The sequence below is a fragment of the Boleophthalmus pectinirostris genome, unplaced genomic scaffold (genome assembly GCF_026225935.1).
Source record: "Boleophthalmus pectinirostris isolate CB_2022bp ecotype Guang Dong unplaced genomic scaffold, ASM2622593v1 HiC_scaffold_21, whole genome shotgun sequence".
In the NCBI taxonomy this organism is placed as follows: Eukaryota; Metazoa; Chordata; class Actinopteri; order Gobiiformes; family Gobiidae; genus Boleophthalmus; species Boleophthalmus pectinirostris.
The window spans coordinates 35,661,502-35,733,590 of NW_026571175.1; the positions used below are offsets into that span (position 1 = coordinate 35,661,502).

The following is a 72,089-nucleotide window of genomic DNA, read 5'->3' on the forward strand; positions in this document are numbered from 1 at the left end:
TAGTGCCCAATATAATAAACTTTCTACTCGGATATACGTGTGTGTGTGTGTGTAGCGTGCGCTTTGTCAGACTGGATATTGACTCCGTGACGCTTCCTGACGCTTTCCTGACGCGCCCTGACCTCTGCGTAACCCCGACGTGACTGCGGCTTCACCTGAATAAATTAGCTCCGTGTTCCCCGCGCGTTTGTTCGATATCAACAGGTTCTTGTTTAATGAAATGATCGACGTGGACTCACCTTTTCTCCCGTCTAGTGGGCGCGTGGGTGCGTGGGTGTCCCTTTTCCCCACCGCGGTTACCTAAACTTTATTGGAACCCACAACGCCGGAGCTCGTGTCTGTGCGCGCGTGTGACATTTGGCTCGGCTTAAATGAATGGCACTCTTTTTTGTGTCTATGAATTAGATCGTAAAAATCCTCCAGAGCGCGGCCAGATAGGCTGCACTGGCCATAAAGCGGTCACGTGGTGGCCATTAAAGTAAGTTTTATGGTTTTGGGGAGTTGACAGTATATTGCACATAACATATAATCTCAGTGACGGCCGAGGCTGGCTCTGATTCTCGGCTCGGGACTCGGCGGGGCTCTGGTCGGAGAGGAGGGGAGCGCCGCGGACGTGGAGTCGTGCGTGCGCCGCGTGTCCTGGTAAGTTTTTTGGGCGACTCCAGAAGCAGAGGAGAGCGGGCAGAGACAGCGCGTTATTGTGTTCGCTGCCTGTATCCGTCCCCTATTAGTGCATTAGCGTCATTTGTCTGGAGCGCAGCGCTGATTTGGAGCTGGTCTGGGCAGATGTTGCGCGGGGTTGGGTCCAGCAGCTCATGGCTATTTAATTGCTTCCTTCCCTCGTTGTTCGCGTCCATCTGCGGTGTAAGTCATAATCCGTTTTTACATGTTGGATAATTAGCTCTTGGTCCACTTCCACCCCCTTAAAAGCTCGTTGTCGTTTGGAGCTTTCCCAGACCACGATCCACAAGTTTCCTCTTGATAGTCACCTGATAATCCCGTTCTAACTTTGAGCCCATTGTGGAGGAGATGTTCTAAGTTGGTTGTAAAAGTGTGTCGAGTAAACACAAGCTAAAGTGAGCAAACAGCAGCAGCAGGACACTGGAACAGGAATTCCGTTTTGTGTCCGCCACGTCATTTTGGTGGTGGAAGGGTTGAAAAGTTCAAACCAGTGGTCACTCTCGCTTTGTGCTGACCTCTGTCCAGACCCGGTGAGGACGGGGTCAGGCGCACTCGAGAAAACACTGACCCACACAAGCGCTCTGGGGATTATTAATATTGTTATGAAAGATCTTTGAGTCGTGTGAATAATTTGGTTTTGTCCTGGCAAACTTTGGGGATTGCTTGTTGACCTTGTGGAAATTGAAACGGTACGTACTCCCATTTTGGAGCTTGGAAACATGAGGAAACCAGTTATTTCGATGTGTTTGTGTTGTGGCTGCACTTAATTAGTAGATTTCTATCTTGATGTGTGTATTTTTATACCTAAAACGTGATATCAGCTGCTTTTATCTGCATAACTCCATTTCACCCGTGTGTGCGTAATTGTGGAAGCTAACAAAAACCTGTGCAGTCTCTTGTGTGTCTTGGCTGAGAAGAAACAGAAATCTAGAAAATGGGCTTTAGAATAATAATCAGGCATATTTCATAAGAGGTTTCGTCTTCATTTGCTAAGGACGTCACAAACTTTACTTTTAATATATTGGAGTCATTTGGAACATGCCTCACGTGGAACCTTTGTTAAAAGTCACCTTTAAGAAAAATCATTCTCTCTCCTCTTCCCTGTCTGGCTTCATACACTCTGGAAACACAAAAAGCCTCATTGCGAGCGCCACTATTTGTAAATGAAACGTGGTGCCAATAATTCAAGGCGGAGAGACGTTTGCGCGCAGAGTGTTGGCGCAGAGACGCGGGGAGAGAGGGGAGAGAGGCAGAGCAGCAGCGGCGGGTTCATCTGGAGGTCATCCCCGGCACAAGATAAATCTGCACCCTCCCGAGCCACCAGCAGAGCCCGCTTTAGGCCAAGTTCACTGTCATACCGCGAGAGAGCTGTGCGCACGAGAGGAGAACGGAGGCGCGCACTCGAACGCGCGATGTACGCTCCTTTAATGACACGTTTCTATGCGCTTCTTTAATGAACGTGTCCAAAGACAGAAAGCCTCGTGGTCGGAAATGGCGTGCGCGTGCGTAAACCTGCGTAAAAAGGGGGATAGCCTCTAACAAAGTCTTTTGGCTGTTTTGCTTGATCTAACTCTAATGAAGGATTTGCATAAGGCTTGGCGCCGCGCACTCGCAGCGAGTTGGAAACGTCACAAAGCAGCTCACGGCTCCAATTATGATTTGGTGCAGAAATGATCGCCCCGATGGCAGCAGATACGCGGAGTCAGAATCATTTTTTATCTTTGGAGAGGTCGGCTCTGCTGATGAGGGGAAGATAGAAGGAAAAATTGGGGTCAAAAGTTTAGGCAGTGAACAGTCTCCGTCATCTGTTCTCTCGGAGCGCGATGCCAGCCTTATAATAGCGATCTAGACTGCCCACACAAAAGACAGAATAGCTTTGTATTACATATGTTGCACTGTGCACTCCAGGTGAACCCTGGAAGCCGAGTGACCTCGCGTTAGGCAGCGACCCCCCGTCCGGCCCCCAGCAACAAGATGGAGTGGCTGGCGTTTTATTAGCGGAGCTTGATTGGTGAATTCCTTTTGAATAAATCGCATTTGATATGTTTAGGGACGAGGGGCGCGCATTTGCATTCCGAGGATTGATACTCTCGACCCGGTCACAGGGTAAAGGCAAAGCCCGCAGCCCCCAGAGCGAGCCCCCGGAGCCCTTAAAAAACATTTAGCCCCGCTCGTCCTTACCGCCTCAATGGACGCCTTTATCAGGGCACAAATGGCACAGATGTTTGCGCACAGCTCGGATCAATTTTGGACCAAAATCTGATTTGAGAATGGTTCACTTTTTGCGCGTGGTAAAATATAGCACAAAATTGTCCACGTCGTTTATTATTACAAAAGAGCACTTTAAGCGCACGAGGCCTTGTCAGTAAATTCTGATAATGACTATAATTAATCAGATGACATTTAAAAAGAGCTGTTTGATTGTTTATTTTTCTATAGATGCAGAGAAGAGCCGAGGTTAGGCTTTAGAGAAAAAAAAAACCCTTTGTTCCCTAAACAAAAATACGAACTTGGAATTTTGGGAAAAGTGCAGCGTGACTACGGCCTGCTCGTAACGGCGCCTACTTTAACATTTTCTCCAAATTTAACTAAAAATATTTCTATTATTTGTATGAATTGTAAATATAAAACTGAACAATTTTTGACATTAATGTTGACGTATTTGAGCAGGTGTTTTTCACTTCACATGTTTCGTGTTCATTAAACAGTTTGAAGCAGTTTTTTGTCATTTATGAAGCTGCAATTAACCAAAGAAAAAATAAAAACAAAACATGAATATAATAATTATTTGCAACAACTACATGCTTTAAAAGAATAATTTAAGGTATTGGAATATTAGTAATATTTTAAACTCAATACACGCTTAAAACACGCACAAGTATGAAATAATTTGTATAATTTATCTGCAAATTTAAATGTTTCTGTGTGTTTATATCATGTTGGAGATCTCATTTGATTAAACCCTGTTGGTATAAAATAGTTAAAGCCCAGACTAGTTTGTAAATCAGAGCTTTGTGTGTTGGTCAGAATGTAGGTCACCTTGTCCATTGTCTAATAAAGATGCACAGCTCACGTTTTCTAATAGACTTTTGATTTGCTTTTATCGATTTGACTTTTAACCACTTACTGTCGTGCGTAAAACCACCGCCACTTATGTAAATATGAATATCTTTACTGGACAACACACTGGTCATTAAATGTACCCAATCCATAGAAATAGCACCGAACATGGCTCCGTGTTGCTCAGCTGTAACAGAGAAAATCAGAATAATAAACATATTTGTAGTTTGTCACGATGCGTGGGCGGAACAGAGGTGCGCCGTGGCCCGAAACCTTGGCACGGCTCAGGACGCACAGGACCATTTTTCGCCCCGTCGTGAGTGGAGCCGCTGCAGACAGACAGGGACCTTGTGCGCGCCGTGTGCCATCAGTCACCATCGGCACAGCACTTCTCTGATAATCTCAATTTACAGTAACGTGTCACCGTGATGAATCTGTGCTTAAACAGAGCTTTACTTCACACTGTACGCTCCGCTGGCACCACGCTCCATTATAACGGGCAAAAAGGAAAACTGAATATAAAGTTGGGAACGGTTTTTACGCACGACGCCGGCGGAGTTTATAGGCTCGTATTCAGCCTGGACTCGACCACTTCCCACAAAATACGCGTTATCAAAGCAGCCAAAAGCGTAGATCCTCTGAAGAGTCAACATTTGATTTGTGATAGTAACCTACTTTCAATTGTTTTGCAGTAAAATAAACATACATTCATAGTGTTTATGCTATACCAATATAATATTTGTAATACTGCTGATTTATTGTTACCACGGATGCGTCATGGCTCGCTGCACGGGTTGCACATAGGGGCGGTTTTGTTGTGCGTAAAACCGAACCGTATCTTAGTTTTTTTGAAATTTAAGCTCAAAATATGCTGTGATGTTGAAGTGTTTCCTTTCCGTAGCCCGGGCCTGTATCTATCTGGGTATCTGTGTCAGTTTTTTGCATCTCGCCTACTCAACCCTTACGCGAGGCCTGCGCGTATCTTGCCCGTAAGTGCATCTCTCCAAACGTTCCAAGAGACGCAGATTCATCAGCATATTCCAGAATGTGCTCAACAAGTCGAGTGACCCGTGCAAACAAGACTGAGACCGAGTAAGTGCTTAATAGCGCCATATTTAAACATGGCTTCACCCCCCCTCCTCCTCCTCCAGCTCCAGCTCCAGCTCAAGCTCCAGCGCGCGTTTGGAGGAGTGCGCGGACGCCGTGGCTGTAAATTTAGATATCATGTATAGTCTTCTTACCGCTGACAGTATAGTGACATATAGCCCCTCTCCGGTGGTCTCTCAGGCGCACGGACACGCTGGTTAGACCCGGCTACTGTTGCTGTGTGTGTGTAAGCTACACCCGAGCCAAAAGGAGCTATAGTGCAGTGACCAAACCATTATGAGCAGCTTGAATTAAGAGCATGTTGCATCTTGTTACAACAACTATTTGCGCTTAAAACAACAAACAAAATCTCATGTTGGTTCAACTAAGAAAACAGCGTGTTCCATTGGTGGATATTTTAGAGTAAAATCTGGTGAAAATGCGTAAAATATTTGTAATTTGAGGCATTTAAACTGGTTTTTAGAGTGTGGTGATGAAATTCCCCAGCGTAATTATGTTTTTTGTGCGTCTATTTTCCACTTTCTGTGCGTGTGTGTGTTTGGAATTCCAGTTTGCAGTGTTGTTGTTGAGGGAAAACTATAGAAGCACCATTTTGTGTAGCTGGCTTTTGGGGACCATGCACGCTCCTGCTGCTGCTGCTTCTTCTTGTTCTGCTGCTGCTGCCCCCACGCTCTTAAACTGAAGTCCAAGTCCGGGGTGAGGCCCAGGTCAGCGCGTCTAACAGATATGAAAATGTCGCCTCTTTGGAAAAAAAAAAAAAAAAAAGGGCACGCCTCGTTGTTTAACAAAGACTGTCAATGGGCAAGATTAATCAGAAACAAAATGCACGCGGTGTCACTCGGGGGTCAAGCAGGAGTTATCGGTGTGAGGGAGAGAATGGGATCGTGGGGAGCAGAAGGGGGCCAAAAGAGAGAAAAGAAAAGCATTCGATATTTCCAAACTTTGCTCTACTATTTGTGCGCGCAGGGCCCTGGTTACGTGGACAGTGAGGATCACGCTCCGGACTGGACTTTCAGGGACAAGACGCAGAGTGGACGTGGAGTGGACACAGGGGACTGACGTGATGGACCCTGACACAAATCACGGTAAGATTATTTTAAATATTTACAAAAAAATGTGCCTGAGATCTTTAAAAACTAAGAAAAATCTGCTACAAGTTATAATTTATTACAACTTAGCTCAAATTTGGTCCAAAAATGTCACTTTTTGGAGAACATGTCTGTGCTTTGGACTTTTAGAACCACTGGAAAACAACTGCAAAAAAACCATAACTCCAAATAATGACATAATTCACATTCCAGATCATCAAAAGTTAACTCAAGTTCAAAAACATATTCCAGACTTTGCTCATTAGAAGTTCGAGGCCACAAACTTCTCCACATTTTATGTATTTATGAATTAATTCAATCTACAGCCTCATGAATGACACAAATGGGAGAAGATTTAATTGAAAATAAAATAAATAGTTTTGAATTTGTACTGAGTAAAACAATTCTTGTAATTTTTAACCTCAAAGCAAATATTTAAAGAAATTATTATTATTATTATTATTATTATTATTATTATTATTATTATTATTATTATTATTATTATTATTATTATTATTATTATTATTATGCTATATATTTTTTATAATATTTTTTGTGTGTAGAGAGATTGTCGTAGAGTGTTTCATATTCTCCAAAGATGTGCAAAAATAATAATATTACAAACGTTTAGAAGCGTAAAGATGCTTTGAGGATCAATAATTGTTGGTAGAAATAACTCTGAGCTGCGTAAAACCAAAATGTAGAAAATCTAGTATTGTATTTGTAACTAAACTAGAAGTAAGTCACGTTGTATGAAAATGGTGCTCAGATGAAGAAGGCGCGTAAACATGAGCACGTACGCGCCCCTGAACCAAACTGGAAACCAGAATATTCTTCCAAATCCACCAAAAAAGGCGTCGTTACGCATGGAGATAGCTGCACGTTTGTCCAGATTGCACAGAAACAGCCTGATGGATTGGCAGATACAAGACGTACCCACTCCTAACCCACCCTGGAAAACAAAATATAAATAAATATAAATTCGAATCCAACAAAACAGAGTGGTTACGCATGGAGGCAGCTTGTACATTTGTTCAGACTGGTACATTCTGAAGCGTTTCACTGCTCGGAGTTAGGTCCAGGATTGGAGCTGACATCTGCTCGGCTCCTCTTGTGGGATGCGGTGCGTCAGTGCGCCTCGCCTCCACATGTGTCTCCAAAAGCGGGTCCAGTTTGGCGATACGCGTTTAAAAGCTTCTAATGGCGCACGGGGAGCAGAGCATGAGCAGAGCAGCCGCCCGTGATGCCCGCCATGTGCACACACTGGACAAGCGGAGGCCACGGCTGGATTCAGTGTGTTTTTTTTAGTAAACTAGAGGCACAAAAATATTTACAAAAGTGAATTAGAACAAAATAGGAGCTGGTCGTGTGTGTGTTACCAGCATACATCTGTTTTTGCGTTATTTTTTGACGTGGTTGGTGCACATCTCCAGTCCTATTACGCACGCAACACGAGTGCAAGTGCATGGAGGGGAAGTTCTATCATCTTATTTTACATGGCGAGGGGAAAGTGGAGTTTGAACGGATGAAATGGCTTGTTCGGGAGCTCGCTGGTTCATAATTCATATTTGACGCAACACATGACCTAACGTATTTGTCAACATCCACCAGGAGCGCCCTTTTGTCTGTTGTCCGCGCGCATTTTCGGCTGTGTTCTCCCATGAGCGGGGATGTTTTTCACACGGAAAGCCTCACCCACCGAAGTTTGGCGGTAAACAAGTTGGGCTGATTGCTTTTGCTTTATATACCGTGATTTAATAAGCAAAACACAACGTAAGCGCGAGAGAGGAGCGTCGGTGCTGCCAGTGCCATGCTCGCTATTGGTTCCTGTTTACATGATGCCCACAGGACACGACGTGATTGGTGGCGCCTCGCACGTGACCAGGCAACTTTGTACATTTGACAGGGGGAGTAGGAGGGTTTTGTGGAGATCAGTAAAAACGACAGCGCGATAAAAATTAGTATTGTTGCACTTCACAAATTAATGACCATGAGTTCCTACTTGATAAACTCCAACTATATCGAGCCTTCGTTTCCGCCATGCGACGAGTATCAGCAGAGCGGCTACATCCCCAATCCTGGCGACTACTACGAGCGACCGAAGGAGACGGGCTTCCCCCATCACGACGAGACATCCTATCCGAGGTCAAACTACAGCGAACCGGGATACGACTACGGCACCGTCCCCGCGCCTGGACCTCCGGGACTGGACGATTTCAGCGAGCACCACCACCACCAGCCCCAGCCGCAGGTTCCACAGAGCCAGCACGCACCTCCGCGGCTCTCGGCGGGCCCGGACGTCTCTGGCACGGGGGCAAACGCCTCTAAAGACTGCAGCCTCGCCGGGGAGGTGTACCCTGGCGTGGCGAACAAGGGCAAGGAGCCGGTGGTTTACCCCTGGATGAAGAAGGTGCACGTTAGCACCGGTGAGTGTTATGTCTTTCTGTTTGTACAAGCCATTGAGCTGCCCCTTTACAGCTGCAATTTACGACTATCGAGCAGCGGGGTCGGTAATTAAGGACCCTCGTAAATTTTATCGCCCGTGTGCGTCTGGAGGGGCCGTGCGCGATGCTTTCGTTGCTTTTTAGAATCTGCTGTAATGCAACTGGATCGGAGCCAAAGCTTAATCTGCGTAATATCCAACCCTGCTGTTTTTGTTAATCATCTCTGCAGTTATGGCGTAATAAAGCTTTGGTTGCAGCCCATTGTACGGCAAAAGGGGCAAATAAGCAGCAAATCGAGATAGCAATAGAATGGGATTCCACAAGTACACGCGGATAAGGTGTAAAACTTGTACTTGTACGCATTTAGACGCGTTTCGTGGGTACGGGCTGATTAGTGGCTGACATCTGTTAAGCTCCTCTCACCGTAGTCTGCGCACGGGGCTTCAGAGCGGCTCGCCTCCACATGTGCCCCCCGAGTTTGACCACTTGTGATAAGGGTTGGTTTGGCGCTACGGCAGAGATACGGGAGAACAAACAACGTGTCGTGTCCCTTATGTACACACACTCGACACTCTGACACGAACAGCCCTGTCCAGTTGTAACACGAGACCTTTCATGGCATTTATGGCGCGTATAGACATCACAGCAAAAGCCCATCCATAGAACCACCCCATAACACCTGCTTCCGTTCCTTGTAGTCAACGCCAGTTACAACGGAGGAGTGCCCAAGCGGTCCCGCACTGCCTACACCCGTCAGCAGGCTCTGGAGCTGGAGAAGGAGTTCCACTTCAACCGCTACCTGACCCGGCGCAGACGCGTGGAGATTGCGCACACCATGTGTCTGTCCGAGCGCCAGGTCAAGATCTGGTTCCAGAACCGGAGGATGAAGTGGAAGAAGGAACACAAGCTGCCCAACACCAAGATCCGCAGCAGCTCCTCGTCCTCCTCCGCCGTCTCCTCCGCCGCGGGGCCCCAGCCACAGCAGCAGATGAAGACAGGCCCCCAGCCGCAGCTCGTGCCAACGCCTGGGCTATAGTGCACGAGCCGCGCCCCGGAACACAGACTGACATGTGGATCTGATGGACCAGTATTTTACACGGTGTTCAAACCCATGTCCCCTCTCCCTCTGCGCTCTCCATAAAAGCTTGAATATGACCTTTAACTGCCCCACAGGCAAGTGAAGCGTTTCTATATTGTCGAATGTTATGACAGAAGGACAATTACGCACATTACATGAAAGTTGTATCATTAAATGGAGTCAGGTGAAGTACGTTCATTTTTGATTTTGTATTTTGTTTTCTCTATCTCTCATGGAAAGTTCTAATAAAATACTTGAAAGATATTTAGCGAGACTCGATGCCTGTAGGAACCACACATTTTTGTAGAGGCGTCGCTCGAGAGTAACAGTGTAGTTCGTTTGAATGTAGTCCAGGTGACTTTGACATTTGACTGTAAATAGACAAATCCTAATGAAGGCACAATAAGAACAAGCATTCTGTTTAGTCGCTGTTCGTTGTCCGTTGTTTGTGTAGATTTGCTTTAGTGCTGCTTAGTGCGTCCCATGTCGTGCTGTATTCTCAACTGTGAATATCTGTCCGTATATTGTCAGTAGCGGTGTTGTGAGCTCTATAGTTTGATCTGTCTTTGTGAAATAAATTTGTGCTTCACTTCTAAGAATGACGTGGCTACGCTTGTGTTTTTTCCCCCGGTCTTGAGAGCCGTGCGTAAATCAAACCTGACCATGTCACTTAGACGTCTCGTTCTTATGATTCAAAAAAACTGCAATGTTGCATTTCTGGCTACTTCATTTGATTTCATTTATGCTGACAAACATTTTCTTATTGCAACCTTTTCAGAATCTTAAACACTTTGGTTTGGAGAGTCGTGCGTAAAATGGAAATATATCGCTCCTTTGTGCTATCAAACGCATCAACCATATCGCTATTTTACTTTTAATTTAAACTATTGGTTGCTATAGGGACTAAATGAATAATATCTGGATTGATGAGGGAAGTTGGGTCACTTTTATAACAAAAAAGATGCACATTTATTTAAGTTATGCCTAATGGATGTACAAAATGAATGCGTAAACATGCTTTATTGTCATGCGTAATTCTGTGGATAAAGACAGAAGGCGTCTGCGTAAAAGACGGGCATCAGCTGTCCCTTCTTAAGCGTTTTTTGGACTCTTTGCAAATCAAACCGAGCACAGATTGCGGGTTTGTGGCCAATGTATCCGGCCACACACGCATTGTTCCCATGCGCTTGGCCACTGGAACATCCCCGTGCACCCGAGTGTGAGCGTTGGTCAGTACCTGCTACATCCAAACAATAGAGTTCACCCAGAGGACACGCACGGAGCTGGCCAATCACCGCCTCCCAGCACTGCAGCCGACCCCTGACCTTTCGACACACACTATGTTAAGGCCATATATCAGCGCGGGGACGTAGGCAAACTTTTCTCTTCTCTCCTGGGTTAAGATGTAGAGACAGAGCAGAAACAAAAAGTGTGTTTTCGGTGTGAATTTGATAGATTCGCCCGAAATGATTCTCAGAGAAGGCCCCTCCGCGATCCATCATTGCGGCAGATGTGTCAGGGGTGAGACAGAGGCGAGATATGAGCTGCAACATGCGTCGCTCCGGCGTCTCAATGAAAGCTTCTAATCGTCTGTATGACAATGAATTAATAAAGAAAAGGCTTTCCCGGGCGCGCCGAGCTTTGGTCATTAGAGGAGCGGTTCCCAGCGGTTTATGCCGAGCTTGTTTTTGGAAATAGCAAAGGGATTCTAATGTCAAATGACTCACCAGTGTTATGGTTGTCTTTGGGTATATTTACATACCAAACTACACAACTTGTGAGGACCTATTTTTAGATTTACTTTAACTTATCAATGAAACTACACCTAATTTTTAAATGTAAGTTTGATTTTTTTTAATCAACTCAAATACTACGATACTAGATGATGACTATATAGTGTTTATATATAGTGTATTTTCCGGAATAGTCTTTATTTATTTATTTATTTTTTTGAAAAGGTTAGGCCTATTTGTTTGTGCTGTGTAATGACTGCTCGTAACGTAAAATAATAAAATAAAATAAATAAAAAAATTGAAATATTTTATAAATACGTAGGCTAATATTTAAGAAAAATATTTAAAAGTAAATTGTTTTTATTGCATCAAACTGTCATAATTTGTTAAACTGTATTTTTAAGTTTTAATTTATTTTAATAGCAGCTTTCATCAGTAAGGCGATTTTTTTTTTTTCTAATTTACGCATTTTCATTTCAAACTCACAAGTGAGAGTTCGGGGAAAAAAAGAATAAAATACAGCAATAACTATCTTAAATGATTATTATTATAAAATAGTGCTTCAAATGAAGTGTAATTTCTTTCTCATGCGGGTCTCAGGGTGTGGAGTGTAGGCACGAGGCTGAGCAGAAGATGGCGTCCCTCCATTGACTCCGCGCGCTCCCAACTTCACCCTCGCTCAAAGTGACACTTGCTCATGTCATTCCGCTCAAATAGAGGTCACTTCCAAAGTATGAATTTTTAATCCACCTTTCACACGTGACTTGGTGAATTATGGATTAGCGTTGGGATCAGAAATAGACGCGAAATTGCGCCTATATTTTCACTTCAGCTTCTCCTTCAGCTTCAGCTTCTGCTTCTTCTTCTTCTTCTGCGCACTGTCCGCTCCGGAACCGCGTGAGTACAGCCAGAACTTGCTCAGATAAGGAGTGTTTTTTCATCTCGTGGAGCGTGGGTGCATATGGTTACGTATTTCTTTGCATCGCGTTAGATAAATTACGTCGGGGAGAAACTCTATGCAAATTTACTGTTAACACCCAACCTGCTATTTATCTATATTACACTTCTGCCTATATTAGCCTTCCATTAGTGTTCTACAGTAATTACATGTCGTGATTGATGTGTATTGTGTGCGTCAACGTGATACCAGGAGCCTCTATTTCCACAGATTGACACGCTGTTAAATTGGCACAGTTGGCACCAAAGCGCAAGACGCGTAGTGGAAGCCTATTACAGTTTTTCTTGGTGCAAGGTCTTTAAGGGACGACACTGCTCCTCTGATGGATTAAAATTAGAAGTGGTTGGCGGAGGGGATTGTACCTGAATTACAAAATGTATTTCAATTATAGAGAAAAGTGGTCAAATGTTCATTACTTCTCCGTTTTGCGATCCGAGACAAAGCGCGAACGTGGAATGTGGCCTTAAAAGGAATCATTTTAAACATTATTCAAAAAGAAACTATTGTATATTTAATTTAGCATATTTTAATCACATTCCTGTCAAATAAAACGCTCTGGGAAATGACCCTATGCGTATTTTGGACTTTCAGCAAGTTTATCTGTTCTGTATGGAGCGAAAGAGACAACCCCCTGCTGGTTGTGTAATCAAACTGGATCTGATTTCAAAAACATGTGTTAAAGTTCAAGAATAGTTTGAGAATTCATGTGGCAAGAAGGGAAGCTCTAGTGGAGCATGGATTCGGGGGTTAAAAACGCGTTCACAGGGTCTTACAAATGACAAAAAAAGACTCAAAATCAACGCGTGACCATCGTTCAAATCCGTGAGTTTATTTATTACGTAACAAAACAGTTTTACGCACCGTGCCAGAGATTTAAGAATCAATTTGTGTTTCATATACTTGTCATAAATCATACTTCTTATCACACCAGATCATGTAAAACCTTTCAAATCTTAATTTTTGTCTATTTTTCGTTTTGAAATGTTGGTTTTAAATAATAATAATGATCATTTTTGAGCTGCTGCAGGCGTAAAATGGGCCTAAAAATAAACGTAAATTCAATCAAGGACGTTTCAAATGCACTTGGATAAGAAATCAAAAATGGACAATCGTAGTTCCAAAAGAGGACAAAACGTCTTTATTCACTCTCATAGATTTTTAATAAACGCAAACACTTTGGAGACATTGGACTCCAGCCTCTACAGCCCCTAATGTTCATGACGGGCTGCTTAGTGGAGGAGTAGACGCGTTGAATTTCGCCTTGATGTTGGCCTCTCTCTGTAAAGACACCGAGGCAGGCTCCAGCGCTAACCAGAGGCAGACTGTTGAGAGCTGCCCCGGAGCAGTGTCGACAGCAGCGCGGGGCCGGGCTGGGAGATACGGCCGCTGTCTGGCCCTCGTCCAGGGAGCTGCGTCTGGCTCCGGGGCGTTGACAGCGAGAAGGAGCAGGCACTAGATCTTATTAAAACACAAGTGGATCCTGGTGTAGTGAAGATTTCTATTGTTTTTTTTTTTCTTTTTTCTGTGCAGTGCAGTTTTCATAAAGTTGTATGAGCTGTTATGAGATTGTGAGAAAACAGCCAGAAACAAAATTGCCTGGATTAAGGAGTGAACGAGTTAAATTAAAACTACGAGGCGTGATGGCATTTCAGCAAAAAGATTCACACGTTCAGTTGTTTCTATCCACTTAAAATAGCTGCAAATCATTTTCTGCACACGCACAACGAAAGAAAGAGTTTATCGATTAATAAAAATGCTTAAATCGTATTTTTAAAAAGTCACTTATGTCTTAAACTATTCCAAAAAACATCTACAGAATTCCATTTACACCCTTTAGGCAAACAAGGAAACAAAATATCAGATGTTTTTGTGTCAGCAATTCTAATTTGTGTTTGTATTTGTGAATTAAAGCTTAAAATAAACTTCCTTTGACGCATAAAAGTCACAACAGAATGAAATATAACCTATAGTTGAGTTCAGAATGATTTTAATTATGTACGTTTTTCGTTTAGATTAAAAAATCAATCAACAAGTTTATAAAAGGGAATTAAACAAAACTTTAAATGAGCACAAACAAAGCTTTTTTTTTAAATCATGGCAAACACAGTTTTGGAAAAGAGGATCTGGAGAATCTAACTTCCGTGTGTCGACTTCCAAAACTTAAAAACTGTCCAAGAATATTCCAGGTTTTCCAAGTGAGGCCTGCGGTTTGATAACAGAGAAAAGAGCCATTTCTACCGTCCATCACTCGCCGCTCACCGGGTCAAGGAAAAGTTCACGTGCGACGTGGAGAGGCACCGCGAGGTTATCCAGCAGGGCGCGCGCACTCGGTCAAACAGCGCCCCTCTGGACAATCTGGGGACACAAAGAAAACGTGGAAAAAAAACACATCAAACCTCGCCAAGTCCATCTACAAACCCGCAAACCGCGTCGTAAATTCAAAATTAATCCGTGCGTAAAAGTGGCGCTCGGCTCGCTCCAAACGCGCCCCAGTTCACCGTGCGTAAAACCAAAAGTTCAGCGCGCTCAAGTTGTAGTTTGAGCAGACAAAGGCATGGCGCGGCGGAGGGATGCAGCTCTGTCCGCCTCACATGATTAATAGTCGGGTAGGATTTTTCCACGCCCGCTGTGGAGCTGGGGGCTCGCGGAAAAGCGCCAAACGGAGGAGCCATGACGCACAGTTTAGTGGTGTCATATTCTAACGTAGGATGTCACTAAGGCGCATTAACAAGTATAAATCATATCTTTGACAAATATTGATTTCTGGGGAGATCTTATAACAGGTTGTGTCAAGTTTAAATGCGGCTTTAACGATCTATTAGCAGTAAAGAAGGCAATTACTGTCTTGTTCGCTACGTGTAACTTTCTCATGTCACATCACTCAAAACGTCTGTTGTTTTAACCTGGATTAGAACGGGACTAAGAGGGTTAAGTCTCAAATGCAATTGTATAAACTAGCACAGACACAGAGCTAAAACAGAAACCAGGTTATGATCCTAAACCAGGTCTAAACTAAACCAGGTCTAAGACTAAACGGATTAAACCTTTTGGACTCCAAAGACTCAAAGTGCACGGAATGTTTTTGTGATTATGATTTAGTTTCGGTGGAATAAAACCTGAGCTGAATATTGATGATACTTTTTACATTAGTTAAGAAGCAGAAAGAACAAAAAAATAGAACAAAAAGTATACAAGAAGTGGTGATAAGTTCTAAAAAGGAATTCATCTATTTATGTGATCAGACAATTTACGCGCAACCAGCAAAGTTTAGACATTAAGTTGATCAAATAAAGTTGATTAAAACAATAAAACTGTAACTTCACCACAAAAAATATTGGGAAAACTAGGTACACAAGATCTTAAATATAATAGTTTTAACTACAAAACTGTCCGACGTGCTAAATGGACTACAAAGCTGCATCCTGTAACTTTTCTGGTGGAGGATACGCCCTCTGCTTTAAACAAACACCACCAGGACAAGTGACTAATCAGGTCTGTGGAGAAGTGACGCTCACAGGATAAACACCTGTTTGTTTTTGAGGTGTTTTAGAGCAATAAAAACACTATCTAGGTAAGTTAAAATGACTGGAATTAAGAATATTTTACTTTATTTGAGTCGATTCAACTTGATAAGTCACATTGTTGATGGAATAAGCGTGTTTTTCTTAATTTAGTTTGATTTTGTTTGTTATTTTCAGTGCAAAAAGTTGTCGTTTTTCTTATTTTAAGTGTAACAACATGTATTTTCATATTTTAAATACAAAAAGCCTTAAATATTTTTACTTGCCAAGTGAAATTTACTCAAATCATGATCAAACTGTCTTAATTCAAGTCATCTTAACTTGACTAGATTTAGTTTTTTGCAGTGTATAACTTATTTTGATATATTGCCAGAGTTAAAGGTGCACTGTGTAACTTTTCTGGTGCAGCGTCTGCTTTCATTTTCACTTTGGAGATGTCATTTTTTGTCATTGTTTTGACTAGAATGTTCCATAGTACGGCATTAAACATGTTTTTCTCCATGGAGATAAGCAGGTGATGAAAAAGTACGCACTGCACACTGGAAAAAACAATATCTATGTACATTAAAATGACTTAAATTAAGGATATTTGACTTTATTTGCATCGATTCAACTTGACAAGTCAAATTATCTAAGTGTGTTTTTCTTAATTCAAGCAACAATTCAATTTTGTTTTGTATTTTAAGCGCAAAAAATGTTTGTTTTTCTTATTTCAGGTGCAAAAAGTTGTTGTTTTTCTTATTTTCAGTGCAGCAAGATGTATTTTCATATTTTAAATACAAAAAGTCTTGTTCCACTTGCAGATCATTTTACTTGTCAAGTGAAATTTACCCAAATCGTGATAAAATTTTCTTAATTCAAGTCATCTTAACATGACTAGATTGTGTTTTTTTTTGCAGTGTACGTGGTGAGTCCTTTAGTTAGTCCTGGTCCAGATCTGGTTTAGGCCCGGAATAGTCCCTGCTAGATCTGTTTAAGTTCTTATTTAGTCCTGGTTTTAACACGTGACCCAATTTAGTTCGGTTATTTTATGATCGTCTTAACTTGGACTAGATGTTTGTTTTTTTTTTTTTTTTTAACAGTGTAGCTACAGTTAATGCCCTACAGTGGAACATTACAGGTAAAGAATTGACGTCTCACCTCGTGTCCGACCTCCCACTCCCCCAAAAGTGCCAGTATTAGGTTACATAGTGAGACTTTAAGGAGTGTCAGCCCACCTCTATCGTTCACACTCGACTAAAAACATGACCATAATATCCTCCCTCCTCTGCGGCTGTTCCCCCGGTGCGTCTTCACCCCTCCTGTAACCCCATCCGCGCGAGGGGCCGGGGCCTGGGGAGGGGGGGGACCGTGTTCTCATAAGTGGAGTCTTTGGTTCGGATCAGCTCCACTTTCCTGTCGCGGACACGTTGAGGCGCATAGAGGGAGGACCACCTGCCTGTAGGTGACGAGCGGGGAAGGCGGACGCATGCGCAGTGCGGACTCGAGGCTACAGCGCCCGAGGTGAGGAAAAGGGGGCGACATTGAGCAAGTTTTTACAGCTTTGGTTGGGGATTCACGTGGAGGTTGAGGCTTAAGACTTGGAAAAAAACAAAAACAAAAAACCAATATCTAGGTGAGTTAAAATGACTTCAGTTAAGAATATTTAACTTTATTTGAGTCGAATCAACTTGACAAGAAACATGATCAGTGTTGGGAGGGTCACTTTTAAAATGTAATCCCCTACAGATTACAGATTACAGACCCCAAAATGTAGTTTGTAACGTAATCCATTAAATTACTTAAAGTGAGTAATGTAATCTGAATACTTTGGATTACTTGATTTGCTGTAGAGAAGCAAAGACGAGGAAATCATAACATAAGATGTTTTGTCTGATAAAAGAAAATAAAAAGCCCAGACTTTACTTAAACATATAAAAAATATTATTGATAGAAGAAGAAGAGACACGGTCTGCGCAGCACAGTTTAGTCCTTTTAAATCCTGTTTTAGACCTGGTTTAGTCCTGGTTAAGTCCTGGTTTAGTCCTGGTTTAGACCTGGTTTGGCCCTAGTTTAGACCTGGTTATAGACCTGGTTTTAGTCCTGGTTTAGACCTGGTTTAGACCTGGTTTGGCCCTAGTTTAGACCTGGTTATAGACCTGGTTTTAGTTCTGGTTTAGACCTGGTTTAGACCTGGTTTGGCCTAGTTTAGACCTGGTTAGACCTGGTTTTAGTCCTGGTTTAGACCTGGTTTAGACCTGGTTTAGTCCTGGTTTAGACCTGGTTTAGACCTCTTTTAATATCCAGCAATGAGTGGAATTACTGAGAAAAAAAAACAATCCAATTACCACTCACTGAAACAGTAACTGTAACTGAATACAGTTACTCATAATTTGTACTCTGATTACATCTCCGGTACATGTAATCTATTACTCCCCAACACTGAACATGATATATTCATTTTTTTCAACATTTGATTTAGTTTAGTGCAAAAAGTTGTTGTTTTTCTTATTTTGTATGTAGGAAGATGTATTTTTCATATTTTAAATACAAAAAGTCAAAAATTTACTCAAATCATGATCAAACTTTCGTAATTCAAGTCATCTTAACTTGACTAGATTGTGTTTTTTGCAGTGTACAACTTAATTTGAGTTAAAGGTGCACTATGTAACTTTTCTGTTGGATCGTGTGCCTTAATTTTTACCTTGGAGATGTTAGAGCAATTGACTTTTTAAAGCTGATTCAACTTGAAAAGTAAAATTATCGACCAATGGAGTAAGTGTGTTTTTCTTAATTCAAGCAACGTTCGATTTTGTTTCTTATTTTAAGTGCAAAAAGTTATTGTTTTTCTTATTTTAAAAGTACCAGGATGTATGTTCATATTTTAAATACAAAAAGTCTTGTTCCACTGACAGATCATTTGACTCGTCAAGTGAAATTTACTCAAATCATGATAAAATTTCCTTAATTCAAGTCATTTTAACTTGACTAGATTGTGTTTTTTGCAGTGTATAACTTATTTTGATATATTGCCAAAGTTAAAGGTGCACTGTGTAACTTTTCTGGTGCATCGTCTGCCTTGATTTTCACTTTGGAGATGATGGAACAATTGATTTTATTTAAGTCGATTCAACTTGACAAGTCAAATGATCGACTAATGGAATAAGTGTGATTTTTTAAATTTAAGCAATGATCCGATTTTGTTTCTTATTTTAAGTGCAAAAAGTTGTTGTTTTTTCTTATTTTAAAAGTACCAAGATGTTTTTTCATGTTTTAAGCACAAGAAGTCTTGTTCCACTGGCAAATTATTTTACTTGTCAAGTGAAATTTATTCAAATCGTGATCAAACTTTCTTAATTCAAGTCATCTTAACTTGACTAGATTTAGTTTTTTGCAGTGTATAACTTATTTTGAGTTAAAGGTGCACTGTGTAACTTTTCTGGTGGAGCGTCTGCCTTGATTTTCACTTTGGAGATGTCATTGTTTTGACTAGAATGTTCCATAGTACGGCTTTTTCTCCATGGAGATAAGCAGGTGATGAAAAAGTTCACACTGCACACTGGAAAAAAACATGATCTAGTTTAGTTAAAATGACTTAAATTAAGAATATTTTACATTATTTGAGTGAATTCAACTTGACAAGTCAAATTATCTATGTGTTTTTCTTAATTCAAGCAACATTCAATTTATTTTATGATTTAAAATACAAAAGCTCTTGTTCCACTGGCAGATCATTTTACTTGTCAATTGAAATTTACTCAAATTGTGACAAAATTTGCTTAATTCAAGTCATCTGAACTTGACTAGATTGTGTTTTTTGCAGTGTACGTGGTGAGTCCTTTGGTTAGTCCTGGTTCAGCTCTGGTTTAGGCACGAAATAGTCCTTGTTTATGTCTTTAGATCTGGTTAAATTCTTATTTAGTCTTGGTTTAATCTGGTTTTAATGCATGGCCTGTTTAGTTCAGTTATTGTATGGTCCTAAAAGCAAATATTAGGGCAAAAAAAAAAAAAAATAAATAATAATAATAATAATAAAAAAAAAAAAAAATTAAAAATTAAATACATAATAAAAATAAAATAAAGTAAAATAAAAAAAATATATATATATATAATAAAATAAAATACATCTCTCCAGATCAGAGGTGGGCAATTATTTTATCCATGGGGCCAAATGAGAAACAGAACATATTGTGGAGGCCCAAATGCTCAACTCAATTCTGCATAATATTAATTGTATTTCTTTATAAAAAACTGTAAATATCATAGTTTTGACGAGCTGCTCAGACTGGAAAGAGTTTATGTTTTGATTAAGCAATGAAAAAGTGAGGCTTCCGAACAAAAAAAACAAAAAAAACAAACAAACACACGTCTAAAATCAGAGCAAAGCAGTTTTAGTCCATGCATGAGGTCAAATTATAAAACAAACTGATCAAATTTAGTTACTTACTTTGCTCTACGACTTTAAACACATGTATCCGGGGACGAGCAGGTGAAATGAAAAGCTAAATAAAGGTGCACTCTGTAACTTTGCCGGTGGGCGTTTTGCTATCTGCTCATCTCCATGGAAATGTTATTGCTTATTTGTGGAATCTTCCACAGGTCGAGCTGCAGGTCAAACTACAGGTCAAACTGCAGGTCAGGGGCCTCATTTATAAAAGTTAAAGTGGAATTCTTACTTGAAATATGCGTACAGACGAAACACAAACCTAGGCTGTGTACTTTGTATGTTTTGCAGTAGAATTGTGTACTAATGTTGTATTTTACCATTTAGTATTGAAGTATTATTAAAGATCCTGTGCAGTATTCTGGAAAAAATAAGTCAAAATAATCCAGAAGAGATTTTCCAGCGCAAAAAATCAGCTCTGGTCACCCCACGTAAAGATTTTGTCACATAAACGATTTGTAGTAAAAAGAAAAACCACAGATTGTTCTTAAAGTGTTTTCTGATCTGTAATTACGTTAAAATGTTGTTTCCTCGTCACAAACAGACCTGGAGTTGTGTTTTGTTTCATTCCCGCATGTTTAACACACACGTACACTCCGTTTCGAAACTGAAAACACTCTGTTCCACCTCGTGATGTCATAAAGGAAGTGCACAATTGTGTTTTTAAACCCGACACACCTTTTCACTAGAATCGTTTGGAAAATTACAGCCCTGGAATTACAGAGAATTTTGAGGTTTGGAGATGCAGACGGACTGATAATAAAGTGTTACTCCAGGTCTGGTTTTGTTTTTTTAAAAGACGTAACAACATTATAACACGACTTAATGTAATACAGGATCTTTAAACATTTCCGTTGAGGATTTTAGATGTTTTTGCTTTACGTGTTGTTGTTGTTGCTTTGTCTGTTTCTCGGTATGACGACGTCTGTTTTGCATTCACATTTTGACTCAATATTATGACAAAAACACTGGACATACATTGAAAAAATAAATACAGCAATGAAAACACACTTTGGTAAACGTACACGACTCTCCACTTGGCGATTGTGTGTATAAAAAGACGACTACGACTGCTGTTTCTTCAGTTTAAGACACACTTGTGGGTCTTGCTGGATTCTAAAAGTGAAATATCGTATCGGGAAATCACGTTTATCAACGACAGCATCAAGTTTGATCACATATCCACATCGAAGCATCTGTAGTTCAGACTCACATGAAGTCCTGGTTTAGTCCTGGTTTAGACCTGATGTAGTCCTGGTTTAGTCTTAGTTTAGTCCTGGTTTAATAGTTTAGTCCTCCTGTAGACCTGATATAGTCCTGGTTTAGTCTTAGATTTAATCCTGGTTTGGTCCTGTTTTAGACTTGATGTAGCCCTGGTTTAGTCTTAGTTTAGTTCTGGTTTAGACCTTATTTAGTCCTGGTTCAGACCTGATGTAGTCCTGGTTTAGTCTTAGTTTAGTCCTCCTGTAGACCTGATATAGTCCTGGTTTAGTCTTAATTTAATCCTGGTTTGGTCCTGTTTTAGACTTGATGTAGCCCTGGTTTAGTCTTAGTTTAGTTCTGGTTTAGACCTTATTTAGTCCTGGTTCAGACCTGATGTAGTCCTGGTCTAGTCTTAGTTTTACCCTGTTTTAGTCCTGGTTTAGTTTTAGTTAAGTCCTGGTTTAGACCTGATTTAGTCCTGAGATAGTCTTAGTTTAGTCGTGGTTTAAACTTGATGTAATCCTGGTTTAGTTCTAGTTTAGTCTTAGTTTAGTCCTGGTTTAGACTTAGTTTAGTCCTGGTTTAGTCTTAGTTTAGTCCTGATTTAGACTTGATGTAGTCCTGGTTTAGTCTTAGCTTAGTCCTGGTCTAGTTTTAGTTTAGTCCTGCTTTAGACCTTATTTAGTCCTGGTTTAGACCTGATGTAGTCCTGGTTTAATTTTAGTTTAGTCTTGGTTTAGTTTTAGTTTAGTTCTGGTTTAGTCTTAGTTTAGTCCTGGTTCAGACCTGATGTAGTCCTGGTTTAGTCTTAATTTTATCCTGTTTTAATCCTCATGTAGTCCTGGTTTAGTCTTGGCTTAGTCCTGTTTTAGTCCTTTTCAAGACCTGGTTTAGACCTGATGTAGTCCTGATTTAGTCCTTGGCTTTAGTCCTGGTTTAGATCTGTTTTAGTCTTAATTGAGTCCTCGTTTAGTTCTGGTTTAGTTTTAGTTTAGTCCTGTTTTAGTCCCAGTTCAGACCTGATGTAGTCCTGGTTTAGTCCTGATGTAGTCTTGGTTTAGTCTTAGTTTAGTCCTTTTTTAGTTCTGGTTTAGTCTTAGTTTAAACCTGATGTAGCCCTTGTCTAGCCTTAGTTTAGTCCTGGTTTAGACTTGATGTAATACTGGTTTAGTTCCGGTTTAGTCTTAGTTTAGTCCTGGTTCAGACCTGATGTAGTCCTGGTTTAGTCTTAGTTTAGTCCTGGTTTAGATCAAATTGGTTAAAAATAGAGACACCTGGGACATTTCTTGTATAAAACTGGGACAAATCAGTGTTTTTGTATAAATCTGCTGGGACAGGGGGACACAGGCTCGAAACCGGTCTGGTCCCGGTCTGGTCCCGGTCTGGTCCCGGTCTGGTCCCGGTCTGGTCCCGGTCTGGTCTCTGTGCTAATGGCCGTGTCTGCGCTCAAACATCAATAGGGACATAAAAACCCTGGTCGTTACAGACGGAGACTAATTGGAGGCAGTAAAGTGTAAAGGCCTCGTGTCGCTGATGGGTCTTTAACAACGAGCTTTTTAACACTGGATCTGAGTTAAACAGAGTAACACAGGAAAACATACAGGATGAGCAGGTTTTCAAAATAAAAAAAACTGGGACGTCTCTGGTTTGGGTTTGTTTGTAATAATAAAACTGTGAAACGAGTGAAGGAAAATTGTTTTGCACTCAGCACCAGTGTATCTAGTCCTGGTTTAGTCCCGGTCTAGTATCTGGTCTAGTACCTGGTTTAGTCTGGTCTAGTACCTGGTTTAGTCCTGGTCTAGTACCTGGTTTGTCTGGTCTAGTACCTGGTTTAGTCCAGGTCTAGTACCTTTAGTAGTCCAGGTCTAGTACCTGGTTTAGTCTTGGTCTAGTACCTGGTTTAGTCCCAGTTTAGTACTTAGTCTAGTACCTGGTTTAGTCCAGGTCTAGTACTGGTTTAGTCCAGGTTACCTAGTACCTGGTTTAGTCTTGGTCTAGTACCTGGTTTAGTCCAGGTCTAGTACCTGGTTTAGTCCCAGTTTAGTCTTGGTCTAGTACCTGGTTTAGTCCTGGTCTAGTACCTGGTTTAGTCTTGTCAGTTTTAGTCTAGTACCTGGTTTAGTCTTGGTCTAGTACCTGGTTTAGTCCAGGTCTAGTACCTGGTTTAGTCTTGGTCTAGTACCTGGTTTAGTCCAGGTCTAGTACCTGGTTTAGTCTCATTCTAGTACCTGGTTTAGTCCAGGTCTAGTACCTGGTTTAGTCTCATTCTAGTACCTGGTTTAGTCCTGGTCTAGTACCTGGTTTAGTCTTGGTCTAGTACCTGGTTTAGTCCAGGTCTAGTACCTGGTTTAGTCCAGTCTAGTACCTGGTCTCTAGTACCTGGTTTCTAGTAGGTCGTCTAGTACCTGGTTTAGTCTTGGTCTAGTACCTGGTTTAGTCTTGGTCTAGTACCTGGTTTAGTCTTGGTCTAGTACCTGGTTTAGTCCAGGTCTAGTACCTGGTTTAGTCCAGGTCTAGTACCTGGTTTAGTCTCATTCTAGTACCTGGTTTAGTCCAGGTCTAGTACCTGGTTTAGTCCAGGTCTAGTACCTGGTTTAGTCCAGGTCTAGTACCTGGTTTAGTCCAGGTCTAGTACCTGGTTTAGTCCAGGTCTTGTAACTGTCATGTTTTCTTTGTGTTTTGGTTGTTTTTACGCAGCTTTTCTGTATTTTACCAAAACAAATGATAGTTTATGTCTCTTTACTGTTGGCGGGTTTCAAATAGGTCAAATATAAAGACACGTGGCACTGTTCTTGAATGAAACTGGGACAAATCAATAGTTTTGTATAAATCTGCTGGGACAGAGACAGACTCAAAACTGGGTCTGGTCACGCTAGGCTAACAGAGGCTAACACAAAGCTAACAGAGGCTAACAGGCTAACGGGCTAACGGGCTAATAACTGTCCAACTCTGACAAATGAATCACATTAAACTTGATCTTTCCACTTTAACTCCAGAAACACTTCACCAAAACCTTCACATATTAAAAGAATGTACAATTTTATATAGAGTTAAAATAAAAGTTTAGTTTTTAGTACGTTTTACATGCACTTATGGGTGTTTTGGGAGATTCTGAACAACTATTTAATTAAAAGAAGAACATATTGTTATAATGAACAATATTATCTACTAATATAGTTAACACGTTTTAAATTTAAGAAGTACTGGGAGTGTGAGACAAAGTTTAGGAGGTACAACAAAGGATTAGAACCACTTATACTATTTTACATTATGAAATATCCTATGTTTATATAGGCCTACTCTAAAAATCCACTCTCAAGTACTACATGTACACATTTGTTTTTGTTATTGTTGCTTATTTTGTTTTACCTTGATCAAACAAATAAAATGAATAAATGAAAAATTAACTAAAGTACTACAAATATAAAACATGTTTAAAATAAATTACTTAAATACTACACTATAGTCTCATATTATATTCATTATATTTCAGTGCCAAACAAAAATTATTTCTTATCTCCATTAAATGAGTTTAAATTCATTTGGGTAGCAAAGTTTAGAAGTGCTGCTCATAATAGTAACATAAAACTAACATTTACATCTCTTTGTAGGCTGTAGTAAATATTTTAAAAGTGTTTGAAATGGACAGTGTCAAGTTTTACAGATTCCCCATGTGACTCTTTGTTGTTGTTAGTCATGGTAGTAGTAGTAGTAGTAGTAGTAGTAGTAGTAGTAGTAGTAGTAGTAGTAGTAGTAGTAGTAGTCAGTAGTAGTAGTAGTAGTAGCAGTAGTAGTAGTAGTAGCAGTAGTAGCAGTAGTAGTAGTAGTAGTAGTAGTAGCAGTAGTAGTAGTAGTAGTAGTAGTAGCAGTAGTAGTAGTAGTAGTAGTAGTAGTAGTAGTAGTAGTAGTAGTAGTAGTAGTAGTAGTAGCAGTAGCAGTAGCAGTAGTAGCAGTAGCAGTCGTAGTAGTAGTAGCAGTAGCAGTAGTAGTAGTAGTAGTAGTAGTAGCAGTAGTAGCAGTAGTAGTAGTAGTAGTAGTAGTAGTAGTAGTAGTAGTAGCAGTAGCAGTAGTAGTAGTAGTAGTAGTAGTAGTAGTAGTAGTAGTAGTAGCAGTAGCAGTAGTAGTAGTAGTAGTAGTAGTAGTAGTAGTAGTAGTAGTACAGTAGTAGTAGTAGTAGTAGTAGTAGTAGCAGTAGCAGTAGTAGTAGTAGTAGTAGTAGTAGTAGTAGTAGTAGTAGTAGTAGTAGTAGTAGTAGTAGTAGTAGTAGTAGTAGTAGTAGTAGTAGTAGTAGTAGTAGTAGTAGTAGTAGTAGTAGTAGTAGTAGTAGTAGTAGTAGTAGTAGTAGTAGCAGTAGTAGTAGTAGTAGTAGTAGTAGTAGTAGTAGTAGTAGTAGTCAGTAGCAGTAGTAGTAGCAGTAGTAGCAGTAGTAGTAGTAGTAGTAGTAGCAGTAGTAGTAGTAGTAGTAGTAGTAGTAGCAGTAGCAGTAGTAGTAGTAGTAGTAGTAGTAGTAGCAGTAGTAGTAGTAGTAGTAGTAGTAGTAGTAGCAGTAGCAGTAGCAGTAGCAGTAGTAGTAGTAGTAGTAGTAGCAGTAGCAGTAGCAGTAGTAGTAGTAGTAGTAGAGTAGTAGTAGTAGTAGTAGTAAGTAGTAGTAGTAGTAGTAGTAGTAGTAGCAGTAGTAGTAGTAGTAGTAGTAGTAGTAGTAGTAGTAGTAGTAGCAGTAGCAGTAGTAGTAGTAGTAGTAGTAGTAGTAGTAGTAGAAGTAGTAGTAGCAGTAGCAGTAGCAGCAGTAGTAGTAGTAGTAGCAGTAGCAGTAGCAGTAGCAGTAGTAGTAGTAGCAGTAGCAGTAGCAGTAGTAGTAGTAGTAGTAGTAGTAGTAGTAGCAGTAGTAGTAGTAGTAGTAATAGTAGTAGTAGTAGTAGTAGTAGTAGTATAGTAGCAGTAGCAGTAGTAGTAGTAGTAGTAGTAGTAGAAGTAGTAGTAGCAGTAGCAGTAGTAGTAGTAGTAGTAGTAGTTTCCTCTGCGTATAGTTTGTAATATTGGTGTATCCATGGCGCACAGACTCACTTCCAGCACACACTGAAGTACTACATCTACATAAATAAACATGTATAAAACAAATAACTTAAACACTACACTATAGTCTAATATTGTATTAATGATATTTCATAGTACTTTCGGATAAATATAAGAAACACTAACAAAACACAGTAATCCTTTACAGTTAGACTCTGTCTTGTCTGTGTGAACTGTTCTGTGCCATGACACATGACCGTGGACTACACCAGGACCTCAATACCCTAATAATTTATCTCCACTAAATCAGTTCAAATTCATTTGTGTAACATTTTTTTTAAACAAGTTCGGAAGTGTTGCTCATAATATCAACATAAAACTAACATTTACATCTATTTATAGACTTGAATGTAGTAAATATTTTAAAAGTGTTTGAAATGGACAGTGTCAAGTTTTGCAGATTCCCCATGTGACTCTTTGTAGTAGTAGTAGCAGTAGCAGTAGTAGTAGTAGCAGTAGCAGTAGTAGTAGTAGTAGTAGTAGTAGCAGTAGTAGTAGTAGTAGCAGTAGTAGTAGTAGTAGCAGTAGTAGTAGTAGTAGTAGTAGTAGTAGTAGTAGTAGCAGTAGCAGTAGTAGTAGTCGTATTTCCTGTGCGTAAAGCCCGTAATATTGGCGTATCCATGACGCACAGACTCACTTCTAGTACACACTCAAGTACTACACAAACAACATTAGGAACTATAGGAAAAATATAAGAAATACTAACAAAACACAGTTATCCTTTAGACTTGTACTCTATCTTGGTTATGTGAACTGTTCCGTGCCGTGCCATGACACTGCCATGACCGTGGACTACACCAGGACCTCGAGAACCTTTCTTTGCATTCAGAGAAAACTACAATTTTACGCATTTTATAAACAAGATAGTTTAGAAGTGCGGCTCATAACATCAATATAAAACTAGGATTTACAGCTCTAAACCTTTAATGTAGTAGTATTTTAAAATCCTTAATATTTTAAAAAGTAGCAGTGAAAACCAGTGTCAAGTTTTTGCAGATTCCACATGTGACTCTTTGTTCCCCCTCTGGGCTAAACAGCACTTCCTCGGAGTTTGGTTTAAATATTGGACAAACTGCGTGGTGTAGTAGTAGTAGTAGTAGTAGTGTAGTAGTAGCAATAGTAGTAGCAGTAGCAGTAGTAGTATTTCCTGTAATATTGGCGGATCCAGGGCGCACAGACTCGCTTCTCGTCGGTTCGGTCGGAGTCTCGGCGGCGGCGGCACCGTGCGTCTTCTTCTGCGTGGAGGAAAACGCGCGCTGCTCCGGGGCCATGTCTGTCTCCATTAATGATTCACGAGCTCAAATAAAGGGGATTTAAGTTGGGTCACGTGAGCAGCGCGGGGGGAAGACGCGGTTACGTGCGCGCTGTGTGTTATGGCTCTCGGAAGGAGCAAACCGGAGAGCCCCCGGTCTGGGCCGCAGGATACTGATTAGACGCAGCCGTATTCCCCAGTATCCGGGAGGGGGGTCCGGGGCTGCGGCTGATGTGCGACCACGGGAGAAAAGACGCACTCACGCGGCTCCTCGTGCTCGTCTTTGTGGATGTACCGCGCGGCACGGCTATACCGCTGCTGCTGCTGCTGCCGCCGCCGCTGCTCGAGCTGTCACGGACGGATATGTTTTTCCACGCGGGCAGCGCCAGAGCTTTGGGAGGATGGATTTTATTTTGAGGTATTTCCGTCGATTGTTCATTACTGCCGTGAGTTATGGCCGCGGGAGACAGAGGTCAGGGGGAGACGGGACCCGGAGAGGCTGGGGAATGGACAGGTAGCGAAAAGGAGCCGCCAGATTTACAATGATATGTCACTTTTATTGTTGATATAACGGAAAAGAATCATAAAAGTGACAAGAAGTGGCGAAAAGTGCAAATAAAGAAAGTGGAGAACAGCCCTCGTGCTCTGAAGGCAGGAGAGTGGAGTAACCTACTTGGGAATAATTATAATACAAATGTGTAGCCGTGCGTAATTCTGAACAACCGCTATGGTTCTTTGATAAATACTTTTACACACATTTTCATAAACAAAAAAACAAAAGAATCAAAAATTTTAGGCCTATTTTAAGAACCAAAACATCCCATATCTCTTATAATGGACACAGTGTTTGGAATTTTCCTTTATGAGACAGAAATACACACTGTAGCCTATAGTCTTTGTGGCTAAGGAGTTTTTGTTTTTGTTGTTATTTTATTTTTATTTTTGTCTCACACGTGTTACAAAGAAACTATTGTGCAATGCGTAAATATCCATGTGAATGCTTTAAATGGGCAAAATATAATCTGAAATGTTTAAAATGGTTTGGGAGGAATGGCTGTTGTTACGCACAGGCCTGGTCTAGTGTTAGTACATAAAGCAGCCATAGACCAAAGCCTGGACAGAGAATATTTCCTTTTTAAGATCAAAACAAAAAACGTGATGTGTTAAAATGTTAAAATATAAGACAATAAAACACAAAGGAAGTCAAATTTGTGAGATAAAATCTATAAATAGACACAGTCAAATAGCCTAGATGTAGTTTGTCTTTTGTGAGTGAAGAGGAATGAGCACATGGTCCACACTGACACCCAAATTACGCCGCGTTTATTCTCCAAACTCCGGGTCTGTGAAATGATCCATCAGTCCGGGGCTCGCATCAGGAGCAGGCGAGCAGAGGCTCTGGTCCCGCTCCGCCTCGCCTCTTTCCTCTCAGGGAAACGAGCACATAATGGAAGACGGAGTGGCTCTGCGGCCGGCGCTGAGGTCACGGGCTGCGCGTGATTTATGGGCGCGGGGACTCGGGGAGGACTCGGGGAAGACTCGGGGAGAGGCGAGGAGAGAAGCTGCTGCGGGATAATGACGGTCCAGAGCCGCGCGCACATGACGCTGGGGAAGCACGGGTTTTATTTGCACAAAACGTTTGCTCCAGCCTTATCTTTATTTTAGCACAATATGCAAATATTTATCCAAGCGCTGTAATCTGTCCTCTATGGCTATTAATAATCACAGCTCCGTGTTTACACTCTGCTCAAGCTACTGTGGCCTTTTACGCAATTTATTACAAGCAAATTCTTAATATATTTAGAAACTTCAAAAGAAAAATCGAATTGTTACCTTAAAATATGACTTTAAAAACACAATTTCAACACAAAAAGATAACTCACAAATTCGAGGAGTTTGTAAATAAAAGTGCCAGTTTTTTTCAGTTTTATTTGCCTTTTATTGCGCATAAATTACAAAGAATTACGCACGAGGTTTTACAAGAATCCCAAAGCACAGCCATCCACTACTCACTTTTACGAGCTTTCATTTTGGAACCATCTCCAAATCCATATCTCTTTGTGAAGATTAAAACTAGTATTAGATGAGGAAATATTAGAAATGAAAAGGGTAAAAGTGTATGCTCAATGTTCCATGTTGCAGAGCTCCAGCCGTGTGAGCGCAGGCCTCCCCCGCAGCCCTCGATCTGCCCTCGGTAAGTCCATATCTGTATTGATTTGTGTTATGAATGCTTGATGGTGATATCCTTATTCAATTTCTAATAAGTAGCCCCACACACACGAGCGCTCTGGTCTCCGAGTCCCGTGCGTAATAGCGGCACAGACAGCCGTAATTCCTCCTTCGTCCCTGTCATTTGTCATTATAAACGTGGCTCTTGGAACGCCGCCTCGCCTCTCTCCAGCAGCCCCTCTCGGTGTGCGCCATATGCCCGCGTTTACACTTCAACTCTCGGGCTACTCTTTCACCATTTCATCCTTTTATTATTAACTTTCGCCGTGGGCCACTGACAAACATTCCCCGCGTAAAAAAAAGAAAGACGAAATTCAGCGTTTTGAACAAAGGAGTCAATAATTAGACAAAGTGGGTGAATAGAAAAAAGCAGAGTTGGCTAAAAAATAATCCTCACGCGTGGATTTTTGGGTCCCACTCACACACCCACGCGCGCTGTATGTCCCACTTTGGAAAATATGTGCCAAAATCAGCAGTGTTTTGCGCACACTGGGAGGATATGTTTCCAGGCGGGTTGCTGCTCTCAGGAGCCATTTGGCAGATCCACACGTCCCTCTGTCTTCTGCGGGACTCCTCTGCTTTGTAGAAAGAGCACCGAGGATTCAAACATAGAATAAGATCAAAATATTGACTGCACAGCGCAATGTTTAGCAGCTGTTTTCTTGTTCTTTTAGCGTGCCACAATGAAACAAACGACAAAGAGAGGCCGCTGCAAATAGTTAATGATTAAGCGGTGATGAGGAGCTCCTTTATGTGGCGTGGGCTGGTGCAGTGGTCAGCGTTTCTCTTCCTCCTCTCATGCAGATTATAGCAGATTTTAAAGGTAAAACGTGTATTTGTGGTGGAGAATTGTGTACTATTTGTGGACAGACAGCGTGTCCCGTTTTGCTTTAGGGGGGAGGAGGTGGAGGTGGGAGAGGGGAGAGGCAGCTCTTGATTTGAACTGGCTTTTCCAAGGCGCTAGTTCATTTGCATAATTTTTCTTGTCTATGGTGACGCTGTGGTTCGGGGCAGTTCACTGGCGTGTGTGCACGGTACTGGTGCGTGAGGGGACCACATAGAGCAGCGTATAGAGCAGAGTATACGCGTATAGACTATAGGCTGCCTCTCAGAGCTGTGGAAGAGCCCCGGCTGTCTGTCTGTGGCACGGGGGGCAGATAAGGCTTATCACGCTGACCCCACTGCTCACGCCTGCTTTCGTAACCTACCCATCCACGTCGAGTCGGGAAAAGCGCACGGGGCTCCACTCTGCTCGTGTTGTTGTGGCTGCGCAGAGCGCGGTGCATGGCTGGGCTCGGCTGTCTCCGACTGGCCCGCTGCCTTCACTTTTCTCTGGATTACTGCTTTGATCGATTTCCTCGCTGAATGAGAGAATATTGCCGGTCGCTGCTGCGCACTGCTCGTCAGAGGATAAGGTAAGCAGGCCAGAAATAGGCTTCCCTCGCTTTGTAAATGGCCGAGTTTGTGTGTCGCGCGGGTGATTTATCACCGTACGACTTAGATCTCGGTTCAGGAAGAGTTCACTCACATCCACACGGGCGGGAGCGGTGGATCCGTGCGGCGCGGAGCATATCTCCCACACTCTGAGACCGAGGCGGTGGCTGCGGCTCGGCTCTGCGCTGGAGATATGACTCTGAACACATTTGGAGCGGGAGTTTGTCCCGTAGTGTAACAGTGTGGACACGTTCTTTCAGCGTGTGGTTAGTTTAGGCGCAGGGAAAGGGCGCACGGGGCTCGCGCTGAGTTATGAGCTACACAAACCACGGTCCCATTTAATTACTAATACAGCTGCTTCATTTATTTATGAGCCTTTGATGAATAGTTATGGCTGCTTACACCTCAGGGCAACTGGCTGCACGTTTTCAACAACTTTTCATGTTCCCAACGCGCAGTGTCACGTTGTATTTTTTACATTTCTTTTTATATTTTTTGTATCATTATTATTAAATTTTTTTTAGGTTACAACATGTTCTTATTTTCCTCTTATTTAAAACATTTTCTTTTTTCTTTTTTTCTTTTTTTTAAGAAAATCATTTTAGATTTTTTTTAAAAACTGAAAATAAAATAATACACAGACTTCTGAGCTCTGACACATTGACCCCTTTGTTGCGGTACATTTGTCTTTGTCTCCTGCTCTGAGATTGTGCTTTTCGAGCAAAAGGCCCAAGGATCATTTGAGCTGCAGCCAGGGCTCTTTTGTTGCTCTGAATGCCAATTAAAGAAGAGCCTCTTTTACTTTTCTTTTAAATCTTTTACATTCTTTTTACATTATTATTATTATTATTATTATTATTATTATTATTATTATTATTATTATTATTATTATTTTCTTGTTTTTGTCGTGCGTAAAACTAAACTGTGCACGTTCCAAGCCGCGCGTATCCAAATGAAAGATGCTTGCAGAGCTTCATATCTCTCTTCCCCACGTGTTTGATATTGTTTATGATTTCCATAACGATGCAGAGCGCAGATAGGCCTGCTCCCCGCGGTTACCTGCGGGGCTGATCCCGCTCCTCGCTGCGCCTCCCCGTCCTCCTCCGCGCGTCCCCGGTCTCCGTTTACCCGCGCGGGCCCCCCATACATCACCCATCCGCGCATACATCACCCCGCGACGCGACGGACAGCGGCAGCAGCCATTATTATGGGCCTGCATGCGCGAGGAGAGTTCACAGTGTGGTCACGGAGGCGCGCGCCCGGTTTTTCTGGTTCCCTTCATTTATCTTGGCGCGAGAGAATGCGGCTGTTTACGCTTTTCACCAGGTGGCCCCTCGCGCGCTCCTCTATCCGGTTACACAAAGTACGCACTCCCCTTTCATATTTTAAGGCAAAATTAGCGCTAATGTCTCCACCTGCTGCAGAAATATGAGCGGCCCGTGTGGAGAAAAACGCCGCGGAGGGAGGACGTGGTCAGCCGCTAATAAGCCCCAACCTCCAGCGCGCGCAATATTGTTAACGAGCAGCGAGCTTGGAAATGTCACGCGTTTCTTGTTAAATAAAACTGCTTTTGTGGTGACTGTGTGGCGCAGATGGCGACGCAAGGTTGCTGCGTGCCTCCGTGGCCCGTGGAAGCCAGAAGGTAAACGGTAATAGTGTGCCCGCGCGCTGGCCCTATCTCGGCTCCATGGTCCGCCGTGTCAGGCCGCATTCACAAGTAAGATGGATCGCTACCATTTCTTCTCCTCACCGTGCTTCTTGTAACCCTAGGTTCACCCGAGGAGGCCATTGGCGGAGAGGCGTCACGTGACCACGGGGTGCCAATGTTATTCTACAAGGGTGTCAAGACCCTGTCAGTTTCGGAAATAAATATTGGGAAACGGCGAGATGCAAAAGGCAACCTACTACGACAGCTCCGCAATTTACAGTGGCTACCCATATCAAAGCGCAAATGGCTACGGTTATGACGCCAATCAGGGCCAATATCCCCGGGCCTCTCATGTGGAAAGTGAGTACCATCGACCCGCGTGCTCCCTGCAGTCTCCCGACGGCTCCGTGGCGCTGCACAAGCCGGGAGACATGGCGGAGGGCTGCGACAGGAGCGCGGTCATCCAGGCGGCGCAGGCCAAGGTCCATCCCGAAAGCAATCAAGCGCAGGGCCCCGTGTCAGCCGCTCCCCCGCCGCCGCCTCCTCTCCCTCTCCCTCCCCAGCAGCAGCAGCCCGCCACCACCGCCGCCGCCGCCGCCCCCTCGCTCTCTCCCGGCGACGTCAGCCAAAGCACAAGCAACGGGCCCAGCTCCGGAGCCGCTCAGGGCAGTGCCAAAGCCGGGTCGCCCTCCTCCTCCTCCTCTTCCTCCTCCTCCCGCAAACACATCTTCCCCTGGATGAAGGAGTCGCGGCAGAACACCAAGCAGAAGATCACCACGAGCTCCAGCGCAGGTACGACGTAAAACACCAACATTTACACGCACAAAAGTGAGCACAAATGCACGATTATACACGAGATTTTTAACAGATTTAGTTAAACTCCACCTCAACCACGCACATCCAAGTTAATGGGATTCTGCAGTGGTTAATTGATGAACAGGCAAATTATTTTTAGATACTCATGATTAAAATACCAAGGAATAGACTCAAATACTCAATACTGACACCACAATGATAAAAAACCAAACAACAAAACAAAACACTGTATTTAGAATTTCATTTTTCAACATTAAATGATCGAATTTTCGTTTCTACTCCCATGTGTCCTTATGTCTGTGTGATCCCTCAGTGGTCCAGGTCTAAACCAGGTCTAAACCAGGTCTAAACCGGGTCCATGGGCGTATAGGGATGTAACAATAACCAAAATATCGTGATATCGTATGATCAAAGTTCTTACAATCGAACTACAAGTGCTTAAATGAAGAGTTATGGTGCAACAATAGTTAAAAAACAAACAGAAGACAGAGGGAACTACATAGACCATGATCCTTTGCTCCATTTTTAGACCAATTCTCATGATTTAGATACCAAGGAATAGACTCAAATACTCAATACTGATACCACAATGATAATAATAATAATAATAATAAAAAAAACACTATTTAGAATTTCATTTTTCAACATTAAATGGTAGTATTTTCTTTTCTGCTCCCATTGTCCTTATATCTGTGTGATCCCTCAGTGGTCCAGGTCTAAACCAGGTCTAAACCAGGTCTACAAACCAGGTCCATGGGCGTATATTAGAGATGTAACTATAACGGAAATATCATGATATCATACAGTCAGAGTTCTGCTTAAATTAAGAGTTATGATGCAGCAATAGCTTAAAACAGACAGAAGACAGAGGAAACTACATAGACCATGATCCTTTGCTCCATTTCAGTGCAGACGACAAGAAGAAATAACAGTTAGTTATTGGGCTTCTGCAGTGCATAATTGACTATTTTTAGACCAATACTCATGATTTAAATATCAAGGAATAAAAAAAAAAAACCCAAAATAAAACAAAACACTACTTATAATTTCATTTTTTCAACATTAAATGGTAGTATTTTCATTTCTGTTCCCATGTGTCCTTATATTTATGTAATTCCTCAGTGGTCCAGGTAGGTTCCATTGTGGTCCAAGTCTAAACCAGGTCTAAACCAGGACTAAACCAGGTCTAAACCAGGTCTAAACCAGGTCTAAACCAGGTCTAAACCAGGTCTAAATCAGGACTAAACCAGGTCTAAACCAGGTCTAAACCAGGTCCATGGATGTATACTAGTGATGCAACAATAACCAAAATATCGTAGCGTCGAAGTTCTTGCAATCGAATCACAAGTCTCTTTGCTTAAATTAAGAGTTATGGTGCAGCAATAGATAAAAAACAAACAGAAGACAGAGGGAACTACATAGACCATGATCCTTTGCTCCATTTCAGTGCAGACGACAAGAAGAAATAACAGTTCTAATACTTTTAAGACTGAGTTCTTGGGATTCTGCAGTGGTTAGCTGACTATTTTTAGACCAATACTCATGATTTACATTCCAAGAAATAGAACCAAATATTCAGCACTGATAACACAATGATAAAAATCAAACAAAAAAAACAAAACACTGTATTTAGTATTTCATTTTTCAATATTAAATGGTAGTATTTTCTTTTCTACTCTCATGTGTCTTTATATCTGTGTAATCCCTCAGTGGTCCAGGTCTAAACCAGGTCTAAACCAGGTCTAAACCAGGTCTAATAACCAAAATATTGTGATATCGTATCGTCAAAGTTCTCACAATCAAATCACAAGTGTCTTTGCTTGAAGAGTTCTGGTGCAGTAATAGCTAAAAAACAGACAGAGGACAGAGGGAACTACATAGACCATGATCCTTTGCTCCATTTCAGCGCAGACGACAAGAAGAAATAACAGTTCTAACACTTTTAAGTCTTAGTTCTTTGGATTAAGTCTCGTCAAAGCATTATAAGGAGATAAATATCATACCGTGAGATGTATATTGTGGAAATATCACACCGAGAGATTTGTATATTGTTACATCCATAGCGTTTACTCGTCTATGTGCTCTTATACTTGTTCTGATCCAGCTCCAGATCGTTCTAAACACATTCAGGAAAGGCTCATTTGTGTCCAGACTTTTTTGGGGGACTTTTTTCTGGCTCAAATGAGTTTCTAGCTTCGATACTTTTGCAGCCCTAATGTGATTTAGAGAGACAAATGTAGCAGAATTTTGAACCCACTGTTAGAAAAAAACAGAATTACATTATCCAATTAACATTTAGAAATATTTCTTCTTGCTTCTGTCGGAAGGAAATCACCAAAACATGCCTAAAATAATCAATATTTAATCCTAAACAGCTCTAGCTTGGATCACTGATGCTCTATATGATTTACAAATTGCAGGCCTCATAGTATTTTGACTGCTTTGGTCATTTTTTGGTCAAATTTATTTTTATTTTTCATCTCATTCTACTCTCCAGACTCAACTGCATGTGTAGCTGTGATTGTCTTTGTCCTCGGTCAATCAGAACGACTTTTTATAACCAGAAAACGATCACACTAATGGGTTAACAAACTGCGAATTTTCAAAAACACACACACGTTTACATGTTTCTAACCAAAAAAACGCAATCCTGTACGGCGTTACGTGCGTCTCAAACCTCCCAGAATCGGTCCGTGTCTTTCCCAAGTCGATATCTGAACCCACGTTTCAAATTATTCACCGGATCCAGTTTAATCCAGCTATTTCTGCCCCGTTAAGTGTCCGTCGCTGTAGAGCCCCGGACCCCGCCCCCTCCCCGTCCCTGCAGATTCATGTGATTGTGTTGCGTTTGTATTTTGGGGAGATTCTCAGTGGACGAGCCATGAAACGGTCTGAAATGGTGGCGTTAGGGCGGCTTATATACGTCAGTTTTTATCCCAAGAAGCTGCAGGAGATCATATTATTGTTATTGTTTATCTATTAATGCGAGGAACGTTTGTCTGTTTGTTTGTTTTTTGTCTGTTCTACGTGTAATTCTCGAATCGCTCATTCAGCCGAGCTCAAATTCAGAGGGTGTCATCTTAGTGGGACGAGTAGGAAGCATCATTTACTCAAGTTTTTGAAACATTTTTGAGAATCAGTCTCTACCTAGTATCTTTTTTTTTTTTTTACTCTTGTCGAAGTAAAGTTCCATCAGAAATTTCATGAAATTCTCATGATGTTTTCTGGGTCCACCAAGACTCGCAAGTTTAGTGCCTGGAGAAGCCTAAAATCTGAGCTGGAAAATCAGTTCTTCTTTAATAACATCAAACATAATTAACTTAACTCTATAGTATCAATGGAAGTTGAATATAAATATGGACATTGTGGATCATTTGGTATCAGTTTTATGTCTCTATCATCATTAGTTTCTGAGATGTGGCAAAAGTGGGACTCCAAGGATCTTGAATAAGCAAGTAGATCCTGAATTGTAACAAATGTAACCTACAAATTGTAACAAATTGCAACAAACTGTAACAAATTCTAACAAATTGTAAATAAATTGTAACAAATTCTAACAAATTGTAAATAAATTGTAACAAATTGTAACAAATTGTAACAAATTGTAACCTACAACACATTATGCAACTTGAGATTAACACATTTTGAACTCAAAGACCTGAAAATGTGAAAATAAAATCTCTTTACTACAGGTGTTATTATATTTTGACTGTTCGTTATCAGACATGTTCACTGTAAAATACTTGTCATCATCAGTAAGAACCTCCAAAATGGTCATATCTTAGAAAGTTATGAAGATAGAGATATAAAATTGGTACCAAAAGATGCACAGTAGCAACATTTATATTAAACTTTCATTGACACCATGGCCCTAAACGGATTATTTTTAAAGTTATTTGAGAAAAACAGATTTTTGGACACTGTTAGGTTGGAACTTAAGAGACTTTTTGGACCCAGTAGATTTTATTCAGTTGAGCAAATATTCCACAGATTTTCTTTTAATTGGTTTTGTCACATTTTAAATTTGGGCACAAGTTGAATTTCTGACACTGGGGTAAATGATGCAGCCTGGGGACGAGCGTGTGCAGGGACGATTTTCATGTTGTTAGGACAAAAAATGACAAATATCTGGTTATTTTAATTTCAGTCGACACAAAACGGATTTAAGAGGCTAAACATCAGGGAAAACAAAACCTGAACCATTTGCACTTCATTTTTTGAGACGAACCATGGCATAAAAAAACCCTTATAACTTCAAAGTATTTTCAATTTAGAATTTTTTTTCCTGGTTGTTGTTTTGACAATTTGACAAGAGATTTCTGTTTTAATATGATGAATTTTATTTCTGTGTTTTTGAGTAAAATGTGTCAGATTGTACAAGCAGTTGGGTCTTAATGTCAAAATAAGTCTGCTGTGTTTTGTCTTCGTCTAATTTTAAAGTGTTTAATTGGCCGAGAATCAGGAAGTGTGATGTTAGCATGCTAGTGTGGTTCTTAGCTTTACTGTCACATAAAAATTCAGCTCCAAACTCTGAAAAATGTGAAAAGAATTGTGCATTGGAAATTGCGTATTTGAGTTATAATGAATGTGATTCTAGATATATGAGCTCATTTATGAGTACACTTGATCCTGGTTTGGTCCTGGTTTGAGCCCAGTTTAGTCCTGATGCAGTCCTGGTTTAGTCCTGCTCTAGTCCAGGTTAGTTTTGGGTTTAGTTTTAATTGGCAGTGTGAGCAAAACGCAGCTCAGGTTTTCTAAAGGTGCATTCATACTTATTTTTGGTCCTGGTTTGGGACCAGTTTAGTTCTGATGTAGACTTGGTTTAGTCCTGTTCTAGTCCTGGTTTAGTCCTGCTCTAGTCCTGGTGTAGTCTTGGTTTAGTCCTGTTTTAGTCCTGCTCTAGTCCTGGTTTAGTCCTGTTCTTGTCCTGGTTTAATCCTGTTATAGTCCTGGTTTAGTCCTGGTTTAATCCTGTTATAGTCCTGGTTTAGTCCAGGTTAGTTTTGGGTTTAGTTCTTATTGGCAGTGTGTACAAAACCACATGATCCTGGTCTGAACCTGGTCCAGAAGTAGACCTGAGTCAGGTTTTCTAAAGATGCGTTCATACTTATTTTTGGTCCTGGTTTGGGTCCTGATGTAAATTTGGTTTTGTCTTGTTCTAGTCCTGGTTTAGTCCAGATTTAGTTCCAGGTTTAGTGCATTTTGATCATTCAAAAGTTATAATATTATATAATTTCTGAACTGTTAAAGGTCGACAACAAGTAATTACTATAACTTTTATATTCTAAAAAATATTATAAAAATCATCTGGTTACTAAAGTGTTTCATTCTGCCCTTTATTTATTTCAACTCATATTTTCTTTACAACATTCTACATTCAAAAAGGGGTTTCCTGAGATTATACTTTATTTATTTATTGCATTAGTAGCCCAAATGAGTTCCAATATTACAATTTTACTTCTATATTTTCTGTATTAATCTACACCACACTTCAGAATACGTTTATAGCCAGAAAAATACTGTGAAAATGTACTTTCTTTTAGTCATAGTTCATGTATATTTTGTATTTTCTAACATATTCCAATACATGGTCCAATTAAAGTACTTTATTTAGAATATTTAGAATACTTTTCATGTTTTAGTTGCATTAGAAAAGTATCGTAGTGGATTAAAACATATAAATGTTTGTAGATCTGTCTATTTTTAAATATTTTAGTCTCATTTTCAGTCACTACTTTTTGATTTAATACTTAATTGTCGATATACTTTTCCATACTTTCTAGTTTTGCTTTATATATTGTGAACGTTGTCGTCTTATTCTTGTTCCGGTTCAGTTCAAAGCTTCAGTCGTCGTGTGATCCGGTGCCAAGTTATCAACAATTCAGAGAACCGCCGTACCCGACCGCGGCTAAAAATAACCTCCCAGAATTCGGTGACGCCACGATTTGAGAATTTCAGACCAGAATTTCAGACTAAATGCAGATAGATTCAAATAACCTTCTCGTTATTTGTTTGGGATCTGCTCCATAAACTTGTCATGTTAATCTCCGGGCTTAATCTCCTTTCAAACTGACAACAATCGCGTCTTTTGGGGATGAAGAATGGCGACTCGTTTTAAAGCTGTTCTGAAGAAATGCTCTGACATCGGTTTATTTACACAGACGGAGAACACAGCGAGCTTTGAGCCAGTTTTTGTTGCGTGCGGATACGTCCAGTAATCGCAGAGATACAGAACGACCCATAAACCAGCTCGACAAATCTGCGTCTGACAGCTCGACCAAAACGAAAACTCCAGGTTGTTGTTTCGAAGCTGTTGTGTTGACGTGAACTCAAACTATTCCAGATTTAACCGAGACAGTCCCAGGTTTGAGTCCTGTGTCCCCAGACCCAGCAGATTTATCCAAAACTGCAGATTTTTCTTTTTTTCTTTACATTTTTTTGTGTTAAATTGACAATAATGAAGACAGTGGACAGAACAACGTAACAACACAACAATAAGCATGCACATTTAAGTAAAATAATCATTTATATACACACACAGTAGGGTAGTCAAGCTGGTGCCTCCGCTCAATTTCATTTCTCTCCAGCGACTAGGTCAGGAATCAGAATACACTAAATGGTTCGCAAAAACTCTGGAAGTGCGAGTTCGGGCACCAGCCGATCAGAGAAGAGACAGACATTCTGTGTTGGCGATGATTCCCGAGATCGAGGATTTAAAGCTGTAACAAAGAGAATGTTTGGTGAATTTTATCAAGAGGAAAGACGTTATTGTCCTTCTTCCTTCGGGATTTGGTGCATTACATACGTCACGACCAAACAGCAGCGATTGATTAAATTAAAAAAAAGTCCCCGTCTACCGTCAAGCGAACGAATCCTAATGCTGCGAGGTCACACGGTTTCCACGAAGTGAAACCGTCTGATGAATTAGGGTAACAGTCGGATGCATCATTTGCCCAGCTTTTTGAAAAATGTTTGAAAATCAGTCTGTACCTAATATCATTTTTTTTACACTTGCCAGAGTAAACTTCCACGAGAAATTTCATGATATTTTGTTGATATTTACTGGGTCCATCAAGCCTCTGAAATTTAGTACCTGCAGAAGCCTTAAATCTGATCAAAAAAATCATTAATTTAGCCCAATAGTGTCAATGAAAGTTGAATATAAAAATGGACATTGTGAATCATTTGGTATCAGTTTACGTTTCTATCATCATGAGTTTCTGAGATATGGCGAAAGTGTCATTTCTTTGGCGCTTCAAGGATCTTGAATAAGCAACAGATCCTGAATTGTAACAACACATTATATAAAACTTGAAACTTAAAGTCTCTCATTTCATCTTTGGCCTTTGTCGATATTGGATAATTATGAAAAAACACTCAACATCTTGACAAAATGGTCATATCTTAGAAAATTATGAAGATAAAGATATAAAACTGGTACCAAAAGATGCACAATACCAACATTTACATTCAACTTTCATTGACACCGTGGCTCTAAATGCATTATTTTTATCCAAATCTCATGGTACGATATTTATTGCGATAGTTTGGATGGTTAATATAATTGTAGACACAACACTTTCTGCATTTAAAATACCTTATGTGTGAATCTTTACGTCATAATCTCAAGAATTAAAGTAAAAACGTATTTCTCCATGTTGTCCGCACTGAAATGAATCATGGGAAATGTAGTTTTTTAGTTGTATGTATGTTTTTTAGCTGTTGTTACTATAAAACAATGCATTTGAACAAAGGAACTTGTGATCCGATATATCGTGACAGTTCTCGATATTATTATGACGATATCACGATATTTCAGTTATTACTAATACACATACACACATACACATATACACAATGCAACAAAACAATATCCAGTCAAGGTAAAATGACTTAAATTAAGAACATTTTACTGTATTTGCAGGTGTAGGGAGTATTATCTGCTACATAAGGGTGAGTTGTATAGTTGTAGGGAGTATTATCTGTTACATAAGGGTGAGTTGTTGCACAGTTGTAGGGAGTATTATAGTATGAATGTATTCCTGTATCTCTCACTGTTTGAGCGGAGTTCCACAGTAAAACATTAAACTGATCTAGTGTTTTTATTCTTCAAACCTTCTCACAGTGAACAGGGTGGATTTGAGACGATTCAACTTGACAAGTCAAATGATCCACCGATGAAATAAATGTGTTTTTCTTCATTCGAGCGACATTCAATTGTGTTTCTTATTTTAAGTGCACGAAGTCTTGTTCCACTGGCAGATCATTTTACTTGTCAAGTGAAACTGACTCAAATCATGATAAAACTTTCTTAATTCAAGTCATCTTAACTTGGATAGATTTTGTTTTTTGTGCACTGTACACACACATAAGCGTACACACATATACACATACACATACACATACACATACACATACACATACACATACACATACACATACACATACACATACATATACACATACACATACATATGGGAGGGTGGATTGTGTTCACGGTTTACAAATATCAATTAATCAAATAATTACTTAATTTTTTATTTATTTATTTGTAAAATGACAGCACATATTATGAATATTTCAATGTAAACATGTAAAGTTTATAGTGGCAGATTCCATCTTCAGTCCCTCGGCCTCAGGTTGATGTGAAATCATCTACAGGACAGAGAAAAGTACAACAACAATCACACAAAAGTACACAACACCAGCACACGCACTATAAATACAACACACTCACTGTACACACACACTGTACACACACACACACACTGTACACACAACACACACACTGTACACACAACACACACACACACACACTATACACACAACACACTCACTGTACACACACACTGTACACACTCAACACACACACACTATACACACAACACACACACTGTACACACAACACACACACACGCACTATAAATACAACTCACTGTACACACACACACACACACACACACTGTACACACAACACACACACTGTACACACACTATACACACACTGTACACACTCACTGTACACACTCACTCTACACACACACTCACTGTACACACACTATACACACAACACACTCACTGTACACACACTATACACACAAACACACTCACACACTGTACACACACACTATACACACTGTACACACTCACTGTACACACACACTGTACACACAACACACTCACTGTACACACACACTGTACACACAACACACACACTGTACACACACACTATACACACAACACACTGTACACACACACACACTCACTGTACATACACAACACACACACACTGTACACACAACACACACACTCTACACACACTATACACACAACACACTATACACACACTATAAATACAACACACTCACTGTACACACAACACACACACTATACACACAACACACTCACTGTACACACACACACACACACTCACTGTACACACACACACACTACACACACTGTACACACAACACACACACTGTACACACACTACACACAACACACATACACACAACACACACTGTACACACAAACACACACACTGTACACACACTATACACACACACAACTCACTGTACACACAACACACTCACTACACACACACTGTACACACACTATACACACAACACACTCACTGTACACACACACTGTACACACAACACACACACTGTACACACACTATACACACAACACACTATACACACACTGTACACACAACACACTCACTGTACACACACACACACTATACACACAACACACTCTACACACAACACACTATACACACAACACACACACTATACACACAACACACACACTGTACACACAACACACACACTAAACACACAATTCATTTCAGAAAGTTCATTTGAAGTTCGAAGTCAAGATTTAAAGAGTTAAACCATCAACAACAACCCCTCAATTTAAAAAAAACAAAAAAGTAAAAGTAATTTGGTTAAACATGACGACGTATTCGACCACTGAACAACCACAGTTTTAAATCTTTAGAAAATGCCGCAGTGTTTAAAGTTCTCGTATAATAACACAAAATAACTGTTGTTTTTCCTGTGGGTTTTTTGTGTATCTAAATTAGAGACATGATTCCAAAACTGTTTAACATTTAACATTTAGATTTATCTTCTTATCCCCGGTGATTTGTCCGAGTTTTATACAAGAAATGTCCCAAGTGCCTCTATTTTGGACCAATTTAAAATTCGCCAAAACAGTAAAAAGACACGTACACTGCAAAAAACTAAATCTAGTCGGGTTAAGATGACTTGAATTAAGAAAGTTTTATCATGATTTCAGTAAATTTCAGTAAAGTAAGTAAAATTATCTGCCATTTTTGTACTAAAAATATGAAAATACAGCTTCCTACAGTTAAAATAAGAAAAAAAACCAGCAACTTTTTGCATTTAAAATGAGACACAAAATCGAACGATGCTCAAATAAAGTCAAATATTCTAAATTTAAGTCATTTTAACTGACCTAGATATTCTTTTTTTCCATTTACATTGACATTTGTTGAGTTAAAATACAGAAAAGCTGCTTAAAAACGAACCAAAACACTAAGAAAATGTGACTATCGCAGAAAAATTCTCCTTAATTATGTTTTCATTTCACAATTTTATCATTACCAATGACCCAAAACTAAACCCGGAATGTCCCAGTTTTTGATTTTGTAATTCTGATCGCTCTTGGTTTGTGGTTCCTGTGGCCCAATTTATCATGATTTCTGTAAATTTCAGTAAAATAAGTCAAATTATCTGCCATTTTTGAACTAAAAATATGAAAATACAGCTTAAAGAAAGAAGAAAAAACAACAACTTTTTACACTTAAAATAAGAAACAAAATCGAATCGTTGCTCGAATTAAGAAAAACACAGTTGATAATTTGACTTGTGAAGTTGAATCGACTCAAATAAAGTCAAATGTTCTTAATTTAAGTCATTTAAATTTACCAACATATTCTTTTTTTCGGTTTACATTGACATTTGTTGAGTTAAAATACAAAAAAGCGGCTTAAAAATGACTAAAACACAAAGAAAACGTGAATCTACTGGTCGTGAATGAGCTCGTTTCACAATTTTATTATTGCCAACCATCCAAAACCAAAACCCGGAGAGTGTCCCAGTTTTTGATTTTGTAATTCCGGTCAGTTTATGTTTGCGGTTCGTGCGGCCCGAGCGTTTTCCTCGTATCATCAGCTCTGACATTAGCCGAGTCCCGGGGAGCCTTGTATTGTATTTACATTGTCCATTTGCTGCCGGGGCGACCTCCCGCTGACCTGGCTAATGTAAACAGAGCGTCCTGTGATCGCACCGTCCCCGCGAGAGACAACAAAAACAAACCCTCTGTCCTCCCCCCCCCCACACACACACACCGCCCCCTCTGCACACACACACACACACAAACACACACACACACACACACACACACACACACTTGGGCTCCCGTGCTTCTCGGGGACAGTACATTAAGTTCCGTTTATTTCCGAGAGACCGAAGTAAAGCAGCACTAAGCAACATTTCTGGTGAACCGGCTCGTCTCAGTCTTGTTTTTATAACCTGGAATGTTCCTTAGAGTTAGACTGAAGGGCAATTATTTGGATACAGGAGCTGGTATAGTTGTAGGGAGTATTATCTGTTCCATAAGGGTGAGTTGTTGTACAGTTGTAGGGAGTATTATATGTGACATAAGTACAGTTGTAAGGAGTATTATCTGTCACATAAGGGTGAGTTATTTTACAGTTGTAGGGAGTATTATCTGTCTCATCAGGGTGAGTTGTTGTACAGTTGTAGGGAGTATTATCTGTTACATAAGGCTGAGTTGTTTTACAGTTGTAGGGAGTATTATCTGTCTCATAAGTACAATTGTAGGGAGTATTATCTGTTACATAAAACCGAGTTGTTGTACAGTTGTAGGGAGTATTATCTGTTACATAAGTCGGGTTGTAGGGAGTATTATCTGTTACATAAGTCGGGTTGTAGGGAGTATTATATGTTAGGTAAGGGTGAGTTGTTGTGCAGTTGTAGGGAGTATTATCTGTTACATAAGGGTGAGTTGTACAGTTGTAGGGAGTATTATCTGTTTCATAATAATTACATTAATTACATAAAACGTTCTTAACTTGACTAGATTTTAGTTTTTGCGTCGTCGTCGTCATCGAAAAGTTCTTTTTAAACCCATCGCTGTGAATAACGACGATGCTCCGAATGCAGAAGTCTGTTTTTTAAGAGTAAAAATCAACCAAAATATCGCAATAAATATCGTACCGTGAGATGCATAATGTGATAATATCGTAACGAGAGATTCGGACGTCGTTACATCCGTCGTAAAAATCAGGTACAGAGATTTAAAACGTGAACACAACAGTACGGAGAAGACAATAGTCCCGTTTAAAATAGTTTGTTTTGTTACGGCGGCGGCATTTTCTTAAAGCGTTATGTCCAACTAACTCTTACCCAACCACGTAAAGAAAACAACGAGCTCTTTCGAAACACACTTTTTTTTTTTTTTTTTTTTTTTTACAATAGCGTACCGTCGCACACCCCAACGACCCGCTCCTTAACGCATGGCTGAAGCACTTTACGCCGGCACCTCCGATAATGACCTATTTATTACCAGATTAGCGCCGAAAATGAAAAAAACGGCCCGCGGATTACACCTCGCCTCTTGTCTAACGACCCTCAAATGCAAATGGCGTCCCCGGGCACCCGCCGGGAGTCATATGTGCGCGCCATGTCATTTAGCAAACGAGCTGCGCCATCTCCAGCTATACGTTTGCTAATTTGCCCGTATATGGGAACGCTAAGATAAAGCCATTAGCGCGAGCATCATTACGGCGTCCTCCAAGGCGATATGTATGGAGTCGACTTTAGCTCATTTAGCGCGGGAGGTCACGGAAAGAGCGGAGAGAGGTTTCGGGGGTTTGCGTCGAGTAAATAACCCATTCTTTACGTCTGTGTGTGTGCGCGTTTGAGTTGCGAGGACATCTGTACACACACAAACGTAATGAGGACCTGCCACTTTTACAAAAATCCGTCAATATTAACACAACGACGCGGCGTAAAGTTCAAAAAGGGGTCAAAATACCTTCAAAATACGTCTTAAAAAACAAAGTGATTTTATTTTAAACAGTTTTAGTTTGGTCTAAAGTTCTTCTTCACTCACCTTCTGCATTCAAAACGTCGTAATTATTCAACAAGATGAGTTTATACGAGCTTCTCAACAATGAAAACACCGCAAAAACTTAAAGATGACTTGAATTAAGAAAGATTTAACATGATTTGCGTAAATTTAACTTGACAAGTAAAATGATCTGCCAGTGGAAAGAGACTTTTTGTACTTAAAATATGAAAATATGAGGAATGTAACAGTATCCAAATCTCTCGGTATGATATTATCACGATATTTGTTGCGATATTTTGGTTGCTTTTTACTTTTAAAAACAGAATGATTTAATTTTAAACAGTTTGTTGTGGTCCAGTGTTCTTCCTCACTTAACTTCTGCATTCAGAGCATCGTAATTATTCACCACGATGAGTTTATACGAGCTTTAGAACAATTAGAACACTGCAAAAACTAAAATTTAGCCAAGTTACGTCGACTTCAATTTAAAAAGTTTTATCACAATTTGAGTAAATTGATCTGCCAGAGGAGCAAGACATTTTGTACTTAAAATATGAAAATACAAGGGATGTAACGATATCCAAATCTCTTGATAGAATATTATCACGATATGCATCTCACGGTACGATATTTATTGCGATATTTAGGTTGATTTTTTCTAAATCTTTCTGTTCATTTTAAACAGTTTGCGACGGTCCAAAGTTCTTCCACACTTACCTTCTGCATTCAGAGCATCTTAATTATTCACAACGATGAGCTTTTCAACAATTACAACACCGCAAAAACTAAAGTCTAGTCAAGTTAAAATGACTTGAATTAAGAAAGTTTTATCACACTTAAAAAGTGGACTTTTTGTAACAATAACAATTATCATGATATGCATCTCACGGTACGATATTTATTGCGATATTTTGATAGATTTTTACTCTTAAAAAAACAGGATGGTTTCATTTTAAACAGTTTGCAGCAGTCGAATGTTCTTAAGAAGAATTAGAACACAAAACTAAAATCGCAAAACTAAAATGCAAAAACACAATCTAGGCCAAGTTACGATGACTTGAATTAAAGCAGTTTTATCATAATTTGACTAAATTTCACTTGACAAGTAAAATGCCAGTGGAACAAGACTTTTTATGACTTAAAATATGAAAATATGAGGGATGTAACGATATCCAAATCTCATAGTATGATATTTATTGCGATATTTATGATATAATTGTGGATAAGATGCTTTTTTGCTTTTAAAATACCTTGACAAGATTTTGGTGTGAATTATTTCTGTCATAATCCCAAGAATTAAATTAAAAACATAGTTCTTCATGTTGTCTGCACTGAAATGAATCATGGGAAATGTAGTTTCTGATGTTTATCAGCCATTGCTACTGTAAAATCATGCATTTAAGCAAAGGATTTTGTGACAGCCCACGATATTATTGTGAGACTTTTGATGATACGATATCACGATATTTTGGTTATTGTTACATCCATAATTTTTACAGTTTTAAAAATGTAAAGAACTGAAAAACAAGTCAGTTTTTATCAGTTTGCTGTGGTCAAAAATTATTCCTAAATAACTTTATTCATTCTAAACATTGTAAATAATAAACTGTGATGAGTTCATAAGCTTTTTTCCCACAACTTTCAGAGACCAGAGTCAGTGGCGTAAAGTCGTTATCACAATATTGATTATGTCTGTAGCAATATTTTGTGCTTCAAAATTTGTTATTGTAACAAACCTGTCAGGTAGAGCACTTTTTGACCCATTTTTTTTTGATCAATTTTTTGACCCATTTCTGAACTTTACACTGTGTTGTAAGTCTCTGTACCTGATTTTAACTGCTTTAAAAAATGTTAAAAACTGAAAAACTAGTCAATTTTTTAACAGTTTGTGGTGGTCCGACGTTATTCCTCGCTCACATTTTGCATTCTGAGTGTTCTAATTATAAGCCACGATGAGTTTCTAAGTGTTTTTCACAACTTTCAGAGACCAGAGTCAGTGGCGTAAAGTCGTTTCAATACTATCATATATCACAATATACAGTATGTCTGTAGCAGTATATCGTGCTTCCAAATTTGTTATTGTGACAGTTCTACCAGGAAGTGCATTGTTAGTGTTCTAATTGTTGAAAAGCTCTTGTAAACTCATCGTGGTGAATAATTACGATGCTCTGAATGCAGAAGGTAAATGAGGAAGAACTTTGAACTGCTGCAAACTGTTTAAAATTAAATCATAAGACAGCAAAAATCAACATATTTTGACCCGTTTCTGAACTTAACACCATGTTTTAAGTCTTAGTACCTGATTTTTTACCATTTTAAACACATAAAAACCAGAAAATCTAGTCAGTGTTTAAGTTTGCAGTGGTCTAAAGTTGTTTCTCACTCACCTTTTGCATTCAGTGCTTTTTAATTATAAACCATGATGAGTTTTTTATGCATTTTTCGCAAATTTCATAGATCAGAGCGAGATTTGCCTCCAATAAAATGCAAACAACAACTAGTATGCTAACCTCACACTTCCTGATTCCGAACAAAGAAACACAGGCAGTACACAGTTTGACTTATTTTGTGCTTAAACGTGCATTGTGTAACTTTTCTGGTGGAGGATCCATCAAATATTATTCACTACGGAGATCTTATTTCATTGTCTGGAATGTTCCACAGTATGGCATTGAACCTTTCTATCTTCATGGAGTTACAGGTCAGATCTGTGGAGAGGCGACCCCACTCACAGTCAGAATGATTGTTTTTTGAGGTATTTTTGAGCTATAAAACCATTTATAAATAATTGAATAAATGTAAAGTCGGGCTGTTTAAAGTCACACTGTGTGACATTCCGGGCAGAGTAGTGACGTATCCATAGAAACAAGCAGGTGACGGACCCTCCACCAGCAAAGCGAGACAGACTCTGCTCAAAAAAACACAAACAAAATCCAGATATAAGGAGTTTAAAATTGAGAAGGAAAAGGACAGAGACGTGAACTGACCTTGGGCCTGTTCACGTGAAACGATGAATCAGTCGAAGATTCCGCTTCCGGTTCTGGGTACGGTGTTTCTCGTGATGCTGCGGCCTTGGCAGAGGTCGAGCTTGTTTAGGTATTGTTTATATTTTTATCAGAGTCAACAATGAGACTGAAACACGTACGACGAAGAGTTACTCAGCAATTACACGAAAGCATCTCTATTGACTCTTCGCCGGCGTTTTTTTTAATTTTCTGATCTCACTGCAAGATTTGGTTAACTCGTACATCAGTTTTCTTCATACTTTCTGTTGTTTCTAATGGTTATGTACATTCTGATTTGATAAAAGTTCCACAATGAGCTTTAGAACATTTTAAAGTGCCCATATTTTGACATTTTCTGATCTTTGTTATAACGTTTTTTCCATCAAACACAAAACTGGAGTTGCGTTTTGTTTCATTCACACAAGTTTAACACACAAACCTTACGTTTTTAGGTTGAGTTCTTTTCTCTCAAACGCAGAAAACACTCCGTTCCACCTTGTGATGTCACTGTGGTGTTATTAATACAGGAAGTGCTCCACCATGTTTTTAAACTCCACACACCTTCACTAGAATCATTTGGATCGTTTCAGCTGTGGAATTGCCGATCTCTACAAAACAAAAGGTAAAATGTAGCTGTTCACTTGAAAACTACCACTTCATGACATCACAAGGTGCATTCTGAGCTTTGGAGATGTAGACAGACTAATAATAAAGACTTACTCAAACATGTGAATGAAACAAAACACAACTCCAGGCCTGTTTTTGAGAAGGAAACAACATTAAAACAAGACCAAAAGCTCAAAAGAGACAATTCTGTGTTATATAGGACCTTTAAACATATACTTTTGTTGTGCTCATGGGCAAGGCACTTTATCCATAACAATTCATTCGTGTGGAGAAAGAGGCCAGTGCACAGATTTCCAGCCAGGCTTTCGTCTTTCGTTTTGTTTTTAGTCTGCTGTACTGACTTTAAAGCTGCACTATGTAACCTTTCTGGTCGGTTTCCATGGAGATTTTATCATCTTCCACAGTCTGGCGTTAAACTATCCTACATTTATTCAGTTACAGATGTTGTTATTGCTAAAATATCTATCTATACCCTGAAAAATACATGACTTGTGACTTGATCTAGAGAAAGACGCATCTGTCTAAAATATAAATCGTCCTGATACATTTAATGCTGTAATGTAGGAAATTTAATTATTTCATAAAACTTCCACAGGTCGAGCTACAGGTCAAACTACATTTCAGGGGCCTCGTTTAAAAAACCTAAGTTGGAATTTACATTTCAGTCAAAAAATAGTGGATTCAATCTCCATGGAGCAACCAGACAGCGAACGATCTCAGAAAATTTCCGTACTGAACCTTTATGTGTGAAGAAAATGATAAAATATCTGATCCAACTTGGCCTACAGACATCAACATATCTAACCTTTTCTTCATATTTTTAATGCTCTATTATGAAACATAATGAATCAAATGAATCAATGAATGAATCATAATGAACAAAATAGTGAATCCAATCTCCATGGAGCGACCAGATGGCGAACAATCTCAAAAAAGTTCCGTACTGAGCCTTTACGTGTTGAGAAAAGCATAAAAGCTCTGACTTAACTTGGCCTAAAGACATCGACAAACTGTATCCTTCTCTTTGAACCTTGTAGTGACATCTTATGTTTAATGCTTTATTATGGAACATTCCAATCATAAAATAATGAATCCAATCTCCATGGAGCAATCAGGTGGCAGACCATCTCAGAAAAGTTCCGTACTAAACCTTTATTCTTTGAGAAAAGAATAAAAGCTCTGACTTAACTTGGCATATAGACATCAACGTAGTATCTATCTCTATGAACCTTTAATAAAGCTGTATTCTGGAATATTCCAATCATAAAATAGTGAATCTAATCTCCATGGAGCAACCAGATGCCTGACAATCTCAGAAAAGTTCCGTACTGAACCTTTACGTGTTGAGAAAAGTACAAAAGATCTGACTTAATTTGGCCTAAATACTTCAACTTATCTCTCTCTATGAAACTTGTCTTGTTATGTTTAATGCTGTATTACGGAACATTCCAGACATAAATTAGTGAATTCAATCTCCGTGGAGCAAGCAGGTGGTGGACCATTTCAGAAAAGTTCCGTACTGAGCCTTTACACGTTGAGAAAAGTACAAAATATCGGACTTCTGACATATCCATCTTATCTCTATGAACCTTGTTTTCTTATGTTTAATGCTTTATTATGGAACATTCCAATCATAAATTTGTGAATCCAATCTCCATGAAGCATCCAGATGGTGAACAATCTCAAAAAAGTTCCGTACTGGACCTTTACACGTTGAGAAAAGCATAAAAGATCTGACTTAACTTGGTCTAAATACATCAACATATCGATCCCAAGAACCTTGTCTTCTTATGTTTAATGCTTTATTATGGAACATTCCAGCCATGAAATAATTAATTCAGTCTCCATGGAGCAACCAGGTGGCGGGCCATCTCAGAAAAGTTCCGTATCTGAGCTTTAATGTGTGGAGCCAAGTATAAAAAATCAGATTCAGCTTGGCCTAAAAACATCAAGGTATCGATGTTCAAGAACCTTGTTTTCTTATGTTTAATGCCGTATTACGGAACATTCCAGTCATAAAATAGTGAATCACATCTCCATGGAGAAAGCAGGTGGTGGACCATTTCAGAAAAGTTTTGTACTGGACCTTTACGTGTTGAGAAAACCGTAAAAGCTCTGACTTCACTTGGCCTAAAGACATTTACATACTGTATCCGTCTCTATGAGCCCTGAAGTAGTGACAGCTTATGTTTAATGCTTTATTATGGAACCTTCCCGTCATAAAACTGTTAATTCCGTCTCGATGGAGCAGGACCGGATCGTTCGGTGGTCCCATCCTTCAGCAGCTGCTCGTAACCTGTCATTCCTCCTCCTCCCCGACACATTTGCGTTCACCATAACTCTACAATAACACTGTTTTTATGTCTCCCAAACGGACGGCGGAGCATGAGCAGACCTGCCCCGCTCTCCGCGAAAAAACGCCGCGCCGATGACGAGACCGTACGAGCCAGGCCCCGCCCACCCCGCTCCAAACGCCTTTTTTTCCAAACGCCGGCCTGATGTCACGCGGCGGCATTCCTCTGGTGACAGGTGAGACGGATGAGCTGCCGGGAGTTTGGAACGCTGCCGGAGCCGGAGCAGCCGGAGCCCTCGGAGAGACACGATCCAGGGGCTTTTAAAAACTCAAAGGAGAAATCGTTTAGGGTTCGGTTTAAAGAAGCACTGTGGAACTTTCGCGCAGAGGAGACGGGGTCATGGTCGGGTCTGCGGAGAGGCGAGCCTGTACGGTCAATTTAAATAAAGTTCGCTGCGAATTTCTCTGGAAAAGATTTTAAAACTTAAATCAGGTTATTTATCTTGTACAGAAGTCCTGGTTTAGTCTTAGTTTAGTCCTGGTTTAGTCCTGGTTTAGTCTTAGTCTAGTTCTGGTTTATGCCTGATGTAGTCCTGGTTTAGTCTTAGTCCTGGTTTAAATTAGACTTCATATAGTTCTGGTTTAGTCTTAGTTTAGTCCTGGTTTAGACCTGATGTAGTCCTGGTTTAGTCTTAGTTTAGTCCTGGTTTAGTCTTAGTTAGTCCTGGTTTAGTCTTAGTTTAGTCCTGGTTTAGACCTGATGTAGTCCTGGTTTAGTCTTAGTTTAGTCCTGGTTTAGTCTTAGTTTAGTCCTGGTTTAGACCTGATGTAGTCCTGGTTTAGTCTTAGTTTAGTCCTGGTTTAGACCTGATGTAGTCCTGGTTTAGTCTTAGTTTAGTCCTGGTTTAGTCTTAGTTTAGTCCTGTTTAGACCTGATGTAGTCCTGTTTAGTCTTAGTTTAGTCTGGTTTAGTCTTAGTTTAGTCCTGGTTTAGTCCTGGTTTAGTAGTTTAGTCCTGGTTTAGTCTTAGTTTAGTCCTGGTTTAGTCTTAGTTTAGTCCTGGTTTAGACCTGACAGACCTTGACTAGATTTTGTTTTTTGTAGTGCACAGTTTCCTACCTGAGTAATATTTATAATGAAGTAACAGTACTCTTACTTGAGTAAAAGCTGTGGTTCCCGTGAGTAAGTCTAAAGAGATCCACACTACAGTTCTTCGAAGTTCCCAGCTCTTTATTTCAATAACATCACTGTGACGTTTCGGGTCAAGCTCTTCTTCAGACATTGCAAAACATCTGGGAGCTTCCGAGAACTGCAGCTCCCAAATTTCTCTTTTTTCTTTTGCACAGTTTTTGTCTTTGGGCCCAGCACACAGTCACAGTTTTTGTCGAATGTGCATGTCTCTTTGTAGTCAGGCTGGTAGGTCAGGAATCAGAATACACTAGACGTTCTGCAAAAACTCCAGAAGTTGTAGACGGCGCACCGACCAATCAGCTGTGAGCTGTGAAGTCATGACGTCAAACTCGTCGTGGCGTCTGTGTCCCTTTTGTGGAACAACACAACAGTAAACAAAGCGTCGAGATGGATGTAGACGAAGACAGACATTCTGTGTTGGCGACGATTCCCGAGATCGAGGATTTAAAGCCGGAACAAAGAGAATGTTTGGTGAATTTTATCAAAGGGAAAAGACGTTATTGTCCTTCTTCCTACAGGATTCGGCGCATTACATACGTCACGACCAAACAGCAGCGATTGGTTAAATAAAAAAAAGGCCCCGCCTACTGTCGAGCGAACGAGTCCTAATGCTGCGAGGTCACACGGTTTCCACCAAGTGAAACCGGCCAATGAATCAGACTAGTCTCGATTTAAAAGTAAATCTAAAATGACAAAAGCTTTTCTGTGGACATATGAAATAATCTGAACATTTGAGCTTCTTTTTCATCAAATTTTTGTGTTTATCCTTTGAAAACAGCAGAACTTGTTTCGTCCTTCCAGTTACATTAGCTTCAAATCACAAATATATCACTCTTTTAATCATTCTTACTTGAGCTGTTGTTTCCCTAAATATCTTTTTACTTTTACTTGAGTCATTTCTTTAACCACCACTTTGTACTTCTACTTAGTGATATTATTCTGAAGTTACGATACTCTTACTCGAGTCAAATATTTGGCTGCTCTGCCTCCACCTGTTCACCCAAAGACAAAAAACAAACGCACTTGGCAATTTTTTGGAACCGGCTCTTTCCATTATTGAGCGTGTTCTCGCGTAAAGCCCTGATGCCCTCCCTCTCCTCTCCTCGCGAAGGCAGAACGCTGGACTCTGCACTTCCACACAGAGGTCACTGTACCGGACATCACGTACTGACCGCACAGAGAACCGCTCCAAACATCGATCAGGGGCAGCCTCAAAGTGAATATGACGGGTTCTTTTGTTTTGTTTTTCTAAATATGACTTGGTTCGGTGGATAAAAATGTAAATATTTATCACAGTTTTACATCGGTTAAGTGACAGATTGTGGAAAGAAAAGTACAAAAATTCAGAAGTAGCTGTAAATTCTCCATCAGAATACATCTAGATACGCCAACACGACTGAAAACTTCATCCAAAATGCAGAGACTATTTCATAATCAAAACTATTGTGTCATTTAAGGTCTTGTTTACATTATGGTTGCTAGGTAAAAGTTATTGGATCACCCCAGTGTCACATCTGCTGCCCGTGTCCAACCAGAAAGTGAGATTATAAACTTCACAAAAATGAAAAACTAGAGAAAACGAGGTGAGATTATTAGTAAAATGTGAAATGAAAAGCTGTTAACAGTTGAGTGAAATCAGGCGTCATGTTCACTTTGAGCCGCTCTGATGTGTGCGGACTGATCGCACGGGTTTCATGGTCAAGATACACAAAAATATAACAATTTTTACGTTAGAATTTAGAGAATTTGAGTGACAAGTCTGAAATTGGACCACAGCAGGCTGGGTTACCTGGTAATGAGAGAGACGTGAGCGGAGTTGAGATGTCAAAACACGCCTCGCTCTGATGACAGAAAAGAGCTCCAAGCGTTTTCTCATTTTGGACAGTTTCAAAATAAAACTCCGGAGCTGCTGAATGAAAAGCACTGCTTCATTGTGTTTGGCTCTGGATTTTACTTGAAATACTAAACTCTATGGGATTGCTTGGGATTGGTCTGACAGTGGCATTGTGGGTAAGTACTTACCCTCTGACAGGAGGGTCTCCAGTTCAAACATGGCCCTGAGCGTTCGGTCAGTCGTGTCTCTGGGCAACACACTCGGTCAGCTGTCTTTTACATTTACCAATCCTCATTTCACAGATACAACATTGTACATTGTTTAAGGGACTGGAGGAAATTCCGATGTGTGGTCAGGAATTTTAAAAGCTCAGTTTTCAGGATTTCCTTTGAATGATTGTGATCAAACCTGCTCCGTGCCAGTCCTCTCCAGGCTCTAAGTGCACGAGCTCAGACTCAGGTTAGAGGCATGTTCTGTTCTGTTCTCTGATTGGTTGTTTACATGTTGAGCTCATGGAGTTTAAAACAGAATGGTGATGACCCACCATGATCAGTATTAAAATAAATACATTTAAAGATTTATTTTAGTCCCACACTGACCCCGCTCTGTCTCTTTGCAGTGGAGACATGTCCCGGAGACAAGAGCCCGCCGGGGTCGGCCGCCTCCAAACGGGCCCGGACCGCGTACACGAGCGCGCAGCTGGTGGAGCTGGAGAAGGAGTTCCACTTTAACCGCTACCTGTGCAGGCCGCGGCGCGTGGAGATGGCCAACCTGCTCAACCTGACCGAGAGACAGATCAAAATCTGGTTCCAGAACCGCAGGATGAAATACAAGAAGGACCAGAAGGGCGTGGGCATGATGCCCTCTCCAGGGGCGCAGTCCCCGCGGAGCCCGGTGGGCGCTCCGGGCGCGGGGAACGGAGGAGGCGGTGGGTACCTCAGCTCTATGCATTCTTTAGTAAACAGTGTTCCTTACGAGTCCCAATCGCCACCGTCCTACAACAAACCTCACCAGAACGCATACGCCATGGCCACGTCATACCCCCCTCCTCTGAACAACTGCCCCCCCTCTCAGCCCCAAAAGCGCTACCCGGGCACCGACTCAGCCACGCCCGAGTACGACGCGCTCCAAGGCAACGGTACCTACGGGACGCACATGCAGGGCAGCCCCGTGTACGGAGGATACATGGATTCTATGCCCAACTCTGGGACATCCGTTTTCGGCCTGAGCCACCTGCCTCACCCGCCGAACATGGACTATAACGGAGCAATCAGCATGGGCGGCGGGCAGCACCATGGCGTGTGCGAGCCCGCGCCCACGTACACAGACCTAACGCCGCACTACTCTCAGGGAAGAATCCAGGAAGCGCCCAAACTGACGCATCTGTAGCGAACATGGCGCAGCCTGCTCACTCTACTCCCCCTGCCTCAGATCACTCCGCCCCATTGTCTCTATCCGCCACCTCCAGACGCATCACCGCCGCTTTGTTTCCATACGCCTCCTCAGTCCTCCTTGTTCTTCTAGGCTTCCACCTTTTGTTTCTGTCGCCATAGTTTCATGTGTGAAGTAGCGCTAGGAAAAAATAATCAGCACATGCTTGAATTGGGTCTGTTTGTTGGCCATTGTCAGGGCGCTGGGCTGTAGGTAGTGACTGGGCGGTTAGGTGTAGACTAGGTTTCGGGACAGGGAGGGGAGGGGGGCCCATATATTTAATCTTTTTATTTTCAATCTTTCAACAAACAGGGTATTATGAACATGTGTTATTCTTTTAATGTGAAAATGTCCTATTTTTATTTATCCGCAATTGAAGAATTGTGTTTTTGTTGCACTTGAGTTGGTATTATGAGGGTTCCCTTTGACAGACACTCTTCCTTCACTCGTGGACGTTCTGAGCTTATTTATTATTATTTTGTCCTTGTTATGATTTGACCGTAGGTATTATCTCGCCTCGTCCACACCACTGCATTTCTTCGAGGAGGTGCTTTTCTTTGTAATGTAATACCAATCAACCATGCCAGAGCGGTGAAAGAAGGACACACAAGAGCATTTTTTTTGGTTTTTCCTTTATTGAAGAAGACGCATCATTCATTTCTGCAGTTTATTTTTCGATGTATTACATTCCATGCTGCTCTAATTTGAAGAAATAAAGTCAACATTTGAAATATATTTGACACACTTCGCTTTGAATTAATATTTTTAAGTTTGTGCACGTGAAGGAAGCATTACAGACACGTAGTAATGCAGTTTTCATTTTAGAATCAACACGAATTGAAATAAAAAACAAAACAAAAACGATTGCAATAAATTACGCACAACGGCGTCCCTTCACGTTGGATAAAACTACTACTACTTCGTGGGAAAAAAAAAGAGAGACTCCTACTCGGGTGGCCTTCTCTTCGCCCCGTGTCGCGTGCGTGGGCACATCCATAATAATAAAAATGTCACCGTGGAGCTGAGCGCGCGGAGGCTGCAAGAGCGCGAGACAACGAGAAGCCAAATGAGGAGCCGTTTGAGGAATAATTCGCTCATGTGTTCCGTCAGTCACGCGGATGCGAGGGATACACGGCCTCAAAGCGGGTTCATTTGGCCCTCAATTTTTCATATTTGCAGGGGGATGTCAAGAGGGAAGTGCCCCGGATACAAGAGGGGAGTCCATCTGGTTTTGGAGATTTACGGAAGAAAAAGATTCACGATTTTACGCACAAATTACTCACAGGTTTCCTCCAAAAACATTTCCCCCAAACCCTACATGTATTCGTTTAATTTTAAAGCATAACTCCTGTGAAATGCTTTAAAATAATCCAAACGTCAAACATCTGTCTAATAATGAAAATAATTGAAAATGTCTGAAAATGTTTTGTGGTGCCATCTCGCAGTCAGCTGGAGCAGATTATGATTGATACAGCGGGGCGCGAGCATTACGGCCTTGACATATGGCTAGCAGGGGAACCCTCGAACAATTGAACCGTGGTGTGTCAGAGTATTCCAGTCTCCAACACACACGCGGTCTGCCCCTCATCCGAACCATATGCTTTACGCACAGGTAACACATAAATAACGTTTTGCGAGATTTTGTATTTTTCGCTAATCCGCATAGGAAGCTGCTCTTAAATCAAAAAACAGTCAGGGCACCGGTTCTTTAGAAAACAGCCACCCACTCGTTCGCCTCACGCACAAAAGAGAACGAGAAAAAGGCACAGGGAAAGAGCCAAAACAACCCATCCATCTTCGCGTTCGAAATCTTGACGAAAAAAACAAAATTACGCAATAGCATCCACATCCCAAACGCAGATGGAGACCAGGTACACAGGCGCGTCCACGCTTTTTACAAGCTCACCGCTGGGCCCGCTCCATCCAGCTCCTCTCAGCAACCAGAGGAAGTCATATTTGTCTGCTAAAACATCCCTTTAAGCGACAGAAAGGCTACACCAGCGCGCGTAAAAATGGTTCCTAATCTGAGTGGCCAGTGTTTCTCGCCGCTTCCTGGCTGCATTTGATCCGGGGGAGAGTTAGAAGCCTTAAATGTGCTGTGAGGGCACCCGAGCTGTCAGACCTTTTGGCGAGTAAGATTGATCGCGCGCAGGCTTCCAGGACTCTTTGTTTGGTATATAAGCAAAAAATGAGAGGCGAAGAAGGCGTTTTTTCCCCTCACTGTTTTCCTTCTGTTTTATTCGAGCAGTCACAGATTTCCTACTTTTTCTTTTTTCTTTTTTTTTGGAGTGTGAACGTTACATGGATCTAGCTGTTCTTGTCATGTGCGGATTTCGTGGAGGGAGCACGAGTAAACATAGCTGGGAGAAGCCACTGAAAGCCATTACCATAAACACATATAGGAATGCTTTTTGGAAAACGACCAGTGTGAACGTAATAGCGCTTTGCTCCGTGATAACCCCACATCAGCTGATCCTTTTACGCATTTTTACGCACGATATTTGTCCACATTCGCCCTTAAACCTCCATGTATAGGCCTGCACCAATTTTACTTGCATTTTGTTGGGATAAAACCAAGCACCATCACTGTTTACACTCGTTTTTACGCATTTAAAACTCGAATTATGAATTTTCATGCGTGACCACGTGCGACAAAGGCCTTCTCTGTACCTCCCTTCGTTAACAAAGCCTTCATTCATACTGGAAGATACGCACCAGACTGATCATTTACCAAAAATATGAACGTGTTCTTATACCACGCATCGTATTTCCAAAAGTCACACTTCGATATGACATTGAACAATCCCAACGATGGTAAATTGCGTGATTATATTTGGCGATTAGTAACGCGCTGGAAACAGATAGTGGTGATTTGGGGGGCAATTCAATAACGCGTTTCCATGCGTTGGTCCCTTACAACAACACCATTTAATTTGGGTCAATTATTTCATGTAGCCATATGTAAACACGGCGTAATCTACGTATGGATTGATGCGTAATTAGGGATTAAGGGATGTCTTTTGGATGGAAGGAGTTAACGAACGAAAGCAAAAAAAAAAAAAAAAAAAAAAAAACCGCCACAATCCCGTTACAATCCTTTAATAATAACTCATAAGCTCTGTTTGCTTTGGCCTTTACGATATAAAAATGAATATGCAGCGTTGTAATGCGTTATTGTTTCGCACCCCCCCTTCACGCCACGGTATTGTGTCATAAACGCAACCACGTGGCGCAGATAAACCCGCATCAACGAAAAGCGATGTAATTTAATGATAAGATACTGGAATTGTTCGGTGTTTTGATATTTTAAAACTCATAAACGCGTGAAAAATGCCTCCCGGTTACCGCCAGAAGAGGATAGGCCCCGGTCATACGTCATTTCGAGTACAAACGAAAATGCACTCCGCAATATGTCTTTAAATATCAATTTGGAAGACTACAGCGGGGAGATATGGACAGTGAACGGGTCTTAACGCGCCCGGCTCGGGTCTTAAAGCGCGTTTATAGCCTCGAATGTGTCGTATCAGTCAATATTAAAGTTATGGATAGTTGTTTTTTATTGCCACGCGGAGCTGCGAGGCTGGGGCAGCGCGCGTGTGTCACTATTCCGCGTTTAAGGGGGTGACGTTTATGGGAGTCTACGGTTTTTGCAAAGGAGCTGTCCGCGGATCTCCACATCACCCCGTGTTTTCTGCCTCGGCGGTGTGAAAATGTGGGTGGTGTGAGTGAGTGTGAGTGTGAGTGTGAGTGTGAGTGTGTGTGAGTGTGTGTGTGTGTGTGTGTGTGTGTGTGTGTGGGAGGAGAGGGGAGAGGAGAGGGGGGGGGCGTTCACGACTGACAAACAATACGAGAAAGGAGGACGAACCCGCGCGCGCATGCACCCTCTCCCGAGCCAGCCAAGCACCACTTCCCCGGAATCATCATCGACAGCCATTCTTAAATATTTGAGCGTAGTGGAGTGGACGCGAGCGGAGAGGACACGGGGGGGACATGTCAATAAATGAGACGTGTCCACTCCGGGCGCGCCAGAGTTTTTCTTCCTTCGCTCTCCTCTCGGATCAATCACGCAGGACAGTCTTTTGATAAAACCCTAAGTTGTCATTGGGCAGAAGTAATCATGTGACAGCGGCTCAATTTCAACCTCCATGAAGTCAATAGTTTAACCGGAGCCTGCATGGTCCCCACTGTGAAAAAAGTCTACGCGTGCACGGGGGAGTATGTTTGTATGTGCTTTTCTTCCTCGTCGATTCGGTAGAGTTGGTAAAATCACGCGTGGCAAACTTTCCTCGGCTCTGAGCGGGCGGAGATGAATTACGAATTCGAGCGAGAGAGCGGTTTTATCAATAGTCAGCCGTCGCTTGCTGAGTGCCTGACATCTTTCCCCCCTGTCGCTGATTCATTCCAAACTTCATCAATCAAGGGCTCGACGCTTTCACGGCCGACGCTGCTGCCTCCTCCCTTCGAGCAGACCATCCCCAGCTTGAACCCGGGCAGCCATCCGCGCCACGGCCGGCCCAGGCACAGTCCCGATGGGTGCAGTCCGCTGCCCACCGCCTCGCTGCCCCCGGAGTACCCGTGGATGCGCGAGAAGAAGGCGTCCAAGAGGAACCACCTGTCCAGCGCCAGTGCCATCTCCAGCGGGGCCGTGTGCTTCTCCCCGAAAGGTGAGTCCTCCACCAGCAGGCCTGAGGAGCAGAGAGCAGCAAAGTTAGGGTCAGTTTTTAGGATTTTATTAAGTTTACACACGAAGCTGCTCAGTAGGGACTTGCACAACGCGTAATCACGCATTTGTACTCCTAATAATATAATAGATATCGACATTGTGCTCGTGCCAAGCTCAGCCACAGCTCATCCATAGATCTGGACCCGTTATAAGATCCAGTCATTAGAATATATGTTTAAAAATCAAGTGTTTAATTCAGTGTTTTGCATCCAAGGCGCACTCCAGATAACCCAAATCTTTCTGTATGGCACAATGAGCATGTAAATACATAAAGTGTGGCTGCTACGTGGTGATTTATTCCCCCCAAAGCGCGCCGTGGACGACTTTTGATGCGTGACAGTAATGAAGACTGATGGTTGCCGAGGAAGCCAGCCCGAGCATTCATTTAGTGTCCCACACAAGGGGCCAAGCTCACCTCTCTATACTCTGTTAAGCTGCGCGTTTTATTTGTATTTTTTCAAGATTTGAGACAGCTATTTTAAGGTGTATTTATCTCCAAAACACTCCTCTGCTCTGCACTGCGCTGGGGGTCGCTTGCAATTTGATTTAGGCCACACTAATTCAGTTTTATTTGTGATTTATTTTTATTTATTTGCAAGATATGTAAAATGTGGTTAGCTGTATTTTAATGTTAACTTCATCCGTGCGTCGTGGCGCATTTGGGTATATTTAAAGCGTGATAAGGATCAGCTTTATAGGCAAAGGGAAGAAGCCAGTGCTACGCGTCAAAGGCAGCGGCCATTTTGCTCCACAGCTACGAGAGCCTAGCGCGCTGCTTCCTCGCTGTTTTTCTAAACGTGATGCTTGTGTCCAGGCTCGCCCGAGATCGCGGAAAGCGGCGTGGGAGCGGGGCTCGGGAGCGGCGGAGCTGGAGGTCTCTCTGCCGGAGGAGTAGCAGCAGCAGCGGCGGCAGGAGGAGGAGGGGGTTCGCGGAGGCTGAGGACCGCGTACACAAACACGCAGCTACTCGAGCTGGAGAAGGAGTTCCACTTCAACAAGTACCTGTGCCGGCCGCGACGCGTGGAGATCGCGGCCCTGCTGGACCTGACCGAGCGCCAGGTCAAAGTGTGGTTCCAGAACAGGCGCATGAAGCACAAGAGGCAGACCCAGACCAAGGACAGCCACGGCGGGGACGGGAAAGGCCGAGGGGCGGGCGAGGAGTCACTGCAGAGCGAAGACGACGAGGAAGGATCCCTTTACGAGACTTTTCAAACGCACAACAATAACAACAACAACAGCAGCGAAATGGCGTTTACAGCCGCGCCGCTGAACTGCAATGACAAAAATCTCAAACATTTTCCCAATTCTACGCCGGGGTGCTTGTCAACAATGGGGCCCGGCTCGGCATCTGGAGCCCCGGACAATGGCGAGTGCAGTCCCCCGGCTTTGGACGTCTCCCTGCACGACTTCCAGGCTTTCTCCGCGGATTCCTGCCTGCAGCTGTCCGACGCAGCCTCGCCGAGCCTGTCCGAGTCTCTGGACAGCCCCGGGGACCTATCCACGGACACTTTCTACTTTTTCACGGAGTCGCTGACTACAATCGACCTACAGCATCTGAACTATTAACCCCAACTGCACGCGTTTTGTCTCTCCCGTGGACACGAATTTTTATAATTGTTTGTAAATTGGGCACATTAATTTTGTTGATATTTGACAAGGTAAGGCTCGATTCCGAATCTCTGAAGTAGTTGTAATTACCACAACAGACCCTGGAATGAAATGAAGTGTGTGTGTGTGTGTGTGTGTGAACTAAGGATGCAATATTCATAGACTAATGGAAACCTGCTCCTTTTTATTTTTGTATAGCTTCTTGGATATTTTTGTTAGAATACATTTAACTTGATACAAACCCTGTCGTCCTTGTAGTTATTTTCTAAATAATTAATTATGCATGGAAATACAGAAAATAATTAGGTCAATATGCAAATTAAACAACAGGTTGGTTTTGAATATAATTAGAAAACTACAAACGCTAATTGACTTTTACGCACGGCGTTTTACGCACGGTGAATTGTATTTTCTCACATTTTAACTTAATTTTAATCTTTATTTTTTGATCAATTATAATAGTATTGGTACAAAAAAAATATTTGGAATTTAAAAAAAATGTGGTTTAATATTTTTGATGCAAACACGCAAATTTAACGTGGGTATGTTTTGAAATTTTTTGACGATTTTTTTTCCTCGCTTTTTTTTTTTTTTTTTTTTTTAAAGTGCACAGTAATTTCACTCTCGCGTCGCGGAGTGTGTGGGCTGCAGACATCGGGTTTAAAGCGCGCCGCGTTCGCCTTCGGGAGCCCATAAATCACCGCGTGGCATGAACGAGACGGACATTAAGGAGAGCAATTGTGTCGTAATGCGCACAAATAAAAACCCCACTTACATTTTCATACGGGACTACCCCCTGATTTTGTAGCCCTTTAAAAAAAACGTGAGTGCGAGTGCGCGTTCGGTCATAACTCATTTTTATGGCTTGTTTAAACACGGCCCTCGGTAGCTCCACTGTGTTAAGCAACTCGTAGCACACAGACTACTCTATTAACCCCTTTATTGACAAAGCGCTCATAGTTTCCCAGATATTACCCTACACTGTCGCTTCCCCGGGATTACTTAGACATTTTGGAACGATTTTGGAACGATTTTTACGCATATGACACTGCGCGCGTCTGCAGTCAATGCGCTAAATTGCACGTCGCACTTGTTGAGTTGACTTATGGGAGTTTCTGTGTATGGACTGTACAGTTAGCGCGGCGCTACAGCCACCAGTTGGCACGATCGATTGCGAAAAGTCGTGTACCAATTCATAAACTGCCAGCGCGGGGTTTATCGGATCATCTGGAAGCCATAAGTGGAGCATTGATTGTGTGTTAGGCTACGGCGTGTGAGGGGGCTTGGAGAGGGGGTAGGCGGCCGCGCGGGCAGCTGGGAGAAGGGGGCCCCACTCCTACGCGTACTTATCCGGCAACGGAGTTTAAAAGGGGGCCACAGCGCGCGCGCACAACAACCCAATCACTCCAAACAAACGCGCGCCTTTTTACGCACGGAGGTCAAGCGGAGAGGAAAGCTGGAAAGACCCCAATGAACCCACCCAAGGATTCAGACCAAGTTACTATTTTTAGCATTTTAATTTCAGGTCATTTATTTGTTTGTTTGTTTACTGGCTGAGGGCTAAACACTCATTTGGGTGCGGTTGCGCATTTGGGTCTAAAATGGAAATAGGCCACGAATTGAACTCTGGACTGGACCAGGACTAGCAGAGGGCCAAAACAAGTCAACACCAGGACTAAACTGGTCTCAAACCATCCCCAAACCAGGACAAGTGCTACTACTCACCCATAAACAAAACGCAAAGCAAACCAAATCATGTTTTTTTTTTTTTTTTTTTTTACAAGAAATTAATAACAAAACCGAAAAATAACCAACATTAATCACTCAAAAGCCAAAATATTCCACTTTTTTATACAGTCAAGACGTTGGGGTGATAGAGAACGGTTCTGGGGAATGGTTTTCTGTATTTTTCTCACGTTTGGGTCGCTATTCCAGGTATTCAAGCACCCTGGGAAACGAAAGAAATACAAAGCATTCAATACTGGATTCCACTCATAGCGCACACGCACTGCTGTTGCTCAAGCAGCTGGAGAGAGAGAGAGAGAGAGAAGAAGAGGGAGGAGGGAGGAGGGAGGGAGGAGGGAGGGGGCACTATTGACCCTAATGCGTTTTCTCTCTCTCAGTGCTGGGAAGAAGTTTACTCTGCTCTCCAAAGCTTAGGAATAAAAAAGTGCGTAAATGTGGCTTACGCAAACAACGCAAATGTCTGTTTTAAAGGGGCACTGTGTAACTCTGATGAAAAATGGTGATTGCTTTACTTAAAATACTCCACAGTAATGCTTTACCATATGTTCTAGTTCTAGTATATTGCATTTATTCAATTACAGGTGTTCAGAAATATCTTAAAAATGACGCTTTCTTGTGATCGATCTGACCTTAGACATTAGATTTTTACAACATTTATTGATCCACAAGGGAAATTATTTGGACACAGGAGCTCACACATCACAATAAATGTAATAAATATAATAACAAAGAGTAAAAAGGTATAAATGGTAATAAAAAATTCAAAATAAGTAGCAAAAATATAGCAAGAGACGCGTGTCAAATAAGGCAAAATTATATAAATGTAAATGTACAAGTCAAAATAAAAGAGAAATAATAAGTACTAAAATATAAAATCTCAAGTCTAAACCTTTTGGTGTTTTTCAGAATCTAGAAAGTGGTGATGTCATACTCCCAGAAATATCTAAACTCATAAATATAAAACCTAATTCTTTCGATTAGTGACTAGAACCCAAGAGATCATGTTTCCAAACGTTTTCCTGGTTTGTGACGTCAGCGTGAAAAGAGCGGATTGGTCTGCAGAATGCTTCAGTGTCATCAGAAAACCTGTAATACTTTCGCCCTGTGGCATCGCCCTCTGGTTTCCATGGAGAAAAGGTTGGCGCCGTACTGTGGAACATTTGCTTTAAAGCTATAGAAAGCAAATAGCAGACCCTCTACCAGAAAAGTGACAGTAACAGACACTATGTACATTTTCTGGAAGAGGGTTTGCCAGCTGCCTGTTACCATGGAGATGCTATTACTTTGAAAGGAATGTTCCACAGTATAGCATTAAATGTATATGGAGATAAGAAGGTGACACCATCAAGCCGAGCTACAAGTGATGTTCGATTGGGCCCAGGAGAGATCGGTAAAGTCGGGTGAACACTGTGTGATTTTTGACCATTTTTGAGCAGATTTTTCACTTGTGTGACTGTTTTTGGGATCAAGTTTTGTCTTAATCATGTGTCTTGCTTCGTGTTGTAAACCTGGGTTAATGAGAACTGATTAATACCTCACAACCAGCTCCCGATCGGCAATCGTAGGTCGCAAGAAAATCAAACCTGAGAACACGAATCGTGAGCTGTAAACTTTTAAACTCTGAGATTTGGTCGAACAGTTTGAGCTGGAGCCGAGTGAAACCATCAAAAATATCACACAGTGTTCGTCCGGCTTGAGTCAAACACACACGGACGACTCTAAAACCTCTTCACACATGTTTTTGATGAGGAAACAAGGTTCTAACATGATAAACAGCAAAAAGTGGAGAGTTAAAATTAACTCTCACAGAATCAATTTGAACATTTTCTCAGGGTTTATATGAGTCCAATCTGTTCTAGAGTTAATATATCATTTTTGGAAATGTTATTTAAGTAACACTGGACCAAAGTTCCTGTTTAACCCCGAAATCAAGAGTTATATTAATGTTTTGAGATTAAACAGATAACACTTTGTAAAGTTATCCTGAATTAGCTAAACAACACACGGGTGTTTTATTTTTACACTTTATTTGAGTTAATTTAAGATGAAATTATGAACAAAACTGGTTCAAACTGGTCTTCTCTCACGGGAGTTTGAAGTGGTGGGAGGGAGGAGCCAAATTAACACTAAGGGAAGTTGAATTAACACTAAAGAAGGTTGAATTAATACAGAGAGAAGTTGAATTAACACTAAGGGAAGTTGAATTAACACTGGAGGAAGTTGAATTAACTTCAAACATATCAACTCTGGTGGCAAATTATCCCAAATCGAACCCCCATTTAACTTTCAAATTGTTCAAAATAACACTTTTTGTGTTAAAAACAACTCTGAAATTTTAACCCTCCAGTTTTTGCAGTGTAGAAAGCTGCAAAAAGTCAATTTGGCAAAACACTTTAATGCACACTGGAAAAAAACAATATCTAGGTAAATTAAAATGACTTAAACTAAGAATATTTTACTTTATTTGAGTCGATTCAACTTGACGTCAAATTATCAACAAATGGAATGAGCGTGTTTTTCTTAATTCAAACAACATTTGATTTTGTTTGTAATTTTAAGTGCAAAAAGTAGTTGTTTTTCTTATTTTAAGTGCAGCAAGACGTATTTTCATGTTTTAAGTACAAAAACTCTTGTTCCATTGGCAGATTATTTTACTTGTCAAGTAAAATTGACTCATATCATGATCAAACTTTCTTAAATCAAGTCATCTTAACTTGACTAGACTTTGTTTTTTGCAGAGTAATAATGGGCCAGTTGAAGTGACCTGAGCAAACTTCTGAAAAAGACAAAAATGACACAGACACGGTGACATTGCCCACACTCCCAACATAATGAACACTTAGTCACAGCATCTTTTAAACAGAAAAACAAAACCTCGGTGACTCCAGAGACGCCGAGCGCTCTGATGTGAGCTCGACGTGACGTGTTGTGGCTTGTATAAGTAACAGAGGGTATTTCGTTTCTGTTTCATGTTGAAGTGGAGGAAACTGGAGGCTCCTGTATTATTCTGAGCTCGGGTAAATACAGGCAGCAGAGGCACCGCGCCTGACCCCGACTGCGGCTCGAGGTACGCCGACGCCGCGCTCCTCACAACAAGGTCATTTTAACGCAATTAGCTCTGAAAGACGACTCACCGCGCTTGTGTTTGTCGTAGTTATGATCTGTTGACACCCGGTTAGAATTTGGACAATTTAAAAGCGACGTAATTAAAGAAACAAAATCCGAAACTTATCACAACAAAGCGCAGTGAAGTTGTCTGCACCTCCGATGGATATCTGCACATCACACACTGCAAAAAACTAAATCTAGTCAAGTTAAGAAGACTTGAATTAAGAAAGTTTCATCACGATTTGAGTACCGTATTTTACACACTATAGGGGGCACTTAAAATCCTTTAAATTTAATCCCAAACAAGTGTGCGCCTTATAATCCAGAGCGTTTTATATATGAATTTATTGGGGCGTCTTAGTACGACTTTAGTAAACTACAAAGCCGCACCACTTGCAGCATTACGGTAAAACATACTGTGATTCTTTTTAATATCAAAATGCACCTGTCAAGAGACACGCTCACAACGCCCAGTTTAATCTCAAGGCGTTTATAAAGTGAAAGTGAACACACATTCACCAAGACAGAGAGACAGCGACGAGCGATTTACGCCGCGATCTGCCGACGGATCGCGGACGCCCGGGCTCAAGGATCAGTATCAACTGTGGTCCGAGCTTTCACCAAGACCCGAATCATCACTGAACTGAACTCCAGGGAACAGGAACCACACTGACTCGGATCATGACGAGAGGGACGTGGACGTGTGGACGCCGGAATCACCCAACTGTTTAACTCGGACACTGAAGATGAAGAATTTGAAGGATTTGTGGATGAGGAATGAACTTAAAAAGTGAGTGTAATATGTTATTTTGAGTTATAACTGAACAATTATGATTTATAGTGAATATTCAAACAATTTAGCGTCTCAGACAGTTTTTTTTTTTTTTACGCATTACAATTGAACAAAGTTGTGAGTTAAATAAAGTTTGACTGACTTATTTACCTGTTGTGTTTCGTTTAATGCAGGCGAGTCCAAACTTTTTTCATCAAGGGCCACATATGTAAACACAGACGAAGCAGAGGCCGATCGAGGGAAGTAGACTGATGCTCAGTACAGGGAATAATTGAAATATGTGCATGTTTAACACGTTAGAATGATCCATCAGTCTTTATTCACGCTAAGATCCTTAAAACCAAACACTAAATATGACATTTTAGCTTTATCAAGGTAGATTTTCAAAAAAAAACTTGCAGTAAAAAATAGTTTTTTAATTGATGTAAGGTAATTTGGGCCAATTCACCTGTAAGTATGAGGGCGTCTTATAGTCCGATGTGAAAAAGTTTGAAAATAGACCATTCAATGACAGTGCGCCTTATAATCCAGAGCGCCTATAGAGCAGAAAATAAGGTAAATTTAACTGAAGAAGAGCTTGACCCGAAACGTCACATTGTGGTGTCACTGAAATAAAAATTTGGGAGTTTCGAAGAACTGCAGTGTGTCTCTGTAGACTTACTCACAGGAACCACAACTTCTACTTCTACTTCAATAAATATATGACTCATGTAGGAGTACTGTGGCTTTGTGTACCAAAATGTGATTATTGTTTGATTCCTGGACCTTTAAGATTTCATATTTAAATGACAAACGCAAACAACAAAGTCTGACCTGAGTGACCAGAGGCACCATGATCAGAAAGAATGTCTCTTATGAAAGTTCAGAACCTCCAGAATTCCCTCCTTGAGTTGCAGAGGCTGCACTAGCACTGACTCATGTTTAGCTGAAGTGACTCTTTTTAGGTTTAAATCGACTCATATTCAGAACTGGAGAAATTCAGAGGCTCGTTCACTGCAAAAAACAAAATCTAGTCAAGTTAAGATGACTTGAATTAAGAAAGTTTCATCACGATTTGAGTAAATTTCACTGGAAAAGTCAAATAATCTGAGAGCGGAACAAGACTTTTTGTACTTAAAATATGAAAATACAACTTGTGCGACACTTAAACTAAGAAAAACTACTTTTTGCAGTTAAAATAAGAAACAAAATCAAATGTTGCTTAAATTAAGAAAAACATAAGTTGAATCGACTCAAATAAAGTCAAACGTTCTTAATTCAAGTCATTTTAACTTACCTAGATATTGTTTTTTTTTTTGTTCCAGTGTATTAGCGAGGAGTGGATTTTTTTTTTTCTTTTCATTTGTACTAAAATAATTATGCCTACGTGTGTCACCGATTAAGAAAATAAAACTGGAGATTGAAGTAAGTACAAAGCAGTGAGCGTGGAAGATGAAAACGGGGGGTAAATTGGCAAAATGAAGCGATTTTTGTTGGAAATAAGCGATTAAAGACGAGTCAAACATGAACGAATCGCTCCAAATACAAGTTCAGGTGAGTAAACGGTGAGAGGAAACTATTACAACAGGTTTAAAGCTTTGAATAGGCCAACTTTAAATACTAGGCTGCGAGGAATGAGGAGTATTTTTCATGTATTTGAACTTGTAAGCAGATGTGGGTAAGTGTACTGTTACTTTAGAATAATATTACTCAAGTAGAAGTACAAAGTAGTGGGACAATGGCTGGTTGGGCGTCCGTCACCTTCTTATTTTTTTTTATTTTTTATTATTAATGGATTTATTTGGTCTAATTAAATACAACAGAATATACCATTTAACAAAACACATTTATTTATTTATTTATTTATATTTTATTTATTTATTTATTGTATATTATTATTATTATTATTATTATTATTATTATTATTATTATTATTATTATTTTTTTTATTAAACATTTTTAGTCACTATATTTAACTAATATTATTTTCACCATCATCAGTTCCTTTCATAATTTAAAGGCTTTTTTTTTTTTTTTTTCTCACCTGCTTGTTTCCATGGATACGTCATGAAATGAATGTGCCTGGAATGTTCCACAGTGTGACATTAAACAGCTCTAGGTTTTTATAGCTCAAAAATACTTTGAAAAACAAACAAAAAACAGACATTCTGACTGTGAGCGGGGTCGCCTCTCCACAGATCTGACCTGGAACTTGATCTGATTTGGGATCCATGAAGATAGAAAGGTTTAATGCCATACTGTGGAACATTCCAGACAAAGCATTAAAGCGATCTCCATGGAGAAAAGTGTTTAACGACGACGGGCCCTTCACCAGAAAAGTTACACAACGAGGATCTAAGAGTCTCGTTGTGTAACTGTCAAATGTTCTTAATTTAAGTCATTTTAACTGACGTAGATGTTGTTTTTTCCATCGTATTAGCTGTGGATTATTTTTCATTCGCTTATATCCACAATAGTTCCCTTTAATTAAAAAAAAAAAAAAAGTTTTCTGTTAAATTATCATGTTATTATGTATCTGTAATTATAACTTAAAAAATAAAATGAAGTAAAATAATGAAATTATGATGTCGTGTGATTGCAGTTTATTTGTTACGATAGATTTTAGTACTTATTTAGTGAAGCGCTTTGAAATTGTCTTGTATTTTAAGTTTATTTTTAAATCAACTATTTGAAACAATAGACATAATACGACTTTATCATTCTCAATTTTAATTATTTTATTTTATTATTTTACTAAGTTGTACCTCATCTATGTTTTTAAGTTACGCTCACTTATACTCACAATAGTTCCCTTTAATAATAATAATAATTTAAAAAAAAAAGTTTAAAATGACTCAAAAAGAAGAACATGTTA

The 72,089-nt window shown here is 40.7% G+C and overlaps 3 protein-coding genes and 1 long non-coding RNA gene across 5 annotated transcripts; 3 read left to right on the forward strand and 1 right to left on the reverse strand.

The window, feature by feature from the left end:
- The first annotated feature begins 7,848 nt into the window (after window positions 1–7,848).
- Window positions 7,849–9,988, forward strand: hoxa4a (homeobox A4a). Its single transcript, XM_020925026.2, has 2 exons — window positions 7,849–8,362; window positions 9,079–9,988. The coding sequence occupies exons 1-2, from the start codon at window positions 7,921–7,923 to the stop codon at window positions 9,414–9,416; spliced, it is 780 nt and encodes a 259-aa protein (XP_020780685.1). The 5' UTR covers window positions 7,849–7,920; the 3' UTR covers window positions 9,417–9,988.
- A 4,130-nt stretch (window positions 9,989–14,118) lies between these two features.
- LOC129410081 (uncharacterized) lies at window positions 14,119–17,075 on the reverse strand. The gene is made up of 2 exons (XR_008632719.1): window positions 16,888–17,075; window positions 14,119–14,504 (listed from the first exon to the last, which is right to left on the reverse strand). It is a non-coding gene; the product is annotated as an uncharacterized LOC129410081 (long non-coding RNA).
- A 10,925-nt stretch (window positions 17,076–28,000) lies between these two features.
- hoxa3a (homeobox A3a) lies at window positions 28,001–57,996 on the forward strand. 2 transcript variants are annotated; one of them, XM_055157292.1, is made up of 4 exons: window positions 28,001–28,039; window positions 29,764–29,815; window positions 33,055–33,724; window positions 56,446–57,996. In XM_055157292.1, exons 3-4 carry the CDS (start codon window positions 33,172–33,174, stop codon window positions 57,213–57,215), a joined length of 1,323 nt encoding a protein of 440 aa, XP_055013267.1. In that variant the 5' UTR covers window positions 28,001–28,039; window positions 29,764–29,815; window positions 33,055–33,171; the 3' UTR covers window positions 57,216–57,996. The 2 variants fall into 2 exon arrangements, with proteins under 2 accessions (XP_055013267.1, XP_055013266.1); XM_055157291.1 differs by lacking the exons at window positions 28,001–28,039; window positions 29,764–29,815 and adding an exon at window positions 30,730–31,265.
- A 3,567-nt stretch (window positions 57,997–61,563) lies between these two features.
- LOC110160385 (homeobox protein Hox-A2a) lies at window positions 61,564–63,790 on the forward strand. The gene is made up of 2 exons (XM_020925024.2): window positions 61,564–61,921; window positions 62,795–63,790. Exons 1-2 carry the CDS (start codon window positions 61,564–61,566, stop codon window positions 63,544–63,546), a joined length of 1,110 nt encoding a protein of 369 aa, XP_020780683.1. The 3' UTR covers window positions 63,547–63,790.
- Window positions 63,791–72,089: the final 8,299 nt, after the last annotated feature.

Coding starts and splice junctions, on each gene's coding strand:
- hoxa4a (XM_020925026.2), top strand. CDS start 7,921: ATGACCATGAGTTCCTACTTGATAAACTCCAACTATATCGAGCCTTCG. Junction 8,363..9,078: donor GAAGGTGCACGTTAGCACCG/GTGAGTGTTATG, acceptor CGTTCCTTGTAG/TCAACGCCAGTTACAACGGA.
- hoxa3a (XM_055157292.1), top strand. CDS start 33,172: ATGCAAAAGGCAACCTACTACGACAGCTCCGCAATTTACAGTGGCTAC. Junction 33,725..56,445: donor CACCACGAGCTCCAGCGCAG/GTACGACGTAAA, acceptor GTCTCTTTGCAG/TGGAGACATGTCCCGGAGAC.
- LOC110160385 (XM_020925024.2), top strand. CDS start 61,564: ATGAATTACGAATTCGAGCGAGAGAGCGGTTTTATCAATAGTCAGCCG. Junction 61,922..62,794: donor CGTGTGCTTCTCCCCGAAAG/GTGAGTCCTCCA, acceptor GCTTGTGTCCAG/GCTCGCCCGAGATCGCGGAA.